This window comes from Physella acuta, unplaced genomic scaffold, assembly GCF_028476545.2.
Source record: "Physella acuta isolate Inbredline_101_S28 unplaced genomic scaffold, ASM2847654v3 ptg000063l, whole genome shotgun sequence".
NCBI classification, from domain to species: domain Eukaryota; kingdom Metazoa; phylum Mollusca; class Gastropoda; family Physidae; genus Physella; species Physella acuta.
Genome location: NW_026731583.1, coordinates 963,144 through 1,032,500, shown reverse-complemented (window position 1 = coordinate 1,032,500; position 69,357 = coordinate 963,144). Strand labels below are relative to the sequence as shown.

Here is a 69,357-nt window from a genome sequence, read left to right as displayed (position 1 = left end):
TGTGAGGTTGAGAAAGAGGGATGGGATGGGGTCGGCTCGGGAAAAAACTTGAAAGAGACAACAAAACGCCTTGATCTATGTACGTCAGCATCGCCCATTGTAAAACTTACTCAGGGGAGATAATTCCAAGTATAGGCCTTAAAAGTTTACTATGTTTTTTCTTGTAAAACCACAAACAAGTAAACGTATATAAAACTGAAGTTTCTAGTATTATATTATTTTTTTTATTATTTGTAGGATACAAGATTGTACAGGATACAAATTCAACCACTATCACAAATACATATTAACATTGAAAAATGTACAATGGATTTCGGGTCCCTTACCAATGCCGCAAAGAAGAACCGCGCATCATGAAAGCCCACTTCATATGTAGCGGCTTCTCGTGCTATAGACTTTGTTGTTTTTTTTTAAAGAATTTTTCCGGCGACAGCGTGTGTTTGATTGTAGGGAAATAGAACTCGGCCTTGACGATGGTTAAAAAATACAACTATAAATAACTGTTTTAAATATGTAAAAAAATTTGACGACAATTTTTGAGCCCCCTTTTTGGTCCCCATCCCCTACCCCATCCGCCACAGTACACTTTGGAGAATCGGTCAAACAGTTACGTGTCCTCTATTTAGCTATCAAAGTGGGGGGGGGGAGCAACGAGTCAAAGAAGTCATTCAAATTGGAAGAGTTGCCTATATTTTACACAGTAGTTTGTGTAATGGATTTTATCTTTTGCGGAAGAGCGTGGTATAGTGACTGTAAAATAAAGATAATCGTACCGCAGCTACAGTGTTTTTCTTTTACAAACCAAATATTAAGGCAAAAATGCACGAAAATTAAATTCAAAATTTTAAACAATATTAATTTTGGTCAGCCGTGTGGGCCCCTAAACGGCCTGCCCCCCCCCCCTCCCGCATCGCGGGGTCTGGCGGCACTGTAGTTCCGCCCCTGTTCATCAGGTAAATGAACAACTACTGACTAGTGTCTTTAACAAAATGTGCAGAAGTGGTCAGTTTACAGTTCAGTAGTTCATAGACGGTTCGTTAATCTATGCATTACATCTTATTGTAAGAGTAAGGGTGTGGTGAGGGGTAGAGGTGAGGGGTAGGGGGGGAGAGAGTTGGGAAGGTTCAAGAAAGCGCCGATAAACATCTACATCAATAGTGCCGATTTTTTTCCGGTCGTCTAGAAGACCAGGACAGTCGCCGCTACATTTCCCCAGCCCGATTTCAAAGCGTGCCGGCACAGTCAAATTTCAGATGCTTTGCTGAAGGTAGATAACTTTAACTTGTACAAGTTTATTGATACAGTTGTTAAAGTAAAATGAACGCAATTATAAATGTATAAGATCAAAATAAATAATTATGTTTTTTTGTAGTATTCAGGCCAGTAGTTTAACCACACAATCATAGATGTGAGTTTTAATAATGTAAACAATATAACAATGCTTTTTTGTTCTCCTAATCGACGCCACTAAAAAAGAACGGTAGGCTACGTCTTTGATGTTGTCTACATGTCTGGCGGTCTCTCGAGCTATATAGTCTGTGCATTTTTCGCAAAGACGTTTACCGACTATCGTGTTTGTTTGTAACTGTAGAAGAAAGATAACTCGACCTCCACCTAATTGTTTTTTTTTTTTTTATAATTTAGCCAGGATTAGTACCAACATGTGATTTTGTAACAGATAGTAAGACCATTTATGACATTTACAGTATCAAATATGACATGTTTTATCGATATGTTTTAACAAAATATGGAATGGAATGTTTTAATGTTCACTTAACTTTGGATTTTCTCATACACGATGAATAAGTAAACAAATCGAAATTTCAACATGTTATGTCGACGTTTAAACTTTCCTGACACAGAAAAACCAATTTTACATTTGGTGGTCACAATTATATTGTTTGACATTGCATTAAGTCGAATAAATAGGCTTCTTTTAACTTTTTTAGCTATTTTAGTTCATCCAATATGGTATTTTAATACATTCGCCTGAATATGGTAACTCGAGCAGGATTTTAGTTAGGCAGGTGAAATTTAAATCATGAGTAGTGGGGGGGGATGTATGCTTAGTATAATCTATATGATGTCTACTTTTATTACAAACACTCCAACTATATAAACATTTGATAAGAACTGGAACACTCTTATTTTCCGACCACACTGACGATATCAACAAGTACGAGCCTAGATAGCTCAGAGGTTAGCGTATTAGGTTACCATGCGGGGGGCATTGCTTTAACGATACGTCCGTTTGCTATTTTTATTAGGTTCCAACACTATTATCAATTTTTAATACTTCTTTTAATTTGAGTATACAATACATTTCTCTAGATCTAGAATCTACAGATCAGCTGTCGAAAGCAGGAAAAGTTTCAAATCTAGAATCTAGGTAAAACAAAAATTAATTAGTTAAAATTAAAAACTATTAGGCTATAAAATCAAAATAAATTTTTGAGTTTCTTTATTAAACTATTTTAGTCCTTAAATATTCGAAATAAATCTGTTCTTTTTAGCTTCAATGATCAATCTAATTCATAATATACAAAGGATTTATCTATACTATCTATGTTCTAGATCAGGGGTCTCCAAACTTTTCAGCCCGAGGGCCGCATTAACTATCAAATATAAGATCGGGGGCCAGATTTTCTTCAAGGCATCTCTTCAGTGTGTTGCAGCTATAGCGCCCCCCCCCCCCACCCGAAGAACGTCTACCCCAACCCCCCAACGTAATATAATATAATTATAAAAAACACAATCGAGGTCCAAGTTTGCTTTCAAAATATTCTTCACTTATTTTATTCTTGGAAATTTTTGTTCACACAGGTGTGTTGTTCCAAAATTTGAAAGGTACTCTGATGCAAAACGTTTAATATTAGGAAAGTCTTCCTTGTGCAAAAACTTATAAAAACCCACCCGCCCTTCTTTGAACGTGTCTCTAATGACCTCCAGCTGCAGTTTATCTTTGCAACTGGCCACATTTGCTTCAAATGGGTTTTGAAACAGACTCCCTTCTTCTGCCTTTGAATCCAAGTCAGAAAATCGCTACTGAACTGCAGCTGAAGGTCCTTGATTATCTCGCATGCAAATGACGTGGGGAACTCAGTGGTTGCTTCAGCCGTAAAGACCTTGCACTGCTGAGAGTGCGTCAAGTTGTTGGCATGTACTTGTTCCAAAAACACGACAAGCTCTGATCTGAAGGCCTTTAGGTGGGTGTATAGATCAGAAACTAGATTTCCATCTCTTGTAGTTTTAGTTTCAGAAGATTGAAATGAATAGTTATGTCTGCAGCAGAGGCCAATTTCTATACCCACTCTTCATCAGACATTAATGGCTGTAACTTTCCTGTACTTACCAGGAAGTCACCTATTTCATTTCTTAACATAAATACTCTGCTTAGAACTTTTTCGCAACTTAACCGTCTTACTGCTGTGAAAAATATAGTAAATCTCGCGATTCTGGTTGAGCACATGTGACCTTATTAAATTCGCCATCTTTATCACAGGATTCATTACAGTGTCCATATATTTTGCACTCAAAAATTTTGCTGGTGAATAATAAAATGCAGGAACATTGGTTGTAGAATATTTTTCTCATTCGCTTGTTTAAGTCTTTATGTATGCCACTCATTTACTTTCGCTATTTGAGTCATAATGTTTTAACCCTTGTATGCAACACGGCGGGGAATGGTATTTGCACCAAAAGCTACATTTTCAAAACTTTTCTGGGCATTATTCATCAGCCACCTCTAAGAAACATTTTTTCCCATGGACGAAAAGATATCCGCGGGCCGGATGAGAGGACTTGGCGGGCCGCATCCGGCATCCGGCCCGCGGTCCGTAGTTTGCAGACCCCTGTTCTAGATCTAGAACTACGGAAAGACTTGACTAGACTTATCCACCAAACCACTCGTAGAATCTAGAATCTATCTAGATAACTCTATCTATATCTAGATAATAATGAGTTTCAATACTAAATTATGTCAGACCTTAATTATTATATATGAATCTTTGTTTGTTTAGCTATGGAACAGGCTAATTTGGGATAAAATTAAATTTGAAATAATAATAGGACCTATTCTCGTAAATCAAGTTTCTTACGCAGAATCAAAGTATAATATCGCCTCTGACTGGAACTGCCAAAATAGCTAAGGATTTTAGTGTAATAGGTTTCCATGCGTATGGCAGGGGTTGGAGACACATCATGTTAAACCAATTTTTTTTTCAATTTTAATTTTTTAGATGTGAGTGGTAAAGTTGCCTTTGGAACTTAGCGGAATACAGGGCAGGTGAAATAAAGTTCACCGGCTTCTTTGTCCTCATCATATAAAGGGATAGTGTGGTCAGAGCCATGCTCGGCCGACATCTTTTTTTTTAACGATAAAAACATGTCTTAAACTTGGCGGGACACGGGGCAGGTGAAAAAGAGTTGGGTAGGTGTAGGTAGAGTTCACCTGTGACGACAGTATATGAATGGATAGTGCGATCAGACCAATTCTTAGCCGAAGTAGGTGTTTTTAAAAGATAAAAACGTGTGATGTGTGATGTCTTTTTGATTGTTGGGTCTGTTTTTTTACGATAAGTGATAGACATGATGTCATTTATGGATGACCTCCGAAACCCACAGCTATCCAAGGATAACGGGTAGTCTAGTATATTCTAAAGCCGGAAAGTACACACAATAAAATGACGTTATTGATTTTAGAATACACATAGAATTAAATATCAATGCTGAAAAAATACACAATAATAATGACGCTATAGATATTTGATGATAGAGATACTAACATAACCCCCCAATTTATTTGTCTAATCTTAAAAGAGATCTGCATGTAAAGTTTCTTTCAGGCAGATCTTTGTAAAGGGAGTAGAAACCCCCCAGCCTGTGAAGAACATATACCGCCCGCCCGTACCCCATACCCCGACGAAATTATGTAGAAAATATATACTTTTACCAGTGTCAGCCCTCCCCTGGAGAATTAAATCCTCCCCCAAAAAATGAATAGCACCCCCTCTCCTCCCCTCCCCCCCCCCCCCCCCCCAGCAATCTTTTTGAAAGAAACATTACATGATTGAGGTTTAGCGGCCAAAACAAAAATAGGAAACTGTTCTAAATTTTAGAAGTATGGTCTAACTTTAGTCTGTGTGATCTACAAATGTAAACAGTGGTTTTTTTTTTAAATGTCCCCCTGATAAGGGGATGGGTACTTAAGTTTAAGCTTACTTGCAAGGTTTTGGGGTATGACTACGACCTTATTTAGTATCAATGTGCAGTAGCCACGTGTGGGTCAATCTTAAATCCGGTAAAAATTCAGATTTAGTAAAAAAAAATCCGTTTTCAATAACATTTTTCGTTTCCAGTTAAATTTGAAGTTGTGGTGGTGATTTTGGTTTAGTTTAGAGAAATAGACAACAACATTAACCTAACCGTTGTATTTCTCCCTCAACGGGACATTAATCTATTGATTTAATAAGAATAGAAGTACGATTTTACCTTTTGTTATTGGCATCTTGTCAGGTGAATTCTGTTACAAGAGATAAAAACATAATATTGGGGAAACAATTAACTTTGCAAAATATATATATATATGAAATATAATATATTGTTTTTGAAAAAAAAAACACTTTAATATGACTGAATGTATAGTATAAAATGAACTCCTCAAAATTCATGTAAAGGCCAATCAGTAGTGTTCAAAGTCGTAAAGGTTTTTGGAGGTTGTCCCAAGGTAAATCATTTTGTCTGTTAGCCCTTTGGATTTTTGTACGATCGCAAGAATGTTCAGGGTATATCGACTTTTATAACTTTTATCAATTGATGGCTTATGAAATATATGAAGAATTTTCACTTGCGGTAAGTATTTAGCACATACAGCGTGTAGAATCTAACCGACATATATATATATATATATATATATATATATATATATATATATATATATATATATATATATATATATATATATGCGTGTGTGTCTGTTTGTCTGTCCGTCTGTCTTTTTTACATTACTACACCCTCATCACATATCCGTGAAACTTTGAGAAGTTGTTGAAAATATTCATGGGGAGGTTTCTGCGGAAAAAAAAGTTTCAACTTGGCAAGGGTGGTAACCTGGCAGGGCGCGATTACTTTTTCGGTATATAAAATAAAAGTCGATTGCGGTTCGACACCGATAACCCGATCGCTATAAAACTTTGGAAGTTAATTAGAACACTCCAACGGCGGCGCCACGGGAGTGTGCGATTTTTCTCTATATACGGTATATAAAAATAAAAGTCGATTGCGATTTTAATACGTTCAACTGATCGCCATAAAACTTTAGGCAATTAAATAGAACACTCTAGATGAGCTTCACGCGAGAAAAAACATTCAAATTCGCAGGGGTGGTGCCCGGGCAGAGGGCTATTTTTTTCCTCTATATATGGCATCATAAAATAAAAAGCCCATGTGCGTCACTTCTGTCGCTCTCTCTCTCTCTCTCTCTCTCTCTCTCTCTCTCTCTCTCTCTCTCTCTCTCTCTCTCTCTCTCTCTCTCTCTATTCGCAAAATATTTCACAGCCTTTTATATCAGTATCTTCAGCGATATAAGGAGAGCTTGATAGGGGATTTCGTTGTAAATAATAAGATGGGTAATTTTAATGCATAAATTAAATTTTATTTAAAGAGATAAAATAAAAATAGAGGCATATTCGAATGTAGAAAAAACATTTTTAATTATGCAATCTGAAAAGTGTTTATAACTTTGAAAAGAACGCAGAAAACAATGACGTCACATGTCACATGTTAACAACCCTACGGAAAGAACTTAACACTAATGGCGTCATCTTCCGATTTTAGAATATAAAGAAATGAAAAATCGCATTCAAATTTGATTTAGATCTAGATTCTATAAATCTACGTATAAAGAAGTACGATATGAAATGCATACAATTTTCTTGGTCAAACTAATACATTTTACTTTAAAAAACATTCTAATGACCATTGAATAGCTGGATTTTTAACGGAATCATTTGAGTCTCTTAATCGGTGTGTGCATTTAATATAGTATACTGCTGACAAATAATGTATATAATTTGGTTTTAATTTTTCTCCCTTATATTATTTTAAATGTGTAGGATTTTTAGCTATTTAGTTATTTCTTTGTTTTGTCACTAATATTGTTCAACGTGAAGTAAAGCACATTGTGTTTTGACTAATAACTATTTTATAAAATATTTTTCTCAAACATGTATAACATTAAAATATATACGTCATTAATTCACGTGTAACGGGTACCGGAAAAAGGCACTGTGCGTTTCCTCTTATAGAAAACAGAAAGGACTTATTTTTATGTGTGGAAGAACCGTTTGGCTAATAAAATACGCGTTAATTTATGGTGTAAGTTTTAGTTAGATTTTTCTGTGTAAGCAGAAAATATGTATACAACAGGTAATTAATTAATGACTATCACAGCATGCCGTAACAAGTTTTCAAACCGGCCGTAGGTTGATTGGAGTGAAGGGGATGAGGGGGAACAAAGGTCGCATTAAGAGTTTCTTTAAGGCAACTATCCGGACTGGGAGTGCGGACACTTGCAAAACTATATTTTTTCTATATAAAAGTTAGTTCGTTGCAGGGGGGGGGGGGCGAATGATTGTTTTCGATGGGAGGGGGGCTCACTTGCCTGAAGAGGCGCCTAAAAGTTATTGACACAGATGTTTGGAGTGAGACATTGGCAGAAGCGTGCATTGGTGCTATTAGAGGACTTTTTGCGTAAATGTTTGTACTTTGACATTACGGATGCTTGCAGCTTATGAAATAACAACAAAGACATTTTAATATAATCTGCTGAAACTGACTGATTCGTTTGGTTTAAGGGGGCAGAAACAGCCAGAACGTAGTGACTTTACTAAAACAAAGCTACCAAGAAATCCTATTTGACCTCCAGAAGCCGAAATTGTTACCATAATAAACTACATTTGATTAGCATGTGTTATAAGTGAAAACCTTAAAAATGTAACCTATCGACAAGAAAGAAATTAATACCAACCTTAGGAAAAATCTAAAACCAAATATCAAGTACACTTTATAATAATTGCCATGTACCAACTACTATAATTTGAACCATTCTCATGATACTGCTATTTCTCGATTGTCCATTATACAGAATTGGAAAATGTGCAACCTTTTTCAGAAATCTGCAAAATATAGTACTACTGTGCGACGTCAAAACGGCCAATGACAAAACGGCCCCGTCAATACGACCCCGACAAAAGGGCCAGTGACTTATTGACCCCGTCATATAGGCTGTCCAGAGCTCCCGGTCGAAAAACCCCTGGACATAAACCCCCTGGACAAAAATCCCCGCGACATAACCCCCCCCCCCCCTGAATAACAATGCCCCCCTCCCCCGAGTGTGGTTTATATAAGAAAATAATAACGATCAACGAAGCCAAAAAAAATAAAATTAGTTTAATTTGGACGACTAACAAAATAGTTTCTACTTAAAAGAATGCTGATCGAAAATTCAAGGAAGAACCGTATTTGTGTTTGATAAAAGATCGGGCACCGACAACACCTTAGACATACGTCATCCACAGAAAATACAAGACTTTCACTTCTACAACGTTAATAATTTGCTAGTGAATTTGCTCCCAAGCTCAGAATGTTACCTACGTTGACTTTTGTTCCCTAGAACACATTGGTAATGCTTTTGATGAATTATCTAAAAATTCGCTCTCAAAGGCGATGCCAATTGCAGACTCTTTTGAGTCTTTTGACTTTATTGGTACGTATAGGTCGGAGATAGCCTTTGTTTTTAATTATCTAAAGATATAGATATATATATATATAGATAGATATATAAATATATATATAGTAAGATATAGATAGATATATTAACTCATTTTACTTACGTTAAAGAAAAGACTCTTTGTAAGATGTGATGTAAATTCCGATGTCTGTTTTTCTATCTCGTTTTGCTTATTCTGTTTTTCCCTTTGTCTCACGAAACAGTTGGCTAAAGTTAAAATTTGGCAAATTTCACCTGACTTTCCGATCTGTGTAAATGCCTCACACAAAGAGTCTATATACCACGATCCCGTAGAGAAACGGTATGATACATGATCTGTATACAACAATTAATAGTTTAAATCTCTGAATAAGATACATTACAGTTTAGCGACAAAATTATTTATGTAATTTAAATTATTATACCAAAGTTTAATTTTACCATTGTGAAAAAATGTAAATATTGACATAAACTAAAAATTCCAGATACGTTCATACTACGTGCCTTCAATTGTCGAAAAGATCATAACACTATCGTCTAATTGTGTAGTTTGTGTAGTTTCATCACTGTCACAATTATCATCAAGATTATGACTTGCTGGTATAGGAATCGTGTTTCGAAGTTTACCTCTACAGCACTATAACATAAATAGACCGAACCACAGAATATAATGTGAACTGTTATACTAAATCATGTAGTAGGCATTACAATGTACACCATTATAGAAATCTAAACAAACCCTGAACTTACTTTTGTAGAGAGAAAAACAAAAGAACGTCAAAACGACTTTCTTAGTAAATCTAATTCATATACATTTATTTCTATCATATACGTTAATATATATATGTATATATATATATATGTATATATATATATATATATATATATATATATATGTATTTATAGGCCTATAAGAGTTACCAATAACTTACCAAAAGGCAAAATGTTGATTGGAATTATTTTTAGCTGACGTCTGCGTTAGAAATGCAAAGATTATCTCTAACGCATAGACTAATAATATTTTCTACTCCAACGACCGAAAACTACATTTTAACTCTACGCCTCTATTTGAAAAAAGTGCGTTTTTACAGAAAATAACAAAACACCGAGTAATGAAAATATCACTATAGCGGTAGAATTGCCTTTTTTTACTTTATTATACGAAGTATAGAGAAAGTCTTGTAATCGTGCAAAAAAAAAGTCGAGATTTTTACAAATCTCGACGTCTAACATCACACTGATACGAATAAACATAATTTTGCAATCTTGGCCGTATGTCTGTGTGTCCGTCTGTCTGTGTGTCTGTGTGTGTGTAAACACGATAACTTGAGTACCGTTTCAGCTAGGTTGATGAAATTTCATATATAAGTATTCTATCAAAATCGTAGATCCTGATCAACTTTTTAGCGATTTCCAATAACCGGAAGTGGTACTTTTTCTACTTTGAATTTTTCAAAAGCCTATAACTTGAGTACTATTTCAGATAGATAAATGAAATTTCACATGTAAGTAAAAGATCTAATTCTCTACCTTCTGTCAAATTTTTAGTATTAAAAAAAATATAATCAAATAACTATAGGCAAAGTGTTACATCAAAAACTGCTTACTCAAAAATGCTCCCGCGGACACATATTTTTAGGATTAGGAAAATAGTGAAAAGAATACACTGATATAAGTTAATAACATTTCAAGTAATTTATTTACCTTTGACATGCATTGTAAATTTTATATAACTAAGATATAATTAATTCTTACTTGAAAAATATATATTTTAGGTTTTTTTTGTAATGACTTGTTAACTTGAAAAGCATGTACAAATTTGTTTAATTTGATTTTTTCACCGTGTCCTTCTGCTTGAACTTTTTCTTGACCTCCATGAGACATGACGACCAAAACTAGCATGTTATATGCCGAATAATCTTCTTCTGAGCCTGGTTAATGAAAATCGATATTAGTCACTATTATTAAATGCATTAGATTACAATGTTTATAATGATACTAAATGGTTGTAAACTTTTTAATTACATCACGAAAATTGAATTATATAATAATGCAGTAGATTTTGGTAAGGGTTTTTATAAAAATAAAAAATTAAAAAGACGAGCTTCACAATTTATGTAAACAAATTTTACTAACAAAATGTAATTGTTTTATGAAATCAACTCACAAATATTTAAATATTTCTCTATTTTATCTTTAGTTGTCAATGTTGGTTGAGTGTCAACTTCCATGCCAATTTTCTGAAATATTCTTTTTAGATTCTTAACATCAATTTCAGACCCTATTCTGGTTCGCTTGATAGTACCGTCCGAATTGTAAAACTTTTTAATATTAATTATTATTACTTTTCCAGGTATTGTACTAGTCATCTGGTATATAATTTCCTTTCCTAAAGATGAATTTTTTTTCATGGTATAAGCTGTCAACCATATATATATATATATATATATATATATATATATATATATATATATATATATATATATATATATATATATATATATATATATATATATATATAATATATATACAGAGAGAGAGAGAGAGAGACCACCTCATGCGAATGGCTACCTCTGTTTCTGTCATTGATCTGATTACTGAGTAACTCATAGATACAATTGCACTTCCTGTGTATATCACCCGACTAATTCAAGGATCATAAGCCTATCTTTTCTTTGCTCCGACTCGAAGCATTTGGAATCTATTAATAGAATCACAAAGGAAAAGAAACGAAATTTTAAAATGATTTCCGCTATTAAAAAATTACATGAAACCTACAGTTCATGACACATCGCTTAGGAATTTAAAATAAATATTAGGCCTATAGGTTTAATTCAAACTGCATAGAATCTAGAAATGTAGATCTAGTAATCTGTTTTGTAGTTATTGCATATTTATTAGTGTTTATTGGTAGTAGCCTTTTAATAAAATATAATCAAACTAATAGGCTAAAAGTAAAAGACTAGTAGTTAGTTAGTAGTGAATAGGGCCTACATAATAAGTTAATAACATCTTTATTATTTAGATCTATATTTATAATGACAGAAGCCTACTATAGAATAATGAATAGGTATAGAATAGATAGATCTGATCATACAGCTGCATAAAAAGAAAGTTTTAAGGAAATAGGAATCTACAGAAGCGGAGATAAGAATGTTTTAAATTAAATTAGTAGGGCTTAATTTAAATGATTTCTATTGTAGTTTCACTGTTTGTTAGGCCCAATTATTAAATTTTTAGATCAGAGGTCTAGCTTGATCCAAAGGCGGAACTTTTAAAAAAGGGCCATCCCGCAAGGAATTTTTTGGGCCCCATGTATATATATATATATATATATATATATATATATATATATATATATATATATATAAACAAAATACGAAAATACCAACACAGAGTACTGATTTCGGGCTTGTTCGAGTTTTTAAAAACATTAAAAATAGTTTTTTTTTATTTTTAGAAATTAACTCAATTAACAACAACACGTCACATTTCTGTGAGTGCTATTAGTCTGAAAATATCTGTTTTAAAATGTTTACCATACTGCTTCTAACGAGTTAGTCGTTCAAAAGAATGTGAAGCATGAAAGCTTTGTATGTGTAATGGTTTCTCGCATTATGTTTATTTTCATGTGTTTTTTTTGTATTTATATTATTAGTTTTAAATACATTTCCTTTTTAGGCTTTGTCATTCTTAATTATGTTTTTTTTTAAAATAATAATTAAGAGAAGTAATTGCTTTTTAATTTGTTTAGTGCAAATAATAAGAGCACACATACTTGACTATTTTAAAAAAGGGAAATAAGTCATGGAAGTGGTTTGAACGTTTGTCTATAATTCACGCGATTTTCAAAAGAATTTTACCGACAACAGCGTGTGTTTGATTGTTGGAGAAAGAGGACTCGGGATGGTGTCTATAGAATAAAGATAATGAAACCGCAGCTACAGTATTCTTTGTACAAAACAACCATCAAGTAAAAAATGCACCTAAATTATTTTTTAACTAAAAAAAGTTATTATGGTCGGCTGTGGGCCCCCAAATGACGCGGGCCCCCTCTCCCCCCCCCCCCCCCCCAGCGTTGCGGGGTCTGGTGGCACTGTAGTTCCGCCCCTGGCTTGATCATGTGTGGTATCTATTGTAGTGCGTTGGAATGAAAAGCCCACATACTTAAATATAGAATCTAGTGTAGGCCTATACTGCCTATACTTTAAACTTTCGTTACCACAGGAAAAAGACTCATTTACTATTAGGCCTACTAGTTAGAATTAAATTGAATTAAAATATTTGTTTATTTTATACTTGCATGCTAAAGCTAATGGGCATTATTCAAGCTGCTTTTATATTTAGGGCCTTTTTAGGCTTATGGGCCTAGTATATAGTCTATAGCTTATATACTATATACCAATATTGTGCATTCAACTTAAAGCATGTAAGCATACAAAATAATAATAATATTCATTGGGCCTATAATAAAAAAGACTCATACTATTTATTACTACTTTAATACTACCTTTAAACTATTAGCCATAATGAAATAACGATTAATGATTTCAATGTTTTCCGCACTCGAGAGGAAAGAGGTTGTAGGGAACTTAGAGACTAAACCTTGCAAACATACTGGATTTCTGGTGATGACAATAGCATCTGATAGTATGCTACTCAGTTTAATACTAAAAAAATGATTTTAGCATTTAGTGGTAAGTTCGTTTTAAAAATAATATATCATAACATGGTATCGCAATAATTCAGGTTGTCCAATAAATGGTAATTAGAGTCAGGGTTATTTAGGACTATAGTTTAGTTCTTGGTTAGTAATATGCATCAAGTTGGGAAAGACATATAAATTGAAATACATAGAATTTAATGTGTTCATTCGCAAACGTCACTATTTCAAATATTTTAGGACTGCCTTTTATTGCTGAATAAGTAAATCACTATACTTGTCCTCTATATGATGTTTAAATAAAGTCAATTCGGATCAGTCGAGTAAATAAATTTAATAACAAGACATAAATATAATTTGCAATAAATAAATATATATATATATATAGGCCTAAATATATATATATGTGACTAGGGTAGGCCTAGCCACTAGTTACAAATATGATAACGAACGAGAAGCCGCGACGCAGTATGAAATCTGACGCAACCATAACAGGTGGCTTATTGGATCGGTCTGATAACAATCTCAAAGGCAACGCGTGCTATTTTGGGAAACGGTACGAGAAGTTTCAGACGAGCTGTCAACTTTGATGGATGGGACGCAGATGTTTTAGTGAATCGGACGGTACGTCAGAAACTGCGACAGTAGTATTCGGATACATCGATTACAAGTATCGATTACGGAAATGGAGACAAGTACGACTACGATTTCAAGGCATAAATAGGAGGGGACGGCAGAACTCGTTCTCTCTTCCCGTTTCGAGGCTCTTACCTCTTTCATCGCTCGCTTAGATCAGTCAGTCTGTGTGACTATGTCAAGTCGGTTATAGAACGGGTTAGCCGTATTGTGTTAAGAAGGATTATAGACATGTGGATTCAGTTATATAAAGCCTAGTGAAGGACTGTTAGGGGTCAGTTGATTCAGACTATTATTGAGAAGCATTCCTGTTGATTTATTGTGTTATTATGAAGCATTTCTTGATTCATGTAATAAAGGATCAATAGCGAACCTGCATCTTGAGTATCTATACTGTGGTCAATGTTGTCTAGAATGAGTGGTTAAACTCGTTAACACGTGGCACTACAGGCAATTAGGTCTCATTACATGTGGCGTTGCGAGCATGGTAACTGTTGGCTCGTTACAATTGGCGTTGTCGGCAGGATAAATGTTCGCTCGTCACAATTGGCGCTGCGATCAGGATGAATTCAACTAGACTTGCCGTTTTAGGCACCCATAGTCAACCTTGTGCATAACTGTGTTTTGTGTGTATGTGAATTCGGACATTCAGGAACTGTGAAAATTGAGGAACGAGGAAAATTTTTTCATATACACACGGTAAGAAAGAACTCTTTTGTTTTACTTACGGAATAAAATGTCTACTCTGGACGAGAAGCAGACCCATATAGTGGTCCTACCCAGAGAGTCCCACATTAACAAATTTTACGGGGACGGTGATCCCACTTTAACCAACAGGTTCAGTGAAGAGGTCAAAGCGGCCTGGGCCTCGAGAGGCATGTCACCAGAGGAAAGATTAAGACTGCTGATGGGCAGCATAGGAGAGACGGTTAGGGCAGAGGTCAAATGCCACGATAAAACCATCCAATCAGATCCTGATAAGGTGCTGGATCTGATTATGGAGACCTTTGGGGAGAGACGGTCGGGATCGCAACTGCTAGCAGGGTTCGTAGGCTTGAGGCAGAGATTGGCGGAGAGTGTGATGGAGTACTCACACCGGATGAATAGGGCCTTTGATTCGGTAAAGGTCAAAACACCGGACATTGACGTACGCCTACTGAGGGACCATTTCATTGAGGGGCTGGCAACCCCGATCCTAAGAAGAGAGTTGAAAGAGGAGGTCCACAAAGAACCGCAGTTGACCTTCCTTCAGGTCAGGAACTCAGCGATCCGCAGGTCCGAGGATGAGGACCAATCGAACTGTTCGGTGGACAAAGTCGCTGTGCCTGAACAGAGACAATCCCCACCCACAGGGGCCGACACGATGGAGACCATGATGGCTCAACTGTTGGCCCACCTAGATAAGGTTAACCAACGTTTGGAGAGGTTAGAGAGCAGGTCAACAGCTGAGAATCGGGAAAAGAACGGGACAAAACAGGGACGGGTTGGACGGCCGCGTCCGGCCAAGCCATCATTCCAATGGACGGCCGACGGTCGACCGATTTGTTTGTCTTGTTCACAACCCGGACATATGGCACGGTACTGCCAGGGAAACGATCGTCCTCTGTGAGGCAGGGCCAGGCTACAGAGGGGCGAGGGTATGGCCCAAGAAGCAAAATGATGGGAGTCTGTCCCGAAATGGTGATTATGATTGGGGACATCGCGGTGAAGGCAATTGTGGATACAGGCTCCCAGGTGACGACAATCACGGAAAATTTTTACAACAAATGGATGAAAGGAAAAGACCATAGGTTGAGGTCTGACACATGCATGCGCCTGACGGCAGCTAATGGACTAACCATTCCATACTGTGGTTATTTTCTGGCGGATGTCGTGGTGGCAGGACATAGGTTGAAGCAGGTTGGGGTGTTCGTTACGAAACACAACCTAGAGACAAATGTGTCAAATATACCTTGCCTGTTGGGCATGAATATTCTTGGCCAGTTGCCAGAATTTCTTACAAATATTGTCGGATCGACCACACCAGGTCGGGGATCCAAGTTGGCCAGGTTTGCCAAGACCAGAGGAAGGACAGCAGTCCCGGCAAACACGGTCAAGGCAATCACATTACAAATTGGTGATAGAAGCGTGAATGGTGATGTGATGATAGAACCATGTGGCGCCGCACTGAGGGCAGGCGTCGTGTTACTGCGGACATACACATCAGCGGAAAATGGACTAGTTCAAGGATTAGTGGCAAATGTTTTGGATGAAGAAATTTTTATACCACCTAATACTCTGGTAGGAGTACCACAGAACGTCGAGGTACAAAGGTCGGCACAGTGTATCGAACTGAGCAATACCAGCAGTAATGAAGTAACAATTAGGTCGGTAAATGTGACGGCTGAGGTGAAGAAACAGGATGGCCGATCATATACATTCCCGGAAACTGAGGACCCAAAACTAAATGAATTGCTGAATAAATACAGTGATATATTTGCCTCGTATGAGGGTGATTTGGGGTACACGGAAGTAATAAAACACCAGATACCCTTACTACAAGACAAGCCGGTGGCGCAACCTTATCGGAGATTACCACCGAGTCACTACTCGGCGGTGAAAGCACACCTGAATGATCTACTAAAGAAGGGAATTATTACAACCAGTACGAGCCCGTATGCGGCACCGATAGTAGTGGTAAAAAAGAAGTCAGGGGAGATAAGACTGTGTTGTGATTACCGGAAATTGAACAATATCACAAGAAGGGATGCATTCCCCTTGCCTCGTATTGATGAATGTCTTGATGCGTTGGGGGGAGCAAGATTTTTTTCTACCTTGGATTTGGCTAGTGGCTACCACCAAGTGGCCATGCACCCCAACGATCAACATAAAACTGCATTTATTTCTCCACTGGGACTGTACGAGTGGACCCGTATGCCGTTTGGTCTAACTAATGCACCTGCTACATTCCAGCGAGTAATGCAGAGTGCTATGAGTGACTTTCTATTTCAAATAATGTTGGTGTATTTGGATGATATTCTAGTTTACTCAAAAACTTGGGAGGACCATCTAAAAAGATTAGAACAAGTGTTTCTCCGTCTTAGGGAGATAGGAGTAAAGCTGAACCCAGACAAATGCTGCTTTGGTTTGAAATCGGTACATTTTTTGGGTTACGTGATTTCGTCGGATGGCATCGCCACTGACCCAGATAAAATTGCAGCTGTTAAAGAATGGAAACAACCAACAACTACGGTAGAGGTCAGGTCATTCTTGGGCTTTGCTTCCTATTATAGAAAATTTGTGCCGGGTTTTGCAAAAATTGCCGCACCATTGCATGACTTGGTAAACAAAATGACAAAGAAACACAGTAAGGAGAAAAAGAAAGGTAAAACACACCTGATAGGTGAACTATGGACTGATGAATGCCTGAACTCGTTTAAACTCTTGAAAAAGGCTTTGACAGAGGCACCGATATTGGGTTACGCGGACTTTGACAAACCATTTCGGTTAGAAATTGACGCCAGCTCTAAAGGCCTGGGAGCTGTGCTATCACAACAACAAAAGCAAGGTTTCAGGGTTATTGCGTATGCCAGTCGAGCTCTGAAGGGATCAGAGAAGAACATGACAAATTACAGCGCCATGAAACTAGAACTTTTGACATTAAAATGGGCTGTGACTGAAAAATTCAGGGACTATCTCTTAGGTGCTAAATGTGTGGTATACACTGACAATAACCCCTTGAGTCACCTAAAGACAGCAAAGCTAGGATCCATCGAACAGCGATGGGCAGCAGAATTGGCACTCTTTGACCTGGAGATAAAATATCGCCCGGGGCGGTCCAATGGCAATGCGGACGCTTTATCAAGGAATCCTTACGAGAAACCGGGTGATGAGGAAGAAACGCTGACAGGAATATGTGAGGTCAGAGCGTCAACAGATATCCCTCATGGGGTACAAGTGATGCAGAACGGGCAGACCGGGGTGGAGCACATATCCACAGAGCCCGAACATATGGACAATAGTGATTTTAATTGCCTTAATCACCAAAAGATAAGAGATGCCCAGAGAACGGATAGTGGCTTACAACCGCTATTGAAATACGTCCAGGAACAAAAATTCCCAGGAAGAAGGGAAAGAGAACAATTTGGTCGAGAAACAAAGAAAATACTGAGTCAGTGGTACCGTCTCAGTATAGAGGATGGTGTTCTCATACGGAGAATTCATGACCAAATTGATGGGACAATACACCAGGTGGTGGTGCCTGGACAGTTAAGAGAAGAAGTGCTAAGGTTGGCACATGACAGGGCAGGACACCAGGGTCAGGACAGGACGCACAAAATATTACGACGGAGGTGTTACTGGCCCAATATGGAAATGGAGGTCAAACGCCATTGTGAGGCTTGTGTGAGGTGTCAGCATGCGAAAATGCCAGTTGTCAAAATGAGACAGCCATCAGGACACCTACTAGCGACAAAACCACTAGAGATTGTGGCTATGGACTTTACGTCGTTGGAGCAATCATCGGATGGGACGGAACATGTGTTGGTAATGACTGATGTATTCACCAAATGGACTGTGGCGGTGCCCACACGAGATCAGACTGCCAAAACAGTGGCAAAGGTCTTATTAGAACATTGGTTCATCAAATATGGCATACCAAGACAATTACACTCTGACCAAGGAAGGGCTTTCGAGTCAGAAGTAATTAACCAACTGTGCAGCCACTACGGGATCAACAAATCTAGAACAACCACATTTAATCCGAAGGGAAACGGACAGTGTGAACGGTTCAACCGCAGCATGCATGATTTGCTGCGTACGCTAGAACCTGAACAGAAGAAACGTTGGCCTGATTTTCTCCCAGAGTTGGTATATCTATACAACTGCACACCCCATGCCACAACCGGCTTTACGCCATACATGTTGCTGTTCGGACGGGAGGCTCGACTCCCTCTTGATTTGTTCTTAGGAAAAAGGGAGAGTATGACTGGCTCATACACCGCACTGGAATATGTGAATGAACATATGAGAAGAATTAGAGAAATGTACAGGGTAGTACAGGAAAGACTAGAACATGAAGCACGGCGAAGGGAACCGCCGGTACAGACAAAGGACCCGCCACTCAAACTGAATGACAGGGTATTACTGCGTAGTCACCCGTTAGGCAGAAACAAAATCCACGATCTCTGGGGACAGGAGATATGGCAAGTCGTGGAGATGCCTAAAGCAGCAGGTGGCCCCTTTAAGATAAGACCCATCGATCACGCCAAACCGGATCGGTGGGCGAATATTGCTCAATTAAAGAAATATTGGAATAGGCAAGAAGAGCAGTTACACACAGAGAAACCCAAGACAATTAGGGAACCGGAAGTTATAACGGAAAGTCACATACCCATTCCGGAACCATATCACCATCAACAGAACAACCGCGATACGCAAGGGGAGGATACCGGCAACAATGAGGATCCCGGTCCCTCCAGAAGCAGAGAGACAGTAGACCATCAGATAAGTGGTCCGCGGAGAAGTTTAAGGAACAGAAGGAATACGAAATTTTTTGTCAGCAACCATCAATTCTTTCATGGTCGCGCTGGTATGAAAACAGACTGTTCAAAGAGCTATATAAGTGAACTGGTGAAGGCACCAAATGGAAAGGGTGGATGTGAATTCTAGAACTGTTTTGTGTCTCAGGAAGATGATGTAGACACAGTTGATATGTGAAATAGGTATAACTGTCAATCGTATACGAATGGAACGTCGTGGACAGTGAGTGGAACAATAAACTTTTTTTTTACGATGATGCGATGGACATTTAGGAGTGCACCTGCCAGGCGTTGTTTGTGGTTGAAAACACACAAAAAAAGGCAGGGGTGGATGTGACTAGGGTAGGCCTAGCCACTAGTTACAAATATGATAACGAACGAGAAGCCGCGACGCAGTATGAAATCTGACGCAACCATAACAGGTGGCTTATTGGATCGGTCTGATAACAATCTCAAAGGCAACGCGTGCTATTTTGGGAAACGGTACGAGAAGTTTCAGACGAGCTGTCAACTTTGATGGATGGGACGCAGATGTTTTAGTGAATCGGACGGTACGTCAGAAACTGCGACAGTAGTATTCGGATACATCGATTACAAGTATCGATTACGGAAATGGAGACAAGTACGACTACGATTTCAAGGCATAAATAGGAGGGGACGGCAGAACTCGTTCTCTCTTCCCGTTTCGAGGCTCTTACCTCTTTCATCGCTCGCTTAGATCAGTCAGTCTGTGTGACTATGTCAAGTCGGTTATAGAACGGGTTAGCCGTATTGTGTTAAGAAGGATTATAGACATGTGGATTCAGTTATATAAAGCCTAGTGAAGGACTGTTAGGGGTCAGTTGATTCAGACTATTATTGAGAAGCATTCCTGTTGATTTATTGTGTTATTATGAAGCATTTCTTGATTCATGTAATAAAGGATCAATAGCGAACCTGCATCTTGAGTATCTATACTGTGGTCAATGTTGTCTAGAATGAGTGGTTAAACTCGTTAACACGTGGCACTACAGGCAATTAGGTCTCATTACATGTGGCGTTGCGAGCATGGTAACTGTTGGCTCGTTACAATTGGCGTTGTCGGCAGGATAAATGTTCGCTCGTCACATATATATATATATATATATATATATATATATGTATATATATATATATATATATATATATATATATATGATTGCTTTTCCCTATGGCTCTACTCTCCTTAATCTAATTTATAATTGAAGTGTGTAAATCACAGAATAAACATTACTTTGGATTGTGTCTATAACTTAACTAAAATGCTACTTGTGACCTACTTAGGTCTGGTAATATTTATTTTTACATTTTGTTATAATACCATATATGGTCTGTGGTGCAATGACCGGTTTTTTCCGCTGTCTTACTAAGAGAGTCTTATGAACAAGAATGATATCATTGAACCCAGTTTCAGCAATTGGAGTTCCCCCTGCCTTTTAGTCCCGAAAGACGGTGGATCTTTCAGGTTTGTGACCGACTTTAGGAAGGTCAATGCGCTCACCAAAACTGATTCCTACCCATTACCTCGAATAGAGGACGTTATTGATAAAGTTGGTCAAGCTAAGATAATTTTCAAAATTGATTTACTGTCAGGATACTGGCAAATCCCCTTATCTGACCGTGCAAAAGAAATATCTGCTTTTGTAACCCCTAATGGTTTTTATAGATACAAACGTATGCCTTTTGGTATGCGAAATGCTGGTCAAACTTTCCAGCGGGTCATTAACTCTGTCATTGCTGATATAGACCAATGTGAGGCCTACATAGATGATATAGTAGTATTTTCTAATACTTTTGAAGAACATATTGTTCAGTTGACTGACCTTTTTAGAAAATTGTCTGAGGTTAATTTTACTGTAAACCTGCATAAAAGTGATTTTTGTAAAGGTTCAAATACCTATTTGGGTTATCAAGTGGGAACTAACCAAGTTAGGCCCATTGAAGCTAAAGTAGATGCTATTGTGAAGTTGCCTCCTCCCAAAAATTGTAAAGAAATCAAAAAGTTCCTTGGGATGGCAGGTTACTATAGGCGGTTTTGTCAAAACTTTTCAGCTGTAGCTGAACCACTTACTGCCTTATTGAAAAAGGGTGTTGAGTTTGAATGGTCAACTAAATGTCATGAAGCTTTTTTGACCATTAAGTCATTTATATCTAATGCTCCTGTTATGGCTGCACCAGATTTCAGCAAGCCTTTTAAACTTGCCATTGATGCTAGCAACTTAGCCATTGGCTCAGTCTTATTTCAGGAAGACAACGTGGGGATTGACCATCCAATCGCTTTTTTTTCCAGGAAGTTAAATGAGAACCAAAAAAATTACTCCACTATTGAAAAAGAAGCTTTAGCTTTGGTTTTGTCCTTACAACATTTTGAAGTCTATGTCACTTCTTTAATCAACCCAGTCATGGTATTTTCTGACCATGATCCTCTTAAGTTTACCTCTAAGTTAGGACAAAAGAATCACAGAATATTGAGATGGTGTTTATATTTCCAAAATTTTAATCTGGAAATTTCCCATATTAAGGGAACTGATAATGTTGTGGCTGACTGTATGTCAAGGATGTAAAATTTTATTACCCACATTGATCATGTGACATGTTTTGTGGTTAGTTAAGACCATATACAAGTGGTTTGTTTGGGTGACACTCACATGAATGTGAGTGGTCTGAGTTTTGATTTTTTTTCAAAATTACAATCCTGTTGAATATTTTGTTTATTTTCAGGTGAACCTTATTTAAAGGTGGTTTTTCATTTTATGTAATCTTTTATGATAATATGTCTCACATGACTCAGTTGATATTGTAGCTAGTCATTGAAATAAAGGATTTACCTTGTCGGGTTTACCACTTTTAATATCCACATGGAAATATTGTAATACCCCTTTCTGAGGGACTTTGGTGTATTATTATTTTTTGAAAGGGTTACTCCCCTTTCACGAATTGTAAAAGGCTTGAGTTATTTCTCTTTTATTTCCACGGATGATTTCACCTGGTATTAAGATTTTGGTTGGCTACATTTGTAGAACATTTTTTTAATTTTATGCCAGATTGGTTCCTTATGTATGTTTTTGTGGACCTATCTGCCACTTCCAAAAAGGGAAGGGATGTGACCTACTTAGGTCTGGTAATGTTTATTTTTACATTTTGTTATAAGGGGTCATCCATAAATGACGTCACACTCGTAGGGGGGAGGGGGGGGGTCCGTAATTTTGTGACGATGTGTGATGAGGGGGAGGGGGGGGGGGGGTCAGATGTTGCGACGTCACATTTTTGCATTATAAAAAAGCAATGTTAGAAAACGAATTTTAGACGTTATTTCGCGTTTTAGATAACTGTTTTAATAAATTGTAATAGTTTAGACAAGATTTTGGAAAAATATCAATGTTTTAAAAAAATTCAACTGCAATTTTGAGGGGGGTTGTAGGTTGAGGTGTGACGTCATTTTAGGGGGGGGGGTCTGGCTTTTTGTGACGAAGTGTGACGGAGGGGAGGGGGGAGGTAAAAATCGTCCAAAAAAGCGTGACGTCATTTATGGATGACCCCTAATACCATATATGGTCTGTGGTGCAATGACCGGTTTTTTCCGCTGTCTTACTAAGAGAGTCTTAGACTCAGAAATTTTCCATCAAAAGATGATTGATTGATTCAGACAAGATGACCACCCCAACCAATGGCCTTATGATTTAAAGGTGACCTTCCATGATGCCTAAGACTATAAATAGACTGCACACAGGCGTCTCGAGGCAGTTCATTGATCAGACGTCGTTGAGAGACATAAGCCCTGTGTGTTGCCGTGTAGTACTAAGTTGTTTAAGTAGCATATTCTTATATTACTTGTGGTTAAGTAATTCTTTATACTTATAGAAGTGATGTGTATACTGTGGTGATTTTTCTGAAGTGTTAAAAGCTGTGATAGTGTATCATATTATTTTTTCCCACGAATTGTAAGTTGGGTTTTGTTCATTCTGTAAATCTATTTTATTCCTGTATAAATCTAGTGTTCTGCCACGACTTTGTACACTCATTACAAGTTATATGCAGATTAAATGTATTGTTGGCATCAGTAGTTTCTCTAGTGTTTCCCCTAGACATCAATTACGAGTCCTAGCGAACTAGTGTGTTAACTTTCTTTTATTTAGGCTTGTCGCCATCTGTGTGTAATCAGTTAAACGAATCCGGGAGCGTTCGCCATCTATCTGGCTGGTAGATTGGTGTCCGTTACATACTACTATGATGGATAGCACTAATTAGAAGTTGGCTTTAATTTAATAACTGGTGAGATATTCATGCTAATCTATGTGTAAATTGCTTTTCAGGACTATGAGTGTTTGGCCATCCAGATTTCATAAGTATAACTGGTGTTCAATTACAAGGGATATTAATCAGTCTCTGTGGCCGATATAAACTGTTCCTAGTTTCATCCTCGGGTTACTGTAGGCATAATCCATTTCTTAATGTATTAATTATAGCAAGAGATTGCATTATGTTACAATAAATATAATGGATTTTAATCCAAAATATTGTATTAATTATTGTCTTTTTAAATATTATAATAAATTGGTGAGTTGTACAACATAGAGAATACTATATTTGAATGATAATTGAAACACAAATTGTTATAGAGCTCAAAACTATGTACTTATCTAATGCAATTAATATACTGAAACAGTTTTATTGAAACATATTTTATATTTTACCTCACAGAGACTGATGTGTAAGCTTATTGTGAAGATTTCAAATCAAATAATCAGTCATCAAGAGGGCAAATATAGATAGTTTACTTTATTAATTTTCAGTATGAATGAATGCAATTTTAAATCTATAATTATATTTGTTGACCATGTTTGTTTATTGTTATTCATCATGTTCAGTGCTTTATCTTTTCAAAGTAATTAGTTATAGTGAAGAAATATAATAGATAGTAATTTATAGATTTGTAATTTATTTCTCTTGCTGGTTCCACACAAAAAAATGTATCAAAATATTTTGCCTTTTTCACTTACTTTAATTGACTACCATTAGTGTTTATTACAATTCAACATTGTTTATTTCATTTACAGAAAAACATTCAAAATCATATGGTGATGGTTCGAACACAAGTCAAGGAAGTCCAGAATTATAATACAGGCCAATAAAAAGCTGGATATTTGATTGGAAGTAGGGCACAAAATAGATGATTTATTACTAGGGACAGTATGGAAACAAGCTGGGGGTATAGTTCACTGTTGGGACAGCAAGCCAAATATATCTAATTTATTTGAATGATTTTTGCTATTTATTATGATTAACACAATTGTAATATTATATATATATATATATATATATATATATATATATATATATATAAAATTCCTAAAATAGAATTTCTTAAAATGATGTATTATAATATTTAAAAATGAAACAAACATTTTCATTTTAATTTGCAAAAGCTACATTCTGTACATTATTATTTTCAAACCGCGTTATATATTTTTCTCTTCTCTGATAAAAAATATTCCTCTCATTGTTTTTGTCATGTATTTTAAATTGTTCTATGAATCACTATAATCCTATTTTAAAATAATTACTTTTATACGAATTGATTTAAAAACTGTTCTTTATTGATTTATATCATTTTCTTTATTTCTGATGAACATGGATGAACTAAATTCCTTAGTCTTCCCTTAAGCATTATTACTCCTGTATTTCATTATCCTGTAGTAATTATAAACTACAACATGTTTTTTTCCTTGACATGCAGTTACAACACTTGTAACTGCATGTCAAGGAAAAAAACATGTGTCCCTACATGTGTCCTACACCTACAAGTTAATTATTGCTTGTGCATTCCAGTAACCTGTAGTATCAACGTACACCTCTCACATAGACAATAACCTGCATGCGATTTCTCCTGACCACCTTGTCCTGAATACCTTCAACTGTGTCAATGTTGTTACCAACTCGAATAATTAAAACTGAAGCCATTTACTATGAAGTAAACAATGGGTGTAATCCAAATCCACCCAGTTGCTGGGGACAAGGTACCAAATATGATGTCCATTATAGGGTTAAGAAAGTATCATTCGTATAAAGATACTCCAGCATTTTTAAGGTAGGGGTGGTTGGTAAGGGCTATTAAACCCCTCCTTGCCTTCGCCACTGCTTGTAAGCATATGGACAATATCGGAATTTACTGTATTGCTTATAAGTCGAAAATGTGAAAAAGACATCTTTAACGAAGAATAACATTCATGTTAGCTGAAACAGGTGTATTCTAAAGTTGTTTAAATTTATTTTATTGTTCATTACGATGATGTTGTCGTAAAATATAGGCCTATTTTTTTTTTAAAGCATAACTAAAAAGTGTTTTCAACGCATTTTCTTCTTACAAAAGCCTCATGATATCATTAACATTACGGCAAATCAAACCCTTGAAGAAGCCCCATCAACCAACAGTTGCGTAGTTCAATTATTATTACGATGGGCAACAAATAAAACGCCAGCATCAAGGTACAGTCCTTATGCTATCGACATTAGCTCAACCCCAACTACTAACGTGTCCCAAAACCAAGAATTGAAATCTTGACCCATTATTCTGATTAATTAGTGGTTAAACATCTTTAGGCATCTGAAGACGTTAGTTTTTAATCTAGTGTACTCAAAAAGGAACAACAGAAAGCTTTATGCCGCCTTAAAAACCCAATCCCATGTTACGCAAGGTGTCAATAGAGAAAGAATAAGGCCTTGAGTCAGAACAAGCAAGGGCTTAGATAACTGCCAAAATACCTAATCTGTAGACCTCACAAATCTCAAAGATTTTTTTGTGCCTATGTTTTTAGATTTTCATACAAAATACATGTTATTTGGTCAGTAGGCGCAAAAAAGAGAAAAGTAGTTTTAATCTACGAACTTCAAACATTTCTGAAAGACCAAATTTCAGCTTGTAGGCCATTGGTGTCGATGCCAAATTTTAGCGTCGTCCACAAAGACAAGCTATTGTTATATTATCTACACGCCCATATTGTGACAAAAGTGTCTAATATAAGACAGAATACATAGCTACTCAACAGAGATAAGTGAAGTGCCATCACACTTGTCCACAACTTTAGAAACCAATGTACCGCAAAAGGTGAGAGGAAAAAAGTCACAGGAAAAAAACACAGAAAAAAGTCAGTTTTTGCTAGGAAAAAAAGTCACAGAAAAAAAATCACAAAGAAAAAATTTTATGGAAAAAAAAGTCACAGAAATAAAGTCACAGAATAAAGTCACAAAAATCTTTTTAGAAATATTTTGATTTAGTAGTTAAGAATTGTAAAATATTTTATGTTTTTGTTGTGGGTTGTATTTTTTGATAGCATAAATTATTTATAGACGTTAAAAGCATTATGGTTTATAACAATTGTAAGTAAAAATAATCTAAGATACTCAACTTTTGTAGAGAAGTTAATTATAAAAGACATTTAGGCACATCATTGTAGTGCATATGTTTTGCAGTAGGCTATTCTCTGGTCGGCCTCTCCTCAGTAGGCATTGTCCGAACATATTGTGTGATCTTGACGTTTTGTGTCAATGACAGCCTTTGAACCTTGTAGGCTTTCTGTTTTGATACCATGCTTTGTTATGTAATGAGCGTGATAAATGTTGGCAGTAAAGGTGGTTGCATAATTATTGTTGCGATGAGTTGAGGGCAGTAATTCAGATGTTGGTATATAAAAAAAAACCACGATGAAAACCGCGCACTTTGGAGCATTCTATTAAATGCTATTAATATTATGTTTAACATAATTACAATTTCCATACTTCATACTAAATATTTTTAAAAGAATTATAAAAATTACTATGGTATACAACCTACACACATTACATCACATTTAATTAAACCTAATTTAATTTGCACTCTCTGAATATTTAATACATAATAGTATTAACAAATTCCATATAAATATATATTTGTGACTTTTTTTCCTGTGACTTTTTTCCCTGTGAGTTTTTCTCCTGTGACTTTTTTTCTGTGTTATTTTTCCTGTGTTTTTTTTCCTGTGACTTTTCTTCCTACAAGCCCGCAAAACCCACCCAGACGGAAAATGTCTTAGATCTGTGTTTTAATAAAAATGTGTACCTCGTCGCGAGTTGGGACCTTTCTGTAGTCTATTACTACTCTATATCTACAAACAATAAAAAGATAACGTTCTTTTACTTGTTCAATTTCTTGGTTAAATGTATTTGTTGCATATTGTTCAGTTTTGTTAATAGTGATTAACCTAATGGGTTCAAATGTAAAAAATATAAAAAATGTGATTAAATTTCCGGGTGCGCGTATGCGGACACTAATTAAAGTATATCTCTATTTATATTTATAGAAATGAAAGTACGTTTGTCTGTTTGTCCTTTATGAATTACTACATCTTTCATCGGATCGCCATAAAACTTTGTGAACAGACTGCTTTCCTTCCACCCCGCTTGTCTGCCTACCTCACATCCTACTTACGCACACATATGTTCGTATCTATATATGTATGTGCTAGTGTGCTCTATGACTATGTATTTTTACGTTTTTGTTGTTAGGTATAAAGGAGTTTATTAGAAGAAAAGTTAATAATATAGGATCTATAAAAGATTACCTTGCATTTAAATAATCATATTCGATAGGTTTAGAATGAGAGAAATAATTAAAATTATATATTATATATTTATTAGTTATTAATTATTTTTTTCAAATAATATAATAGAAAGGCCTGTTTTCATTTTTTTAAAATCTTATTTTAAATAGTAAATTATAAAAGAAGATAGAGGTTTTATATTTTAAAAAAAAGATAGTTTAACTGTCCCTGAACTATTGTATCAATCGCTGAGAAATTAAGAATTAATAATTACGTGTAACGCTTTGTTAATTAAACAAATTGAATTTTTTTCCGTTTTGAGAAACTCTCTCTTTTTATAACTAATAACGCCGAATCGGTAGTTATCATCGACTATGTCATGGATAATTACATTGAGTCTGACATAGAAAATAGTGTTTGATCGGTTGGAGAGACTATGGATACAATGGGTTGCTATAGTCGCTCACAAAATCAACCGTATGTCCCGGAAGGGTCCTATTTGGCTCCTTGGGCGCTATGGCACATATGTTTGTTTTAAAGCGTACAAATTTGGATTTTACATATATATATATATATATATATATATATATATATATATATATATATATATATATATATATATATATATATATATATATATATATATATATATGAATGATTAAAATGCAGAGTAAACATACGTTTGTTATATTTGTTAAAAGCGAAGTCTTACCTTCAACCTCGATTTCCTCAGTTTGACCAACTTTGTCTTTGGATCTATTGTTGTAATTTGAATAAAAATGTAAACACATATAATACAGGAACTTATTATGCGCTTGTTATGTGAAGTAGTTAAAACGTTTATTGAAAAATAACGTATCAATGTCATATTTACCTATATGTATGTTATACTCTACATAAGTGGATTTACTTGGACAAATTCAAACCTATGGTTTTTTTAATCAGACATGTCAGCAGTTGTTTGCAATCATAAATTTTGTATACTCTTAAAAACCTTGTAGGAACATGGCTTTTATACACTGACTAGTCTGACTAAACGCTAATAATACCACAGAACTTGGTTTTATTGATGGTATATCTTAAACATCTAACAGAGATCATGTATAATTAAAGGAAAACATTGTTTTCAAAACTTACTTGTCTATAGAAAAACTGTCTACTAAATTTTGTTCTTCTTTGGAAAATATACTCTTTTTAGCGCAATTTCTATTCTGGAGAATTGCGTTTATTAACCCGTCATTTCTGGATGGATGAATGGATGGATGGATGAATGTATGAATGTGTGTCCGCAGCTTTAAGTCGTATCTCCTCCTCAACGAAGCAATATCGATGACTAGTTCCAAAAGCAATTATGTTAAGCAAATTACGATGATGAGCATAGGCCATAAAAATTCCGGGTTTCTTTCATGGATTTCCCGGGAAAGCCAAAAAACCTCGAAAAAATGCAGTTTTTGGCCCATATCTCGGCAACCAGACCACTTAGCGACTTCAAACATGTACCAATCGCTTTCTGCCATAATTTAGAACAATATTGCCAAAGAAAGTTTTCAAAAATATTTTTTCTTTTGGTCACAAACAATTTTTTTAATTAATTAAAATTTGGACTGAATTATCCAACCACACCACACGCGTCATCACGTTCAATAGCTGCGCCATCACGTTAAATGGCTGCGTCATCACGTTCAGTAGCTAGGTGCGCAACGGTTTTTAGTCATGTAACTCTATTGTAAATAAAACATGTAAAATACTGAAAAAAAAAATTAATAAAAAACGTTTTAATAACTAACCAATGGTTTTACTAACCCTGCTCTTGATTTACGCTACGACAGAGCTATTTTTAGATAACAAGGAAATTGCGCTAAAATTGTCACTAGACTTTTTAATTACCTTGTTTTTGTTAGCATTTGCTGCAACTGCTGTAACGCAAATCTGAAACAAAGTATCATTCATATATATATATATATATATATATATATATATATATATATATATATATATATATATATATATATATATATATTTATTTATTTATATATATTTATTTATATATATATATATATATATATATATATATATATATATATATATATATATATATATATATATATATATATATATATATATATATATATATACTAGCCGTCCCGGCCAGGCCCTGCACCGGCATCTCTGAAAAACGTATCTGTAAAGGACCATAACTTGTGTGTTTAGTAAATGAATCGGCCTTATGGATAAACTATCGGTCAGCGTGTGCTCGCATGACGAAGGCTAAAAAGTGACCACGAGTGAAATTCTCCGAATATGAGCAATATATCAAAAAAAAATTCCCACGTAGGAACCCTTTGAAAACTATTGGAGATGTACATCGTACCCACGGGGTCAGGAAAAAAATTGTGCTACCCTCGGGAAAATTCCGGAACAAAGTTTTAACTACCCAGAGGCGATATTTCCCTATAAGAGAGGCGTTATCTTCAGGAAAATGCCCGAAGGCCTTTAGAACTGACCGGTCCGAATTCCCTATATAAACATTGTTAAGTTGGTGAAAAACGATGACTATTTGCAAAACCACTTTTTGGGTACTTTGGCTCTGAAAAACTTACTCATTTTTCCATACACCTGTGTAAATGAATCGGCCTTATGAATAAACTATCGGCCAGCCTCTGCTCGCATGGCGAGGGCTAAAAAGTGACCATGAGTGAAATTCTTCAAATATGAGCTATATATATATATATATAAATTACATATGAGGGTGACCGATAGTTTATCCATAAGGATGAACAGTGTCACTGCAATTCACTTTTATTATTTTTATATACCGTATATAGATAAAAATCGGACCCTCCCGTGGCGCCGCCCTTGCGAAATTAAAAGTTATTTTTTACGGAATCCTTCCCTAGAGTGGTATAATGAACTCCACAAAGTCTCATGGCTATCGGATGAAAGATGCCTAACCAACATTGACTTTTATTTTTTTTATATACCATAGATAGAGAAAAAACAAATCGAGCCCTGCTGGGGCGCCAGCCCTGCAAATTTGAATTTTTTTTTCCGCAGAAACCTCACCAGGAATATTCTCAACAACTTCCCAAAGTTCGACAGCGATGTGATAAGAGGTGTGGTAATGCATAAAAGACACACAGACAGACACACAGACACACATACATTGCTTTTTATATATATAGATATATACGTATATAGACAATATTACAAATTCGGCGCCTTTTTGTGCTATTTTCGCTCCCCCTACACTGTAAACTTAAATACGCCTCTGATTGAAGGTGTTGTAAAACAATTTTTTATTTTTCAAACTTACGATAATAATTGTTGGCATGTCCATCAAAAAATTAAAAAAAATATATATTACCTTTCACACAAATTCTAATTATCTACATTTAGTTCTTTAACACTCGTTACGTCCCTTGATAAATTAGGAAAACACAATTACTTCCCTTTATAAAAATCATTACATCGTGAGGAAATAATGTACCTTTTATTACTTTGCTTTGGTGTTGGGAAAAATAAAATTACATACCTAGCGTGGATTGATCAAATGAAGTGTGGTAGGTTCTTTAAATACTGCCTTTTATTTATTTTATACACTGAACGCAACGTTTTCTTTTTATTGTTTTTAATCAAAGACAGTTGAAGTAACAAAAGACATCTTTATTCGGGAACGGGAATTCACGCAGTTATTATATTATCTGTCTTTTTTTTATTGTTGGGAAAAAAAAATTACATGACTAGCGTGGATTTATCAAATGAAATGTGGTAGTTTCTTTAAATAATGCCTTTTATTTATTTTATACACTGAACGCACTGATTTCTTTTTATTGTTTTTAATCAAAGACAGTTGAAGTAACAAAATACATCTTTATTCGGGAACGGGAATTCCCGCAGTTATTATATTGTTTGTCTTTTTTTTTCCGCATGAAGGGAAATTCTTTTTCGTCATTCTTTTTTTTTTTGTGTACAAAGGGGAATTCCTTTTTGTCTGTCGCACTAATAGACTATATATATATATATATATATATATATATATATATATATATATATATATTATATATTATATATATATATATATATATATATATATATATATATATATATATATATATATATATATATATATAATATATGCATATAAAGGAAGTACAGAGAAAGTCTTGTAATCGTGCAAAAAGAAAATCGACATTTTTACAAATCTCGACGTGTTAGAGCTCCCTGAGTCGGAAAAACATAGTTATGCAATCTTGTCCGTATGTCTGTGTGTATGTGTGTGTGTGCCTGTAAACATGATAACTTGAGTACCGATACAGCTAGGTTTATGAAATTTCATATATACGTATTATATCAAAATCGTAGATCCGTCTCAAATTTTGAGCGATTTCCGATAACTGGAAGTGGAACTTGTTCTACTTTCAATTTTTCAAAAGCCTATAACTTGATTACTATTTCAGAGAGATAAATGAAATGCCACGTGTAAGTTCTATTTTTCTGCCTTCTTATAAATTTTGAGCAATTTCCGTCGGCCGGAAGTAGTGATTTACGCTATTTCCGATTTCTCAAAAAACGCATGTGAATTTATAAAGTACTAATAATATCCCGCACTATTATGCACATTTTATTTGGCATTCACTTGGTGTGCAATTCTTTTTTGTTTTTACGAGATTCTATTCTATTTTTAAAAGTTTAAGTATTTAAAATGGATTAAAAGTCATGTCTATATCCCGAGTTGCCATCCCCTATTGTTTCATATAAGAGTATTCGAGAAAGTTTAGGGGAGATCACTCCCGGTTTATTTCTTTCTGCAACTGGTAAGTATTGTACAGTGTTGAATTTAACATACCTTTTCAATTTTCCGAAAACTGAAACGAAAAACAAATACATTGTATGGACGTGATTTTTTATTTTCCCATAATTGCTTAGCATACACACATTTGCTTCGGAGAATAGTCCTTATATGATTACATTTTTACAAAAGTGGTGAAAATATTTCACTTCCATTGTTAAGACTACTAAAATGTAAACTTATATAGTCATCAAATTAATATATATAATTCTATTCATACGCTAATATATAACAAATAGTATTTAGCTGCTAGTAATTAGCTTCCTGCTATATGTGATTATTTAAACATGCACATTTTGCGGTAATTGCTAACCTTCATATATAATTTATCACTAGCATGAAGTTCAGTTTGTATAGACTAATCCTTTCTAAGACGATAGACAACACTAGCAAAGCGCGACTAGTTATCTTAAAGAAGTTTTGCATACTTTAACGAGATATATCATCACAATAATTAAGTTTCAACTTGATGAAGAAGTTACCTTTTCAGGCAGGGATACTGATAAAATGTTAAACATAACTTATGATAAATAATAAACAAGGTGCTACAACCTTTTTTTACGTTTTTAAATTAAAACTTAAGATAAGTATGCTATCTCATCATTTTTTTTTACATTATCTAGTCTGTGTAAATCTATAAAACCCAAAGCCTGGGATTGACATTCATAGTCCACTTTCAAAAACTTAATATTTTTTAATTGCAGCTATTAAGAAATGCATTACTTACAGCGTGAAAAGCAAACAATCAATACAGGAGTGGCAAAGATTAACATTAACAAGAAATTGATGTAGTTTTGCGTATACGATGAAGAGCCTATAAGATGACACAAACAAAGTAATTGTTAATTTACAGAAAAAGATTTAAAAAATAACACTACTGCTAAAATACTCACCTTTAGAATGTGTCTCAATTGGCAGTTGGGAGTCATTAGTTATGTTCCTGTGATGAAAAAGAAGCGAGTGATAATGTATCGGAGCTTATTGTTAAATAAAACACTTTTGTGAACACTATTTACAATTCCAATTCTTGATAATTCAGAATTCCATAGTTCACCTTTTCAAACCGAAAGTTATGTAAATGTTTTCCTAGGTTCACCAACGGAACTCAGAACAAAAATTAAAGAACTTTTTCCCAATGATGTCAATGTGTTAGGGTCGAGCTTAAAATGATAAGCACATTTTATTTAATAAATTATGTACTTTACCAGCTACATTTAAATCTACCTCATTTAATGAGGCCAATATCAAATTAATGGACTAATAAAATAAGATTCGGTAAAACACATATTACTTTGAATACTGTGCATGCATTAAACCTTAGCTTATTAACATTTATTTTTATTACAAAATTTAAAATTCTTTAATGAAAAACTTGGTCTATACCTGTGGTTTATGACGTAATATGTATGCTATGTTTACGCAAATACTTTACGCGTAGCCTACTTATCCAAATGAAATATTTACCTGTGGTCTTCCATTTTGACACTGAGGCTTCTATAATATGTATAAGTTTTAAGTCTCTAGGCTAGTCTAACCGCAACATTTGTAAAACTTAATTTAAAATTCTGAAATGCACAAACATATTATAATTTACTTGCATTAACTAACTCATATTTTTGTATAAACACTTTAAATGTGTTTTTACTTACTGTAATTATATAGGCCTATATATGTATATATATATATATATATATATATATATATATATATATATATATATATATATATATATATATATATATATATTATAATATTTGAATAAGTAACTGATGAATAAAACTTACCTAATTCGATAAAGGAAGTTATGCTGTGCATTTCTGAACAACTCGTCATTTATTGTTGGACCAGTATTAACCTGTTCAAACCGGTTTGAACCAGGGGCGGAACTACAGTGCCGCCAGACCCCGCAATGCAGGGGGGGGGGGCGGGGGCCTACGCCATTTAGGGGCCCAAAGAGGACCATATAAAAAATTATAGTTAAAAAATAATGTTCTTGTATTTTTGACTTGACGGTAAAAGCTTTAGTAAATAACAAACAGATCTACTACAGAAGTGATGTTATACAGTAGTTAACACATGTTGTTGCGTTAAAAAATATATGCCTGAGCTGTAGTGTAAATGGTAGGCAAACGTTCAAAACACTTGTGACTTATTTCCCTTTTTTAAATAGTTAAATAGGAGTGCTCATAAGCTCCTTTTAATATATTTGTACTAAACAAATTAAAAAGCAATTGCTTCTCTTAATTACTTTTTTGCAAACATACATACTAAAGAATTACTTAGCAGAAAAAGGAAATATATTTAAAGTAAATAATATATACAAGAAAACTTACAAATAAACATAAAACGAGAAACCATTACACATACAAAGCTTTCATGTTTTATATTCTTTTGGCCGGCAGTATTACAGCACAGCTAAGGTATTGAATAAACTAGTCTATATCTAAAAAAAAATTCAAAAGAGACTAATACTCTCACACACATGACATCTAATTTGTTTTTAATTGAAAAAAACCCAGTATTTTTTCATAACACGATCAGGCCAGAAATGAGTATTCAATGCTTGTATATATATATATATATATATATATATATATATATATATATATATATATATATATATATATATATATATATATATATATATATATATGGGGGGGTCAGACATTTTTTTTTGCTGGGTGGCCCTTTTTTTTCTTTTTCCGCCACTGGTTTGAACTATTGATTTAGGTATGGGCAGTGGAACCTGTTTTCTTCAAGCCGCCATGACACTGAGTCAGATAATTTATGGCTATATATAGATAGATCTATACATGGGAGTCTTAGTTCTAACGCATCGAGAAATTAAATACGTACTTTGGTCGTAACGGCAAGCCCAATCAGAATGTATATGCCCAGTGTTAGGTTAAGAGGATATATTTAGATTACTGTCAATTTATTTGTAACCTCCAATAAATGAAAATGGTACTTCTTTTCCTGGTTTCTGAAATACCGATAACGTATGTATATTTAGTCAGGGAGACAAAATTGTATTCACCTTTATACCATTTAATAAGCTTACTTCAACAAAAGTTTGAGTAATTTCACGTGAACCTAACTACTTCTTTTGCTGTTTCTGATTTCTATTCCATTTTATTCCATTTATAGCGGATATATGTGCTCTATAATCGGGTATTTTTGCTTTATTTCCAATCATTTTTCAAAGACATTCAGAATTAATTTCATGGTTTTATATCAAAATAGCCGTCCCGACCAGGCCCTGCACTGTCCTCTATGAAAAACTTATCTGTAAAGAACCGTAACGTGTGTTTTTTTAAGCAGCATATACCCGGGTTTATGAAATATGTTACTTTTCCAATTAAATGTTTATATGCAAATATGGACGCATAAACCTAACTCTAACTGTAAACTTATCCCTAATCACAATCAAACGAAAACAAAAAGACAAACACAAACACAAACTAAAAACAACAAACACAAAATAAAACACTATAAGCATTTGTCACGTGAACACTTGAGTATAACCGAAGTATCATCAATGACTCTAAAAGACACTTGAAGTGTCCACGAAGAGCGAACATCTGCTCACTAAGGGCATGTCTTCGCCAACAAAGCGAGCGGCCAGCTCGGTATGTATGTGTTGTTATAGCCATGAATAAGCTAACCCTTTGATCTAATTTAGTTCACCAAATGTAGTAGCATAGTCTCATATTTAGCAAGCCCACCTATACTGTCTATCGAAGCTTGATTTTAATCTACAAATATTATATTTTTAAATCCAATTTTAATGATTAAGTAGTGTGTCAAACAAAGGCGATAAACGTTGTTTTATAGCAAGTAATACGTGTAAAAAAAAAGTAAATAAAAACAAAATGACAATAGTTTTTACAGTTAAAATCTACTATAATCATTTTCGATACTATAACAAAATTGATGTGAGATAGTTTGTCTTAGATATTTTGCCCATGATATTATGTGTCCTGATATCTTTTTCCTGATAGCTATTGTCATTGAGATCATTTGTCCTGTTATCTTTTGTGCTGAGATCATATGTCCGTGAGATATTTTATCTTGGATATTATGTCTGAGGTCGTTTGTCCTGGGATAATTAATTATGATGTAGAGATCATAAGTCATTTATTATTGATTAGTTAAATAGTTGCATAAATAATAATACCCATTCATTGTGGTTGTGCTAAATAACAGGTTATTTTATAAAACATTTTCATATTGATAATTAACAACGCTGTTTTAAACATCAGGTTTGCACGCAAAAATAAAATTTGTTTATTAAAAATGTATTACACTGAAACCGCTTGGTTAATGCTTTTATTCGTCTGATTACATTGTTTATAATGTTGTTGCCAAAACATTATGAGGCTTAAATCATTATAGCTGTATGATTCGTGTAATGAGTTGAATATGTAAAACATTTTAATAGATGTATTTGTATTTAGTTTTGAATTTTAAAAGTTATTTGTTTATACAGGACTGTTTTATCATTCTTGGATTTTTTTTCCTTTTTTATGTTACGCCATTTATTCCTTCAACTTTATTTAAAATGTTGAACATTTATTTAAAATGCAGTAACTGCTTTGTTGAAATTTCTTATTTGCTCTGTTCTGTAATAGTAATAAAATTATCATTATATACTATTGACAAAAACAAACTTTACAGTGATTTTTCCTTTTTAACTGTAAACAATAATCTCTTTGTATTAATATTATATTTAAATCGCTTGTTCGTTGTTAATGTAACGTAAATACTCAAAGGACTTGGGTGATTCAAACACCTGGTGTAAAATATAGAACGTTCAACTCAGTTGACAGTTGAATGAACCACAGTGTTGTGAATAGACCATCACCAAGCTTGAGCTTGTGACAAGAAACTTTAAGTCACGTCATTACATCGGGTTAGTATTAGTGATTTGACCTAATGTCTGTATAAAGATATGTAAGCAATTGATATATTGCTTTTTTTCTAAATAGCGAGTTTAACTAGGTGCGACACTACCACTTAATTTTGACGTCTATAAAGGTATTTTAGTAACCAAATGGTGCTAATGATCTTGTCTATGCAATGTACTTAATGCAGCTAATTAGTATAAAAACATATTTACAATAATCTAAGCTGAACCTTTATGCAATATAAGCTTATAATGCGGCTACCGGTAAAAAAAAACATGGACACAAACCCCTGAACAACCCCCATTAACATAAACCCCTAACATAAACCCTCAAGGACATAAACCACCTGGAAAACCCCTTCCCATCCCCCACCCTAAACTTTTAAAAATAATCCCTCGAGATATAAACTTTCACGTGAAGGTGCGAACTATAATTACCTTTCATTTCTGTGAAATTTTTGTAAATCCAGAAGTAATACCTCACTCTATCTCCGTGTTATAAAATACCATACACACGAGTACAGCTTTTGTAAAGTCGACAAAATTTTACATATGAATTTGAACGTCGGCCTAGGTTAACACTTTTCGGTAACCTGAAATAGTATTTTATTCTACTTCCTTGTGAATATTATAGCTTTTAGATGAACGAAATTTCATATATTACCAATAGATAATATCCGCATGTATCTCTTAAACGTGTGAGAGGTTTTGAGAAAACGGAAAAGGTACTTAGCATATTTCAATCTTCTAAATTTGATACTTTTATATAATATTCCGATAAAGAAACATATACTAAGAACTTCTCTCCTATATGATGTTTCATTTATTACCGTTTCTTTAGCCTTCTCAAACCCAATTTTTAGCGCAATTTCCATATTGGGGGATTGCGATTATTAACTCGTTATTTCTGGATGGATGGATGTATGGATGTGTGTCCGCAGCGTGTCAGCAGTTTTAAGTCGTATCTCCTCCTCAACGAAGCAATATCGGGGACTAGTTCCAAAGCAAATATGTTAAGCAAGTTACCAGGATGAACATAGGCCAAAATAAATCCCGGAATTTCTTCCTGGATTTCCCGGAAAAGCCAAAAAACCTCGAAAAAAGGCAGTTTTTTGCCCATATCTTGACAACCAGACCACTTAGCGACTTGAAACATTTACCAATCGATTCCTGCTATAATTTAGAACAATATTGCCGAAGAAAGTTTTCAAAAATATCCTTTTGTTCGGCCACAACAAATTAATTAAGAATTTTTAAACTGAGCATCGTGTAGGCCTAGGATGATTTAGCGCAAAGCGCTGAGCTTCGAAAGGATTTTACCATAGCGAATGAGCGGAGGTTCGAAAGGATTTTTTTCGACTGATACGGGAGGCTAGCCTGTCGCGACGTGGGATCGTTCGCGTCACTGCGCGCGGTAAAAGAGAGAGAGAGGCGAGCTACGCGTCGCTCGTTTTTTTCCACGTGCTAATGTTTACAAACAAGAGGGCGGGTTTTAATCATAGTCAAATACTGATATAAACGTTTTAATATTTGGGCACCGTTGCTGAATATATGATTTATCTCGATTTAAAATTGTTATGGATAACATAAGGAAATTGCGCTTAAATTGTCACTAGACTTTTTATTAACTTGTTTTTTTAAATATTCGAGAAACCTCAGGAAACTTATTCCTGTTTTACGTTTTTTTTAAAGCAACGTTGTTTGTTATCCATTATTGTATCTATCAATGGAAGTGACCTAGGTGCGAGAATCCTTCTATTATTTTTGTTGACATGGCTGTAATCACAGAGGCGTAGCGAGGGGACATAGGGGGCGCCAAAATGGGTTGGAAAAATAAATTGAAAGATTGAGGGGGGTGCAAATCGAAAGTTTGAGGGGGGGGGTGCAAATCGAAAGTTTGAAAGGGGGGGGGGGGGTGCAAATCAAAATCTCGAGGGGGGGGGGGATCTAAAAAGTTTGTCCCCGGGAAGGGTCGCTACGCCTCTGCCTGGTTGGGTTACCGCTAATTAAATAGTGGTGTAGCCTGGGTGGCTTAGTGCTTATTATTGGTGATACGGTTTGGTTAGTGCTAATTAGTTTGAAGGCGTAGCTTGTTTTAAACAACTACACACGTTACATTAAACATCATCTTTACCCGTTCATTCCCAAGTTCACCTATTTCTCTGGATCCAAACGAGAGAAATTCGTGTCAGCTACCGTGAGCTCTAACATCCGATCACGACCCCCCCCCCCCCCCAGTATGCTGGTTTATCATAAGTTAGCAATTTTTCTTTTAGATTTCACCAACTTGAACATGTCGATTAGTGTAACCTAACCCCCACAACCAGTGGCGTAGGCAAGGGAAGGTGAGCGAGGGTTATAACCCCTCCCATGGACCCCTTATATATATATATATGATTGTATACATACGGGAAAATGGTTGAACCCCTCCCATGACCAACTCCTGGCTACGCCACTGCACACAACCCTCATACCATTCTATTATGTACAGTGGTAATTATCGTACATTCAAACAATCCTCAGATCAATCATTACCTAGGACTAAGAACTAATACTTGATCTGATAAAGGATTCACTGAAATTGACTTTTAAAAGCATTAATCTCATCTTCATGATTTAACTTGTGCTATTTTTTTTAAATAACAATACTTTTGACTTTAGCCATGCCACTATTGCATTAGCGATTTAATTAGTTTTAATATGTGATGTAGTTAGAAATAAGTATATTTAAAATTATGAGATTAATATTATAAATCACCTAGTTCAAAATGAATTTATTGTATTAAAAAATAAAGAACTGTTGATTGGACACATTCTGCCTTTATTTTGTAAGAATGTATTTCATTGGATGAAAGAGCATATCATTGTAAATTATTAATTTATGTACCCATTAACTGATAAACATTTTTTCATATTCAACCCAAATATGTGGTGTGCACTAACTAATGGAAAATTTTGATTGAAAGAAAATAAATAATGAAAATTCTTTTTACCATTTGTTATTGAAACAAGGCAGAAAAATAGTCATATAAATTATCTAATAAAAACTGTTGAAACAGCTAGCTTGGTTTCATTGGTTATAACAAATAACTCATGTGTACAATGGTCATTATCCCAGAGTTCTAGCTACAAGACTTTCATACTAAATCAAGCATAATATAAAAACACAAATAGCTTTTGAATAAACTTTATTAGCTTTAAAACAAAACAACACCATAACAACCAAACTGTCCACTAGCTTTCACAGAGGGTAGCATTTTGATCTTACAATTCATAAACTTGAATTTTAAGCTGCTGTTGTTGATATTGAATATAGCAACAACAAAAAAATTAAATATTTACTAGTGCAATGATTATTTACACTGAAAAATGATACGACTTAAACTTAATATTTGGATTGTTTACAATTGCTGCCATTTGAGTAACACAAAAATAGAATCAAACACGTCATAAACCAGTGGTTGTGTTGTGATTGATTCAATGTTTTCTTTAGCCCTTGTCAAACAGGCTAGAACAACAACAATGTACAAGAGCTAAGGAACAACAATGTACAAGAGCTAAGTAACAACAACAATGTACAAGAGATAAGGAACAACAAGAACGTACAAGAGCTAAGGAACAACAACAATGTACAAGAGCTAAGGAACAACAACAATGTACAAGAGCTAAGGAACAACAACAATGTACAAGAGCTAAGGAACAACAACAATGTACAAGAGCTAAGGAACAACAAGAACGTACAAGAGCTAAGGAACAACAACAATGTACAAGAGCTAAGGAACAACAAGAATGTTGCTCTACCACTGGACAACACAACCCCCACACAAGGCAAATAAAGCAGAATTGTGTTCACAACAATGACATTGATTTCACTGTTTTTATGCCCAATACAAGGTCAGTGTATATTTTTTTCATGCCCTGCATAACAATGGAAACACAAACTTTTCATTAATAATTATTAATAATCTTTAGTAATCATATGATAAGAGTAGGTTTACTTATTGAACTATACCAATATTTGAGGAAGACAAACCAGGTGGTAAGAACACAGGTTATTGAACTATAGCAGTATGTGAGCAAGACAAACCAGGTGGTAAGAACACAGGTTATTGAACTATAGCAGTATGTGAGGAAGACAAACTAGTAGACCAGGTGATAAGAACACAGGTTCTAGCACCTGGTGGGAGGGAAGACAAGCCTGGTGAGAAACCACGGACGATAGCGACCAACATGTAGTGATCAAACCAGCATCTTCTAAGCCAGTTATTCGGAGTTTACTGTGTCAATTGTGATTGTCCCCTCCTCTCAGAATAGATTTAAACAATTGTGATTGTCCCCTCTCAGAATAGATTTAAACAATTGTGATTGTCCCCTCCTCTCAGAATAGATTTAAACAATTGTGATTGTCCCCTCCTCTCAGAATAGATTTAAACGATTGTGATTGTCCCCTCTTCTCAAAATAGATTTAAACAATTGTGATTGTCCCCTCCTCTCTGATTAGATTTAAACAATTGTGATTGTCCCCTCCTCTCAAAATAGATTTAAACAATTGGGATTGTCCCCTCCTCTCAGAATAGATTTAAACAATTGTGATTGTCCCCTCCTCTCAGAATATATTTAAACAATTGTGATTGTCCCCTCCTCTCAGAATAGATTTAAACAATTGTGATTGTCCCCTCCTCTCAGAATAGATTTAAACAATTGTGATTGTCCCCTCCTCTCAGATTAGATTTAAACAATTGTGATTGTCCCCTCCTCTCAGATTAGATTTAAACAATTGTGATTGTCCCCTCCTCTCAGATTAGATTTAAACAATTGTGATTGTCCCCTCTCCTTTTTCATCCTGGACTTGGGACCAGACAATGGTGGAGTTACACAGCACAATACAGGCACAATCAAGTCAAATTTTACAATTATCAAATAGTCCTATGTCTGAACATATTTACACAATCAAGTCAAATTTTACAATTATCAAATAGGCCTATGTATGAACATATTTACATAAACAAGTCAAATTTTACAATTATCAAATAGTCCTATGTCTAAAACATATTTACATAAACAAGACAATACAATTTTAATTAATGTAGCCTACATGTCAATGTATTTCAAAAAAAACTTTAAAATCAGATATATAGGAACTAGCATTTCAGTACAACACAACAAAGTCATCAAGTAACCAATAAATTCTTTAAAGCTCCAATGTTATATGTACATATTTACACATACAAGACAATAAAACATTGAAGTTTAAAAATTCAAAATATATATACATGTACCAGCAGTTGTGCTTTTCATACAGTATACAAGAGTTGACGTTAGATTGACTTCAGTGTTCAGAATATGTGGGAAAAATGCAATACCAAATATACATCTCAATTCATATTATTTAAATCCTGATGGTTTTAGCCAGACAACTTACCTCTGACAATGTAAATATGTCAGTGGTGTGTATTAATTATTATATTGAATGGCAAACTGACTGGTGTTCAGAATCAATGTGATGTAGAATAGGACATAATTCACATTTTCCAGTCAGCTACTGTAAACTTTAGCCAAACAACTTACATCTGACAATGTAATATGTTAGTGGTGTTTATTATATTAAATGGACAACTAACTTAAATTTAAATTGTTTAATTAAATCAATGAGACAATGTGTGGTATCAGAAAACAAAATAGTTACAAAACTGTCACTTTTTACAAAATCTATAAATACATCACTGTGTAAAATAGATAAACAACATGTAACAAAAAATATAAAAAATAATAATTAAAGACATGAAATTAAAAAAAAAAACATGTTTATAAAATGTAATAAAGAAGTCTCCTTAATATAAAATGAACCCCTATGCAATTCTTGGAAGCAGTCACCTAACTAATAATGTCATATCCCTAGCAGTAAGTCAGTTACTACCGATGTCATTGTCAAGTCATAGTCATCACTAGCTGTTTCTAACTCATCTAGCCCCCAACATGCTATCCTACACATTATTACTGGTTTCTTCAGTCCTACCAAAGTACATCTTGTCTAACTCATCTAGCCCCCAATATGCTATCCTACACATTATTACTGGTTTCTTCAGTCCTACCAAAGTACATCTTTTGTGCCCCCTCATGACTAAGTTGCCTACAAAGGATTCCAACAGCTGAGAGACAGGGTTGTAGCTATAGATTTAGTTACTAAATCCATAACCACAGCAGAAACAGCAGAAAAGACATCAGCCCTTAGATTTTTAGCATCAAGAGCAGATCCAACCGCAGCCTACAAAGACTTAGGGTTGAATTTGTCTCTTCTGCAGAAGACCCAACTGCCTTAGACTTATCTCCTGTTAACTTCTTCCTCTCCCCTTCAAGTTCTCTAGCCCCACTCCCCTTACCAATAGCAAACTTAACTAACTGTTGTCTTTTCTGTCCATCTAGTTTCAAAAGCCATCCTAATGTGTCATTAACCTTCCCTCTAAGCTTACAATCTATAAGCAGCTGACTAGCAGCACATATAGATACACTATACATGCAAATCTGTACTATATGACTTTAACTCCCTACAATGTTAATTACTTTCCTCTTGTTTCAGCCTCAACTTACACTCCTCTAGTTCTGATGATATATAATCATACATCTCATTGGTTTCTTTAACTGTTTGCTGTAATTTTGAAATAATGCTATTCTTTTCTTTCAATTCCTGTTTCAAAGAATTTATTGCCTTGAGGTTTCTTCTTTTAGCCTGGTTTAAGCATTTGATTTTCAATTTTCGTTGTTTATTGATATCTACAACAGGTGTCTTACAAACCTCTGAAGAAGAGGAATTGGACGGTGAGGAATTGGAAGGGATACTTTTGGTGGGGGACAATTCGGATGAGGCCACTTGGGCTGTAGGCTTTTTATGTGCTGTTTTTAATTTGGCATTTATTTCTTTCTGTTGTTCTAGTTGTGCAGTTAGTCTTTTTATTTTTTGATTCAGGTGTTTAATTTTATAAACTTTGTTGGTTTCTAGTTCCATTTTAAATTCCTTGACCTGAAATTTTAATTTTTTAATTGTCTTGACCAAAATAGTTGTAGATTTTCTTTTTAGAGCACACTTTGGACAATCAGTTTTTAATTTCTTACTTCCTTCTTCAACTACAAGTTCTTGATCTGGCTGCATCACTTGAACTTCTTCTTGGACCAGCACCAGTTTAGGTCTAGTTTGTGGCAAAATAAATGGTCTTTCAAGAAATGCAACAATTTTAGGCCATTGCAATGTTACTTTAAATTTTTTAAACACGTTACTTGAACGTCTCACAGAAATATACAGTTGTTCAGAGGTATTATTGAAACTCTCAGGCTGTCTTTCTTTAAAAATTTCTTCCAGTATTTTTACAGTTGGAACAATTTTTTTCTTATTTTCCATCCAATGATGAATTACATGCCCGAGTTTAATTTCCACACACTGGTGAATATTATTGTACGTATTGACCAAGTTCTTCAAATCATTAGCATTACGTACAGGCTCACCTGAATATTCAGTTTCCATGTTGGTAACTTCTGCTGAACCAGAAGAAATACTTGCATGATCTGCCATTCTGATAGGAGGAAAAAAAAGGATTGACAAAATTTAATAATACTGATTATTATCTATAAAAGACATCCTGCTATTTAAGCTTAATTATACCCACTAAACTACAATAAGGTCACAAAAACACCACCCAAAATCTAACAATGCCCCCCCCCCCCCACCCCCCAAAAGTACAATTTCCACAAAAGAAACCATTATTAATTTTTTAGCAACATATTAATTAAGGTGAGAAGTACCAATAAAAAAAAATAATAACTGTTTGAAGTGGTAGAATCTATGTAATTAACTAGCTATTGATGGCTATTTTAAAAAAAGTATTATTGATATACGCGGCTAATTGTCGCTAAAGGCTAAATGTCATCTGACATCAAACTGCACACAACATACGAGTCACACCACACGCCATTTAACTTAAACAAAACTCCAGCAATAGTTTTTAAATTAGTAAAATAAAACCTATCCGCCTCTTAGGGGCTGAATTATCAACACTTCATTTCAAATTGTAACAGCGAAGGAAGTTTTTTCTCAAAAGAAGTGATTTTTTAACTCTAACAATTCGTCAGAGCCAACCCCACCCCTTCACCTTTTCCGGAATCGGCTATTAGATTATTAAAAAATGGCGTCTTAAGGGGTTTTTAGTATGGTCATTCTTACATACAAATGTATTGTTAAGATAATAAAATTATTACACAATTCTATTTTTATTTGATAGTGAAGATATAATAATATGGCAAAATAATAATAAAGTTAGGGAAATACGCACCTGCTTTAATTTATTCGACTTAAAAACACAAGGTAATATAAGTGTGACTTTCTCCCGATGGCCTCGTTAAAGCCAAAGGAAGAAATTGGGTCAAGCTAGCATTATTAAAATTTTTCTCCCCAACGTCTCCACTTAGTCGGCAAAAGATAGCACTGGGCATGCGCAGTGACCTATGGCTAGGGTTAGAATAAGGGTTAGGGATAGGATTAGGGTTGGTGTTAGGGCTCTGTGGTTGTAAACACACGCATGAGCAGTACCATCGAAAACATCGCCGCAATGGCAAGTCGTAGTTTCTCTCCATTGCGCAAATACATGGGCAGTTTCAAGTACAAATGTTTCCGATTACGAAACAATCCTTATTTTTAACTATCATGTACTTCATAAGAAAGAAATGATTCGATATGTCCGCCCAAAACCAGGTGGCCACGAAACCGCGAGAACAAGACTTCACGAATTGAAAAGCCTAATTATATCTTTAATAGCAACATTGGTACGCAAATTTAAAGCCAATCACATGTCTTGAATGCAGTGTACAATGAAACATACAGGGATGTGACCAGACCAGGAAAAAAAATTAGGAAATTTTCTTCGGATAATAACTCAATATGTGTTATCTACTTTTTATTGCGGTTACAACCGTTAAGCAGCTTCATATTGCAGTTAAGCAGCTTCATACTGTTACTGTACTAATTAATTGTTTAATGAAGTTAATATTTTAAATACAAGAAGTTTATGTTACTCTAATATAACATTGAAAGTCTTGTCTAATTGCAATTTAATGTTTACCTTATAAACAACTTTTTAAAAATTACAATGTAACAAAAGTAGCAATTAAGTTTTATTTTACCATTAATTTACACTGTACCAATCTAGTGTAGATTCTAGATGTACTCCTGTTTTCAATTTTTAAAAAGGGGGCCTAATGCCTTTTATTCTTTTAAAGATTGGATTGGTAAAAATATTTGTCTTCAACTGTAAAGGCCCTAGATTAAGATTAGTTACAATTTGAAAGGTTTTTTTTAAACACGATAACTTGAGTACCGTTACAGCTAGGTTGATGAAATTTCTTAAATAAGTATTTTATCAAAATCGTAGATCCTGATCAACTTTTGAGCGATTTCCGATAACCGGAAGTGGTACTTTTTCTACTTTGAATTTTTCAAAAGCCTATAACTTGAGTACTATTTGAGATAGATAAATGAAATTGCACATGTAAGTAAAAGATCTAATTCTCTACCTTCTGTCAAATTTTGAGTAATTTCCATTGAACGGAAGTACTAATTCCGAGTTATATAAGAATATTCAAGAAAGTTTAGGGGAGATCACTCCCGGTTTATTTTTGGAATAGCTGTAAATTGTTAGGGGTCATCCAAATTTATTTGTCTTTTGACGATATTTACCTCCCCTCTCTCCCACAAAAGCCAGACCCCCCCCCCAATAAAGACGTAACACCTCAGCCAACAAATGCTCCCCCCCTCCTCGAAATTAATTCAAATTGTTTTTTCTAAACATAGATTTTGTAAATATGATATTAAATAGTCATTTTGCTTTTAGTGACGATTGGGGGAAAGGGAATTCATCGGGGAAAAGTATGATGTCATATTTGGGTGATCCATTTAAGCCTAGTTGTTTATTTTGTCTGTAGACATTAGTCTTAGGCCTACACTTTTTCTGAATTAAGATTATTGTGTTTATAAAAATAGTTTTAAATTTTAATTAGTTACATTTGAATACCACATGGTTTTTTTTTCTTTGCCTTCTGCTTTCATCAGTTTTTGCTTTGTTCAATAGTCGATGTTTACCCCTCCCCATCATCCATTATTACAAAAACAAAAAACACCCACTATATAGTGACAAAAAAACTAGAACAAAAAACTAGATCGACCTATAGTTCGTAGGAAAATTAGATTCTATCACTTATTCGTCTGTTAAAAAAAATAAATACGTCATTTTTCTCAACCCTGACTTGGCACAACGTCACCAAGTTCTTGGCGGGCGTGACGTCATTTGTCATTAGGCTAATGTTAAAGAAAGAGATACAGCGTAATTTTTAAAAAATCAAAACAGTCACTATGGAGTTGAGACTAGCGACTTTTAGTTTTAGCCTGACGAATAGATCTAAATGACTTTAGTTAGGTAAATTATATTAGTGTTTAATTTATTACACAGTGGTATGCGGTGCTCCCTCTACTATACAAATTCACGTGCTTTTAATTTCTGCAACCTGCTGCCCTGAGACGTTCGGCTGTAAAATGCCAGTGACACAGCGGCCTCCGTATATGCATTTAGGCTCCCAGTCCCACCTATACACTTTGTCTGCCGATTAAGCTCCACGCAAAACTTGTGATTGATATGTGGACATAAGTGGTGCTAGTGGTGGGGTCAAAAGGGAACCCCCCCCTCCCCAAGCTCAGCTCTTAAAGGTGCTCCGCACTTCATAAAAGACAAACTAGATGTTCAGACATCCTCGGACTCTGGCGTTTAGCCGACGGCCGTATTCCTAATGCACCGTCCACTGCTAACGCTATTTCTATATTAAACTCAAGCCTATACTGAGCTCTGGCTTTTTACATTAGCTGCTGTCGTATTAAGGGTTGATCTTTTGTTATGCCCCATGTCGTGAAACTTGCTGTTTTTTCCAATTTTACCTGCAAGCCAATAATTGTCGGATTCTTGTCGAATATCGTTGCCAGGAGCTAGTTGGTTTGAGCCTTATTGTCAGAAGTTATTTCATTTGGAGTCAATGTAGTGCGGCCTATTTTCGTCGGTAGGCATTTAGTGGCACGCCCTTTTTGGCGGGGATGGTGTGCTGAGGTTGTTTAACACCCCTTAGGACAACAGGCATGCAATAGTTATGATCATTCGTTATGAACAAATGTAGTATGCATGAAAACGAACGCTTTATGTTCCTCATTTTCATTGAGCACAGCTTTATAGAAGTCTTCCATAATTGATGTCACTCACCCCCCCCCCCCCCCCCGATCACCCCTTCATTATAGGTCATAAATTGCAGCCCTGCATAAATTCATGTCACATTAGAATAGCATATGTGACATTGTTTATGGACAACCCTTATAACTCATTTTGGGTATTTGGTATCAACATTTTGACAACAAAGGTTGTTCAAAATGTGTATTGGAGGTTAGGACTTGACATCTACCATAAATGACATCACGCACTTAAGGGGTGGAGTAACTAATTTTGAGACGACATTTTACGCGGGAAAGGGGAGGGGTAAGAAACGTGAAACGTTAAGTATTACGCCTATTACAAAAATGCTGACAAAATTCTTTTTCTTTTGAATTATGGCAGGGCAAAAAAGTAATTTTCGACATTATGACTATTTCGTGACGGCGAAAATGGGGGGAGGGGGGTAGAGTCATTTAGATCTATTCGTCAGGCTAAACGTCGCTAAAGTCTCAATGACATAGTGCCTGTTTTGATTTTTTTTTTTATTATGCGGTATCTCTTTCTTTAACATTAGCCTAACGACAAATGACGTCATGCGCGCAGCGAACTTTGTGAGGTTGTGCTTAGTGTGGGATTAAATGGCGGGGTTGAGAATAATGACGCCTTTTTTTAAACAGAAGAATCTAATTTTCCTTCGAACTATAGGTTGATCTAGTGTTTTCCAAGAGGGAGATATCACTATATATATGGATCTCCCATAAATTGAAATTGAATTATAGTGTAATTAAAATACTAGACTTAACAGTTCATTCCGTAAAAACAAAAACTAGTTGTTTCAGTCTCTGAGTCTGGCAACTGACGTCATGATACTAAAAATAGCGGATAGAAATGTCAGCGTGGGTACCTCATTTTGGAATAAGATTTTGGAAAGCAGAATCGATAATACTGAATTTTATACATGGTAAATATCTCAATTATATATTAATTTAGTGTTATCAGAGCCGTTTTCCCCATTATCGGTCGTTTTTGGCCGCGGTTCAGTTTTTACTTACGGAGAGTGCTCCACTAGAAATCCTCTCATTATTTACAAACACAATTCTCGCGATTTTTTCTGGCATTCTAAGGCATATGATCCATTTTATTAGCATCTTGTGTTAAAATAATGATGAGAATTATCGAGATAAACATTTCTCTAATTTGTCGTGGATAGGACCCCTACAATAAATGTAAAAACCGTCAAAACGACGTGCGACGTTTCAGGGTCAGAGGTCAATCCAGCCATCTAAGCAACGAGCCGGCCTACTAAGTTAATATCCACTCTCTAAATAGTAAATATTTAATACATAAAAGTATTAACAAATATCACGTGACTTTTTTTCCTGTGACTTTTTTCTGAGTTTTTTTTCCTGTGTTTTTTTTTTCCTGTGACTTTTTTCCTACAATCACGCTCAACCGGAGAAAAATACACTAAAATTTAAAATGGAATTTAACCGCGGAGTATTACGGTACTTTCTTTTTTTTTTCTATGTCAAATAGTTACGGAATCAGACCAAATTGAAATCGGGACTTACTTTTTTTTGCTATGTGACACTAGATCTGATCTTACCCTAGATAGGCCCTATGTGAGTTTCACAGATCGTAAGTCATGTTGTTAGTGAAGCTTTGGTGTTAGTCGAACTCTTCTTTTAGATAAAATTAGAATCTAGATCTAGTAATGGTTTAAATTCCAAAACATTTGATTTATTAAATAAAAATATATACACCTTACTTTTCAGTTTTCAAATACCTGTTTAATTTTATTTCCCCTCATAATAATATAATACTAGAATCTCTAATGCTAATATCTAGATATATTGTGACATTGTAGTCTGATACTACTAGATCTAGATCAAGATCTTAGTATTCCAATAATATTTCCTCGTACAAAAAACCTATTATTGAAAAGGTCTAAAGCTCAAAAATATTTTATTAGCTATTACCACTAAAATTATGGCAAAATACTTCAAAATAGTTTTATAATTGCTGCAAATAAAAGAAGAAGAAAAAAAAACATTTATTTTAATTATTTTGGTCGCTGTTTGGGGTCTCTCTTTCTTCAATGTCTACTCTCCCCCTCCCCCCCACACACATTTGTGACACTCTAGTTATATCAGCGTATAAGTTATACATTACAGAACCTAAAAAATATAATCTATATTTTAATTACAAATTTGAGTAAAATAATTGCAAAAAGCCAGTGTTATTAAAAAGTACCTTTTAAAAAATATGTATGAAGTATCTGTAAAAACATTCAACTTTCTAATATATCTCCCCCCCCCCCCCCCCATTTACCCTTAATCACCAATTTCTCAAAGCACTCCACTTCTCATATGGTGTTCCTCATTTGTGGATGATCCCCCAATATTAAAATATTATATATCCTTTATTAATATTTTGTATGTAATGTTTACACATTTTTTGAGTATAAAATTAAAGAAAATGAAAAGTAATTACACTAAGCTTTAGTTGAACCTCAGCATATTTAAAATGTAGTTGATTTGTAAAATGGGAAAGAATTTTTTTATTATTTTCAGTTAATAAGGGATTATAGTAAAGGAAAAGCAGAAAACTGAGTTAAAAAATTGTAGTCAGATTGTGTAAATTTTAGAAATGTAACCTTTTAATGATATATACTTTTTATCTTACAGGAATACTATATTCAAAATTGACTTTCTAAAATATGAACTGTACATGGATGTTATTTTTTTACAAATTTTAATGTTCATATCTTAATCTGACCAGATGAGATAAAACAAAATGCTTTTTTTAGTTTGATATTTTTGTATTAGATGAGGAGGCGGCATATATCCTATTTCATTAAACAGAATAGCCTACTATAACAAAATAGATTAACATACTAAAACTAGCTCAAAAGTGGGCCTACTGTGCAAGCTATTCTAAAAACACCTTTATTTATGATTAAATGTGTCTCAAATTATGTAAGCATTACCGTTATAATGGTGGAAATTCTTTCAGGTTTGTTTTTTTTTTTTGCATATAAGTGTAAAATAATACTATTCAATTGTGTTTTCAATTATATATATATTATTAGTTATAAAAATGAATTTAAAGATTATTAAAAAAAGAACCAGTAAGAATTAGTAACTGAAGGATAAATTACTAGGTGGCAACTAGGCCTACCACTGACTCGTGTCATTATGTTCATAAATGTTGTTTATGAATCTATTATGGATCTAATTTAGGTTCCCATATTAATAGAAATCATAAATGGGGACTGCAAATTTTTTCTAATCTTATGAAGGTTACAAGTCTAAAAGTAAAAAAACAAACCATAATTACTTATTTTGAACCTGATGATCCATGGTGCATAATAGATTGATCTCAGCTGCCTTTACTTTCCCTAACATGAGTTATATACCCATCAGAGCTGCATGGACTTGAAGACGTTCTACTGTCTTGAACCCTGGATTCTGATTCAAGACTTTCAGGTTTGCAGCCTACAGCTCTACCCCTAGGCCACAAGATCCCCTTATGGCTGAAATATTTAATCTCTGATGGTGTTATAATTGACCTTACTATTTCAAATCTTTAAAATTGTATCTTTAGTTGAGTTGGATCTTTTTATTCATGTTGTCAAACAAAACTTCACACAGCAAATTTATTTTTAAAATATTAAAAAAAGCAAAAAGTAAATTGAAAAATAATTTATTGAATAGTTTTGGGATTGTTGTTTTTCTGTAGGTCTGAATACAACGTTTATTTTTAGAGTACAATACTTCATGCATAATGTAAAGTAAAATAACTACAGCCACGTAAGTCCACTAATGCTTCCACCAGTTACTACTGATCCACTATGAACATGTGTGGTCCACCATCCATTCTTCTTTTCAAGCACATACACTGGCGCACCACTGCAGCCGTTGCAAGTTGGTGCATCATAGGTGTACCTGGTATCTTCATTTGGTAATTTTTCTCTTGTTAGTATTTTACCAATGGAGACATGTTTGGCACACCCATGAGGATGTGAAACTAAAATAATTAAACTTTTATCAGGTCCATGTTTAAATTTTTCATAAACTTGAGCGCAATGGGAAGTATAGAGGTCTATGGTGCCCTTCAGCTTCTTCAATAGATCAACATCATGGGTAACACATTCAAATAAACACATATCATTCATCAGAGTTGCTTTCCTTATGTCAACCCCTTCTAGATTCGCAACTTTACAGCTCTCTGTATTATGACCCCAAATACAAGTTGTGTTCTCAGCTTCGAATTTATCAAAAACCACATGCATGGCTGTAAGAATAAAAACTTTACCCCATATCTTGGTAATAATTTGATCATTTTTACATTTTTTACAATGACAATTTTCATCCCCATCATCTGGATAAATACTGATGGTATGTATCTTGCCTGTCCCCGTCCTGGTCATATCAGGAGCAATATTACTATATCGAGGATAAGGTTTGCCATTGTGATTTTCAGGTCGGGATTCGCTAGCACCTAATACATTTATGTTGACTGTGAGATAACTCAAACATCGAATAACGCTGATGATGTCAGGATCTTTAAAATTGTCTGGTAGATGATCGACTCTTAGAGTGCTGATCGGTATGAAGTCATTGTGGTCTGGTCTCTTCTTACATTTCTTCCAGCACTGTTGAAAAATTGATAAACTCTTTCCACCTTCAAAGCTCACTTCTACTTCATAGTCACCTTTTCAGAAATGTAAAAATGTATAAATAATTGTTTAAATCTTTTATTAACTTAACATTGGTTAATTAGTGCACAAAGAGCTTTTATTTATGGTTCTTTAGTTAAATGTGATAAGAAGACATAGTCAGATGGTAGGGCTTATGACTGCTAACCCAAAAGTCTCGAGTTTGAAAACAGGGCTTGAGTCTGTAGAAGAACTCTGTCCACCAATTGCTGATGAGTACCTGACTCACATTAAAGAAACAATGGTGGATGGGCATAGGGCACACCACACTATCCCCCCTGTATGCAGAGGTTATTGAAACAGATGAACTCCTCTTAATCTGCCCCATGTATCTTGGGCATGAACAGGAAATGATGATGAGGTTAAATATGATTACAATTAGAGTAAACAATATTGTGATTTGTTTCATTTCTATTTTTAAAAATCAGACTAGATTTAGATAACAATAAACAATATACTCTTAGTAATATTAATGAGCAAAGTTTTGGGTAAAAAAAAGGTTTTCAAAAATCTGCTTTTAAAAAATTCAGATTCTAGGCCTCTTTATTAAAATTATGCTTTGAATAATGATAAAAAAATATTAAACCGTATATTTTATTACCTGGATTTCCTTTGACAATGTAAGTGTTATTACAATACAATAATATTTTACTACTGAATACTTGTAATTTTATATTAAGGGGGAGAGTAAATATTATAGAGAACACAAGTTGAGGTGGTTTGTTAATGGGTAGATGGAAATATAGAGCAATATTAAATAAGACTGACTTTGAACTTTTTTGTACATATTTTCACTAAGTTATCACATTAAAATTTTCCCTTTTCTACCTTGTTCTTCCATGGCTTTCTCTGTCAACTTGGTAATTTCTTCTTCTGATGGCCTTTCCGTAACAACTAAAAACATGTAATTTTTAAACAGTAATTTTTTTCCCATCGACCTGATAGCAAAAAGTAATTTTAAAAAAATTTTGTTGGCCGTGTTCAAGTACATAAGACTTAATTTTAAATTAAATTTTAAATTTTTTTTATGCATGATGAATTCTTAACACAATAATTATAATAATATTCCTATCAGGGTTATAACTTTAAAACAAACCTTAACACTTCTGTTAAGTTTGATGTTATTATAGGATCATATTAATAGAACTTTTTATAGAAATGTTTTACAGTTTTGATCTGGTTCCAATACACTTAATATCCATATAATCTGTTATAATTCTGTTATGTTTAGTAGGGGTTTGGCAGTTTGATTATATATATATATATATATATATATATATATATATATATATATATATATATATATATATATATATAGGATACAATTATAAATGGTTTTAGATCTGAGTACCACCACCTTTGGCAACACTTAATTCAAGCTTTCATTTTTATTCTTGAGGTATTTTGGTTTTAAAATCTCAATTAAAATTTTTTGAGCTCATTTTCTAATAACAGAATATAAAATATAAATGAAATATCATAATATTTTTCTACACTTTGTTTTAAGTATGGTTCTCTTACCATTTTCTCCAATATTTTCAATCTCCCTTGTAGCCATTTTCAAAGTTCATAACTGTTGAGATTTGTATTTCAAAGTCAATCAATGAAATATTTATTACAATAATTTGCTTTGCATGACAAGTAAACAGTTACTTACATGTTTATTTAAATGAATACAAATAAGTTCATAATTTGATAAACAAAATCATGTTAAGGTGAATGTACAAGTTTTTGATTTTGTAAACAAATTTAAGTCACTTTGACACTGGGAATGGCATGGATGAGAGGTAAATTGAATGTTTACAAACCTGACAGTTCCAGGTTTGATTCATCTGCTCAGGACTATTGGACATCTCAACATTATCTAAATGGGGGTCTGATTTGAGTCAAGGAAAGCAAAGGCAGTTGGGCATAGAGACTGTTTGACAACACTGTTTTGTTCTGAAAAACAGAAGAACTTTCCTTCAAGATTTATATTTTTTTACTTAACACTTTTTAAAAGGAATCAACTTTAATTATATAAAATTTATTTTGCTCAAAATGTATTATACAGTTGACTTAGTCCATATTTTGCAACTATTTTCTGAGTAATGAGGTTTGCTTCGATTCAATTTTAAAAAACTAGATTTACATGGTGTGGTTAAGGGGGGATGGGAGGAATGTTCCCTTAAATTAAAATAAAAGTTGCTTTTTTCCCTAACAAAATGACAAAAAGGCATATGTGAATATCAATATGCAACTATAAAAATGTATTAACACTAAAAATGAAAATCTAATTAAAGATTAAGGACTTTGTGAGAGTAAAATAAAAACTTAACTCATTATTACTAATAATTTATTAGGCCTACTTCTTAGACTTAGAGAGGCCTACTAATGTAGGACATCTAGGTTAGTATTATTAGGCCTAATATTAATAATATTTTATATTAAAGTATAATTATAGGCCTACTTCATTTGTCTCTACTCTCTAGGACTCTAGGATGATGAGTCAAGAATGTTATTTTTTTTTATTTTCAAGTAATCTAGGTCTAGACCAGACCAGAGAGACCTAGAATCTAGTCTAGATCTAGAGACTAGAATCTAGATATCTAGAGAGTTTTTAGAGACGCAGAGAGAGATCTACAAAAATTCTACATTACATCTACTAAATTATAGGTTTTTATATTTCACATGATACAATGTGTAAATTATGTGTTTACGTGTCTTAATTATACGTATGTTTTTAAGTTTCATATAACTAAATCTAGATTTAAGCATTATGCAGAGGCAGCAGAGGTCAAAGTCAATATTCAATATTTCAAAGTAATAAACGTGCCTACTTGCAGTCCAAGTTGGACTGTGCTATGACATGTCGTATAGGAAATTCCCGGTATTACTACACTATAAATTAGCTTATTACTAAGCCTAGTATTAATTTTTTTTACTGCTAACGTGATTTTTAAAAAATATATTTTTAAAAATTGACAAAAAACAACAATAAAAGCAGTAGACTACATAATTTATAAAAGCATTAAAAAAATAATTGGATTCAGAGTTGTCGATCTTCAGCAAAGGGTAAAACCTTAGTTTAGCGTCGGAAATTATCTGGTCATGTTTGTTGAGTTTCGGTAACTAGAGTTACGGTAAACCATGGTTTATTTGACCATTGAAATATAAATAAATTGAAAGTCGATTGTAGTAAATTAATGTTTTAATTTTTTAAGTTTAATCGACAAAAGGAAACAAGAATAAATATAATAGTAGATTTAAATTAGTAGATCTAAAAATAAAATAAAAACATATATTAATATAAATATAAATGATGAAGTCAAGTGTAATAATTTAATGTTTTTGGCTTGCAGCGGATTAGCCACCATTAATTAATTAGATCTAGATCTAGATCTAGCTAGCTGCTAGGCCAAGTAAAAAAATCTAGATTACGAAAATAGTCAAAATTATTACAAAGATATAAAAATGATTACAAAAAGAGTAAAAGTGACTAGAAACGGGGTTCGTACCCTATTTTGAAAATGAAATCAGACCTTTGTAACCACACCATTATTCGTGCTTTTGGCTGAGAAACGTTTGTCTGTTATTAAAAACTACCGGTATCCCCCCCCACACACACACACAACAAGAGACGGTGGAGGGGTCACTGTGAGGCCACAGTAGCCCAGTGTAATACGTCATATCATGAACTGCACCGTAACTTTTATCCCCCCCCCTCCTCCCTCTCCTAGCCAAACAGCACCATCTACCAGTGGCGTAGGCAGGGGGGGGGTTAGGGGGGGGGGGGTCATAACCCCCCCCCCCCCCCATAGACCCCTCGGTATATAGAAAAAGTATGAGGGGGGTGCAAATCGAAAGTTTGAGGAGGGTGCAAATCGAAAGTTTGAGGGGGGGGGTGCAAATCGAAAGTTTGTCCCCGGGTAAAAATTGGAACCCCCCCCCCCCCCCCAGAGACGATCCTGGCTACGCCACTGCCATCTACGTACCATCTACCTCCAGACTTTTTAAACTCAAGGCTTTTTCCAGACTGCGTACGAACCCTGTTAAACAATGTTCAGTAGCAGAAATATTTAGCTGAAACACTTAAAAATAACTAGTTATACAAAATGAGTAATAAAGCAGTATTAAACACGCAATTAAAATAAATCTATCCACATTTTAAACGTTCTGTATTAAAAATAAAAGATGACGCCAAATAAAGTATGGTTTACAGTACTTCCGGTGGATACTGGAACTGTGTGACAGACTTTGCCATTGTTTTACTGTTTTTTACTAGATATCTACTAGTCTACATCTAAATCCTAGAAGATCTAGATCTAGTTGTCGCAAATCTTCTGGGTAAAACCTTAGTTTAGCGTCGGAAATTATCGGGTAATGTTTGATGAGTTTTGGTAACTAAAGTTACAGTAAACCATGGTTTATTTGACCATTGAAATATAAATAAATTGAAAGTCGATTGTAGTAAATTAATGTTTTAACTTTTTAAGTTTAATCGACAAAAGAAAACAAGCATAAATATAATAGTAAATTTAAATTAGTAGATCTAAAAGTAAAAAAAAACATATTAATATAAATATAAATAATGAAGTCAATTGTAATAATTTAATGTTTTTGGCTTGCAGCGGATTTGCGACCATTAATTAATTAGATCTAGATCTAGCTAGATATCTAGCTGCTAGGCCAAGTAAAAAAAAATCTAGATTACGAAAATAGTAAAAATGATTACAAAATGTAAAAATGATTACAAAAATAAATCTATCCAAATTTTAAACATTCTGTATGAAAACAAAAGATGACGCCAAATAAAGTATGGTTTACAGTACTTCCGGTGAATTCCGGTAGTGTGTGACAGACTTTGGCATTGTTTTACTGTTTTTTACTGCTATACGATTCCAGAATAATAACCGACGCTAAACTAAGGTTTTACCCAGCAAAGAAAGACAATCAGTTCTTTAAAGGGAGGTGATAAAAGTTTTTTTTTTTTTCGTTTTTTTTTAAAGTTTCCAAACCAAAATTAAATTCAATGGATGATACGACCGAATTTGTATGTGTTATTAAAAATATAACGTTATCAATTAAATAACTACATTTAAATATACATTTACATATTGAGATACAATATTCAACAGATTGGGAATTTCCGTTTTTAACTGTAGCTGTGTGTAAAGTAGGCTAAGGCTAAGGTCTGTCTTTTCTAATCTTGAAATCAAAATTTTCGAGCAAAAATAAAAAAAAAAAATCAAATAGTGTAAGCTTTGATTGTGTAATACAGTTCAGTGTGTTTCAATGAGATGTAATGACCATCTTAGTCTATTAAAACGATTGCAGGCTGATTCGCATCATAAAAGGAATATGTTGTGTCACCTGATAACTAATCGTAGACACTAGACACATTGAATTTTGTGTCAGTTCCCAAAACTGGGCCACACCCAAAGAATTTAAATTCTTATGTGGTTCATGTGTAGCTTTGCTGCCTAGAAGTAGTAGAAGGTATGTCGTTTATTTTAAAGATAAAAATAGTGTTAAAATGTTAAAATGTATTATTACATTTTTTCTGGGATTCTAAAAATGTAGACTATGACGTCACTTATTATTTATAGCCTTACTTAAAACCCGGCTCAATATAGCTATGGCTGGACATCGTGATTTCAAAATGGATCAAATTTATTTGAGATGTATAACAACTAACGCTTTACTCTCTATGATAGTTAGTTACGTATTATTAGCTTCAAGTAGCTAATAGAGGGCATATAAACAACCGCATTAATTCAGGGAAAAACCTGAAATTGCCTTCAATTTTAAATCGCGTATGTTTTAGCCATCCTGGCATATGGTATATATAAATTTTATACTGATATAAATTATGGGCCATATTTGAATTAATTTAACATAAGTAATTTAACCTATGTGAATTGATATTTTTAATTTGCTTATACTTAGGTTTAGTGCCTGGACTGTATAATAGAGTAGATAATATTAATAATAGACTAATAAAACAAAACTAAAAACCTATATTGGAATTGCTTTGAAACTGCAAATTACAACAGATGATCAAACATCTCTGCTGAGTTATAATTAATATGTTATTAGTTTTACCTTTTGGGTGCTTTTTCTTTATGGTGTTGTTTTTATATTCGAAGTTCTTATAAAATATTGTTACCAAAAAAACCTAACATTTTTAATTTTAATAATGTAAGTAACAAGTATAGGCCTTCATCATATATATATATATATATATATATATATATATATATATATATATATATATATATATATATATATACTTTGTACATTCCTGAATATATAATATTATATTATATCTCCCCATAGACCCCTCGATATATATATAAAGTATGAGGGGGGGGGTGCAAATCGAAAGCTTGTCCCCTGGTAAAAATTGGACCCCCCCCCCTTGAGACGATCCTGGCAACGCCACTGATGATGCGTATATCTAGACCTGCTTAATAACGATCTCTATTACACTTTTATGTATTCTGTTTGACGAATAGATCCTTAGCACTGGTTTATATTTGACTATTATTTAGATGTGAGCAACTAGATAAATTATCCACAAACGATTCTATTTCATTTTGACGGAATCATTTGTCGAAATTCCCGTAGGAGGAAGAAGTAAATGTTCCGTTTATCTTCAATATAGCACACACCATGGCTGAAGCAGTTGACGAGGAGTGTGAAGATCAAGGACTAGGTAAATGTTATTGTTATAATCGTGTTTTGTCAAATTGTAATAATACAAAGATTATTATTTATAGCCTATGTTTGTAGGCCTATATAATATGTAACCCTTATAAAAGACATATAGGCCCATATATGTATATAATAAAGTTATATGTGTAAAGTTTTGTTTAGGTTATACATAGTATCTCTCTCTTTCTCTCTCTCTCTCTCTCTCTTTCTGTATATATAGGATATATATATATATATATATATATATATATATATATATATATATATATATATATATATATATATATAAGATAGATTGTTTATGTTTTTAATGACACAGAATCTGCTAAACTGAGCCAACAAGAAGTAGAAAGACTTCGACAGTTTGCAAGTATTGAACAAGGTAACGTATTACAAAATAACTTATTTTATTACAAGAGCAGATTCGGTGAAATGCTGATGATAACATGATACCACATTTTAAAGAACAACAGTTGAAACAGTTTAAAAATAAAAGTAACTGTGGTTGTTGATTCCTAGAATCATATTTACTAATTAAATCTGATCAATATGTTACCCGTGGATTGGAAAAAAAACATGAATGCTATAAAATGTTAATTTAATTCTCCGTTGACTTTGATTATTTTTAATCCTATTTTAGGGCCCTTCGAGCAAGAGATTAGCTACGAAAGCGATGGCAAAATGAACCAGCAGTGGGAAATCTGCCAGAAAAATCCTGGTCACCCGGGTTTCATCCCCATCAATTCTTTCAAGATCGATCACCTACCTGAAGGCTACAGGGATCAGACTATCTATAAACTGCTGAAAGCTTTAGGCGAACTGACGGTTAAGATCCAGGTGGCCCATATCAGCCCAGACAGACCCGAGTCTATGAACGGAACAAAGTTCCCTTGCTTCAAAACATGCGAGAGATCCGCTTGGATGACCCGCTGCGGAACCGGGCGAGTCTGGGGCGTGGAGGAAATGTCAGGGGCGTGTCCTTGTTTCCCCTGTCAACGTTCTCCCAGCCCTAGGGAAGAGTGGGGGAAGGTGAATGTGTTAACGGCCATGCATCTGGTGTATGATAAAAGCGAGGGGGTGAGGACGGTATGCATCTGGGGCTACGATAACGCGGACAGCAAAAAGGAGATGTTTGACGGTGTAGGGTGTTACAAAACCAGTTTTGACCAGGACATGTGCTATGTGGAGTGCATCACACATAACGTCAAATTGGTGAGGAAGTTGAGGTTGCTTTTAGAGGATTATCAAGCCAAATGTCAAGTTGTCAGAGACAAGTACGCCAATGATGCCAGCGCTAAATTGACGGTGATTGTTTCCCATCCTCACGGTCGTGAAAAGTACATCACGGTAGGGAACTGGGTGGAGAAGGAGGTCAAGATGAATGGGGACACCAAGTACTTCTACACCACGGACACCTGCCAGGGGTGCAGTGGCGCCCCCGTGTATGTGCTGGGGAAGAAGGAAGGCTGGTGGTTGACGCACCGCCACAGCGGGGTGGAGCCGCCCTACAACGTCAGTGGTATAGGCTGGTTGTGATTGGATGGCTTGCAGAGGTCATAAGGAGATTCTCAGCAGGGAGACTAAGTTGTAACTCAGTTGACATCATTAAAATCTAAAGGAATATAAATGTCTCACCTATTTAAATAAATAAAAAAAATACATTCACTCTGGTATTGTTAGTGTTAAGGCAGTAAGTTAAACAGGTTCTGATTTGATCAGCTAAAGCATTTGGTTGTGGATAAGTTTCTTTATTACTTGCATCAATTCGATTCAATTGTTCTAGGTCATTGTTTGTCGAGGTGCTATATTTAAACCTCTGCATATTTGATCTTAGAATTTGTGAATGTAAATCAATTATACTCAAAAAACGTTGGCCATTGGCAAAATACGCATTTTCACGGTTGTTATTTCTGTAATAGCTTTAAAAATACTGTATATATTTTGATGTGATATATTTTATCTGAGAAATTTTGTCTGAGATGATTTGTCATGGTACCAATGTAATAAACATGTCATCATTCATCATTTGTTGTGTCACTTTTTGATGTGCAGATGTATCTAAAATTTGACCAAATTTTATTTTCTACCTGTTTTAAAACATCGTTTATATAAATCTAAGCAAAAAACTTAACTAAAGATGATACAATTTGAACAATGCATTTTTAATTGATTTCCCTGGAATCAACTATTGCTCCAATTCGTGTTCAGATCAAAGCTTTAACCACGACACAATTCTTGTTACATCATGTTATTTAACTATCTACTGACAATACAACTAGAAGCAACAAGTTATAACCATGTACGACTACTGATACTACCACCAGTTATAGATCCACTATGTATAGCCCACCATCCATACTGTTTTCTAGCATATATACTGGTGCGCAACTGCAGCTATTGGAAGTTGGTGAATCATAGGTGTACCTGGTATCTTCATTTGGTAATTTATCACTTGTTAGTATTTTACCAATGGAGACATGTTTGGCACAACCATGAGGATGTGAAACTAAGATAATTAAGCTTTTATCAGGTCCATGTTTACATTTTTCATAAATTTGGGAACACAGTGATGTGTGGCTGTCTAGTGTGTTCTATAACTTCTGTAGTAGACTAACGCGATGTGTAACACATTCAAATAAACACATCATACACAAGAGCTGTTTGTCTGATGTCAACACATTATTATGATGATCCCATAAACATGTTGTATTCAACATGCTTAGCAGAAAGAATAAAAACTGTCCCCCAATTCGTAGTAACAGTTTTTTACGTGGTTCGCAGAGACACTTTTCATCCAAATCCTCTGGGTAAAAACTGATGGAATCAGTGGCGTAGCGAGGTCGGATGTCACCCGGTGCGGCACTTAATGGTGTAACCCCCCCCCCCCCCTCCCCCAGAGGCGTAGCGATCCTTCCCGGGGACAAACTTTCAAACTTTCGATTTGCAGCCCCCCCCCCCCTCCTCAAGTTTTTCTCTATATATTTTGCTATTTTTTTGCCTTGGTGTCACCCCCCTAAATGGTGTCACCCGGTTCGGTCCGCACCCCCCCCCCCTCGCTACGCCTCTGGATGGAATATATCTTGCCTGTCCCTGATCAAGACGGTGACAAATCTGTACTTAGGGTCAGTGTTTCTCCCAGATTTTTATGCTCCGCCGGGGATGGGGGGGGGGGGGGCAATGTTAAAAGTTTCTATTTTCTATATAAATTCCATTTTGTTCGGGGGGGGGTGGAAACGCTGCTTAGGGTAGGGCTTACCATTGTAACTGTCTGGTCTATCTTTACTCGCACAGTTTACTAGTATCTTAACAGTGAGAAAACTTCAGTTAGACAACAGTGACAATTTCTGCGTCTTTAAAGTGACTAGGGAGATGGTCAATGAGACGGTCAGCCTTGGAGGTGCTGATGGGTTTAAAATCTGCTTGGTCAGGACTCTGCTTGCACGATATACACAGCAGAGTTGAAAACATTTCCGTATAAGTTTATCATTAGTAACACAAGTATATACTTCATGTTTGTGTTAAGTTAAACAGCCGTTAGCACTGATCATATTATACTATACCAGGGTCTCCAAACTTTTCAGTCCGAGGGCCGCATTAACTATCAAATTTTAGTTCGGGGGCCAGTTTCTTCCAGGCATGTCTTTGATTTTTCTGGGTAGAGTTCCTCAGCCATCACCAACAAACGATTTTTCCTCGGACAAAAAAATCTCCGCGGGCCGGATTAGAGGACTTCGCGGGTCGCATCCGGCCCGCGGGCCGTAGTTTTGAGACCCCTGTACTATACAAGTAATACGCCTACGCAATAAAAATATACAAGTAACCTAGATCTAGGCCCATATACTATGCCCTACTATATAGCCTAGATAATTATTCAAGTGTAAAAATCACACATTTCGTTCAAATCACTTCACACAGTTTGTTTTAGGCCAATAACATGACAAAATCACAAGAAACACACTTAATGTATCACCATTTTACTGTAGGCCTAAACGAATTTAGATATCAGCTGACACAATTTGAATAAAACAAGGTCAAGGTGTGTTGACGTTGTGTAACTCGTCACTTGGTTACATGAACGGTGTGCTGTGTTTAACCATATACTATAAAGCTGACACAAGTTGAATAAAACAAGGTCAAGGTGTGTTGACGTTGTGTAACTCTTCACTTGGTTACGTGAACGGTGTGCTGTGTTTAAACAGATACTATAAAGTTGACACAAGTTGAATAAAACAAGGTCAAGGTGTGTTGACGTTGTGTAACTCTTCACTTGGTTACGTGAACGGTGTGCTGTGTTTAACCAGACACTACACAGCTGACAACACGATTCACTGGTCTTTACTTCATATCTGAAATCACATATTGTGCAGTTATAACTGTGTTTCTAATTGGATCTAGATCTTGTACTATTGTGTTTACTTTTCACAATTCTGAGTAAATCATACCTGTTTTTAAAATGTTGTTTATATTTCATTGATTTTAATTTGGATGAAATTGCCAGTGTGAATACCCGGTATGTCTTTCTTCCATTACATGTTCAAAATCAGTAGACCTACATATTATATGAGGTACTTGTACCTATGATTAAGAAGAATACGGTAGATTTAGAGCTGATAAAGATAGGGCGTTAATTAATAAACGACACATAAAAATTGATGTTATTAGTAAAGTAGTGAACTAAGAACTACCCAAGTACCAAAATAGTTTGCAACCTATAATAATAATCAGGAGTAGTCTATAAGTGATGTATTATAAGACGAGTTTTTTTTTTACAGTTATCGTTAGTTACACCCCTCCTACACGCCTTATACACACACATTAAATAAAACAATTAAAACATGTGTTTTTTTTTATCTTTTAATTTCTTTGTAAAATACACAGAAGAAAATACACAATCTACGTAGCTACCCCTCCCGGCGCCCGGGGACAAACTTTTCGATTTGCACCCCCCCCCCCCCTCTCAAACATTTTCGATTTCCACCCCCCTCAATCTTTCAATTTATTTTTCCATTCTATTTTGGCGCCCCCTAAGGTCGGCGCCCGGGGACATATGCCCCCCCCCCCCCGCTACGCTACTGCACTTACCACAATCTATCGTTAGCCATAACTCTTCCCCCTATAACTATGAGAGAGAACGTGCTTTTTGTCACACCTACTTCAGTGTACCTTCCTAGAATAAGAATAACAAGCCGCAAGAGGTGTATGTGTACTGTAAAACATATTATTTTTAGTCTCTCAAAAAGTAACAAAATCACTATTTATCATTGTAAGTTTTGATAGACTAATATAAGCAAAACAGTATGTCGATTGTGTATTATGCACATATTTATGTTGTGTTTACAGAGGTAATGTCAGCAGTAAATGTTAACAGCTTGACAGACAAGGCCAAGGTGGAAACAGGTAAGACATTTAACTAATATAATATAACAAGCAGCTTGGGCAGATAATGATATGGATAGGGAAAGATATATAACGGGCAGTTTTTTTTTAAATTTTTCTATTCATCCGTTTATAGGGTTAGTTTTGTAAGGTAACTTCTCAATATTGACGTTATCAGATTATTGTTTATTAAACTAATTGATACACGTTTTAATTTCAGGACCTTTTGAGTTAGAGTTTAGCTATGAAACCAGTGGGCTCAACAAAGAGACTGGTGCGTACGTCAAAGAAGACGGTGGGATCGCCAAGTATTTATGGGACAAATGTGCTAAAAACCCAGGACATAAAGACTTTATCCCCATCGATGAGTTTAACCTGGATCGTCTCCCTGATGGATACAAGGAGCAGGATATATACGAGCTGGTCAAAACACTGAGCGAGTTGACGGTCAGTATATCAGTGAGCTATGCAAGTCCAGCCAGACCTGAGAAGTTGAACGATTCCACGTACCCGTGTTTTAGTGACGAGACTAGATACTTAACACGCTGCGGGACTGGGAGGGTCTGGGATGCTGTCAAAGTTGAAAACGAGATTTGCCCCTGTGAGACATGCAAGACTTCTACACAGCCTTGCTTGACCTGGGCTAAAATCGGCATTTTAACGGCCATGCATGTTATATATGATGAAAGCGAAGTAAAAAGTTCAAAGTTTGAGCTTGGATACAACAAAGACGATAAAAATGACGATAAGTATCATCTACTAGAAGGGTACAAAGTGTATAAGACTGAGGTCGAACAGGATATGTGCTACTTGTATAGCGCATCACACTGTGTTGAACTGGTTGATAGTTTGAAAGCTCATCTTGACGACTTTCAGGAGAGATGTGCCGCTGTCAACAAAAAATACAGTAGAGACAGCAACATGAAGCTAACAGCGATCGTGTCCCACCCCCACGGGTACTTCAAGCACGTGACCCTGGGGGTGTGGGTGGAGCGGGTGCTGAAGAGGAACAACAACACCAAGTATAAATATACGACGGCGACGTGTCCGGGCTGCAGCGGTGCTCCGGTATACGTCGTCGGTAGAGACAAAGGCTGGTGGCTGACACATCACCACAGTGGCACAGAACCCCCGCTTAACGTCAGTGGTATAGGCTGGTTGTAGCGGTGCTCCGGTATACGTCGTCGGTAGAGACAAAGGCTGGTGGCTGACACATCACCACAGTGGCACAGAGCCCCCACTTAACGTCAGTGGTATAGGCTGGTTGTAGCGGTGCTCCGGTATACGTCGTCGGTAGAGACAAAGGCTGGTGGCTGACACATCACCACAGTGGCACAGAGCCCCCACTTAACGTCAGTGGTATAGGCTGGTTGTAGCGGTGCTCCGGTATACGTCGTCGGTAGAGACAAAGGATGGTGGCTGACCCATCACCACAGTGGCACAGAGCCCCCGCTTAACGTCAGTGGTATAGGGTGGCTGTGAAACATAGACTTTTTTCACATACATAGATAAACTTATCGTGAATGTTAGTGCAAACTTTATCGTCAGAACAAAGGTCGGTTCTAGACTGTCCTGGATGTGTTAGTGCCTGATGAGGGTTAATCTGTGAAGTGAGCATTTCGAGGCATATTGTAGTCTATTTCATGCCCAACTACCATTACAGATCGACACATTTGAAATCATCCTATCATCCGCTTGACTACGCCCTTGCTACTGTTCATTTTTCCCCCCATTTTTTATGATTTTTTTCTTATACAATAGGTTTATATGACTCTAGCTGTATTAATGATTTGTTCTATATTTATGCAAATTTATGAGTGTTGAATGAGGATCAGTATTGAAACCTAAGTGTGTTGATGTGTTGCTGAATTTTGTTAGTTTCAATTTCTTCGTCCTTCTAGTGTTGGAAGGGATTCCCTCAAACACAATATTATTAGATTTAACTGTAAGTATAGTATGTTGTTTTGAGCTTCAAGTACAAGTGTATTATATTTTTATATTGTGTATGAACGTTTCTGCTGTTGTGTATTATGACGTTGTATTTTGTGTATGAGTTTAGATAGACGCGTATAGGTGTGTTGTGTGTTTCGGAAATTTTCAAGTAGGCCCTACGTGAGTAAAAGCAATGCGTTCTTTAACTATATAGCGCTGATATAAAAAAAGGTTGTGTGTTAATATTCTGAGTATATCTTTAAATAAGCTTTAAAATATGTGACTACATTGATTGTTACAACTTTGACTCTTGAAAATATGGACCAGTAACTGTAACATTAAACTGACCCCATTTCAAGTGGGATCGGAAAACCAAAGGCGACTATCAGTTGTCTAACCGTTACTTCATGTTTGTTTGTTTGTTTGTTTGTTTGTTTGTTTGTTTGTTTGTCTTATGACGTGTCACTCACCCCTAGTGTCGTTGTTTGCTCATTCCCCCCCCCCCCCCAATCCCCCCTGTAATCTCTTATTGTCACACTCGTTCTAGTCATTGTCACTCAATGATGTCACTCTGTCATGTCACTCAGTCATTTCGCTCAGTCATGTTACTCAGTCATGTCACTCACTCATGTCACTCAGTCATGTCACTCAGTCATGTCACTCTGTCATGTCACTCAGTCTTGTCACTCAGTCATGTCACTCAGTCATGTCACTCAGTCATGTCACTCAGTCATGTCACTCAGTTACTCAGTCATGTCACTCAGTCATGTCACTCAGTCATGTCACTCAGTTACTCAGTCATGTCACTCAGTTATGTCACTCAGTCATGTCACTCAGTTACTCATTCATGTTACTCTGTCATGTCACTCAGTTATGTCACTCAGTCTTGTCACTATGTTACTCATTCATGTCACTCAATCATGTCACTCTGTCATGTCATTCAGTCATGTCAATCAGTCATGTCACTCAGTTATGTCACTCAGTCATGTCACTCAGTCATGTCACTCAGTCATGTCACTCAGTCATGTCACTCAGTTACTCAGTCATGTCACTCAGTTACTCAGTCATGTCACTCAGTTACTCAGTCATGTCACTCAGTTACTCAGTCATGTCACTCAGTCATGTCACTCAGTCATGTTACTCAGTCATGTTACTCAGTCATGTCACTCAGTCTTGTCACTCAGTCATGTCACTCAGTCATGTCACTCAGTCATGTCACTCAGTCATGTCACTCAGTTACTCAGTCATGTCACTCAGTCATGTCACTCAGTCATGTCACTCAGTTACTCAGTCATGTCACTCAGTTATGTCACTCAGTCATGTCACTCAGTTACTCATTCATGTTACTCTGTCATGTCACTCAGTTATGTCACTCAGTCTTGTCACTATGTTACTCATTCATGTCACTCAATCATGTCACTCTGTCATGTCATTCAGTCATGTCAATCAGTCATGTCACTCAGTTATG

General features: G+C 35.1%; 4 protein-coding genes across 6 annotated transcripts in view; 2 read left to right on the top strand and 2 right to left on the bottom strand.

Moving 5' to 3' along the window:
- LOC131950059 (uncharacterized) overlaps positions 1 to 34,563 on the bottom strand; it is a 41,873-nt gene extending 7,310 nt beyond the window's left edge. For both annotated transcript variants that reach the window (XM_059312096.1, XM_059312102.1), the window contains exons 1-11: positions 34,493 to 34,563; positions 33,922 to 33,968; positions 33,756 to 33,842; positions 33,026 to 33,044; positions 30,067 to 30,108; positions 28,892 to 28,935; positions 10,935 to 11,156; positions 10,523 to 10,698; positions 9,272 to 9,404; positions 8,892 to 9,103; positions 5,491 to 5,521 (exon numbers count right to left, since the gene is read on the bottom strand). In XM_059312096.1, coding sequence (XP_059168079.1) covers positions 5,491 to 5,521; positions 8,892 to 9,103; positions 9,272 to 9,404; positions 10,523 to 10,698; positions 10,935 to 11,156; positions 28,892 to 28,935; positions 30,067 to 30,108; positions 33,026 to 33,044; positions 33,756 to 33,842; positions 33,922 to 33,968; positions 34,493 to 34,506 — 1,027 coding nt within the window. In that variant the 5' untranslated portion in view covers positions 34,507 to 34,563. The remainder of the gene's footprint in view (positions 1 to 5,490; positions 5,522 to 8,891; positions 9,104 to 9,271; positions 9,405 to 10,522; positions 10,699 to 10,934; positions 11,157 to 28,891; positions 28,936 to 30,066; positions 30,109 to 33,025; positions 33,045 to 33,755; positions 33,843 to 33,921; positions 33,969 to 34,492) is intronic.
- An 18,291-nt stretch (positions 34,564 to 52,854) lies between these two features.
- On the bottom strand, positions 52,855 to 59,256 carry LOC131950794 (uncharacterized). Of its 2 annotated transcripts, XM_059312982.1 has the most exons (5): positions 59,238 to 59,256; positions 55,694 to 55,826; positions 55,407 to 55,458; positions 54,714 to 54,779; positions 52,855 to 53,881 (listed from the first exon to the last, which is right to left on the bottom strand). In XM_059312982.1, exons 3-5 carry the CDS (start codon positions 55,441 to 55,443, stop codon positions 52,968 to 52,970), a joined length of 1,017 nt encoding a protein of 338 aa, XP_059168965.1. In that variant the 5' UTR covers positions 55,444 to 55,458; positions 55,694 to 55,826; positions 59,238 to 59,256; the 3' UTR covers positions 52,855 to 52,967. The 2 variants fall into 2 exon arrangements, with proteins under 2 accessions (XP_059168965.1, XP_059168974.1); XM_059312991.1 differs by lacking the exons at positions 54,714 to 54,779; positions 59,238 to 59,256 and adding an exon at positions 56,705 to 56,843.
- LOC131950804 (uncharacterized) lies at positions 58,915 to 62,578 on the top strand. The gene is made up of 4 exons (XM_059313006.1): positions 58,915 to 59,363; positions 60,532 to 60,582; positions 60,901 to 60,963; positions 61,222 to 62,578. The coding sequence occupies exons 2-4, from the start codon at positions 60,540 to 60,542 to the stop codon at positions 62,115 to 62,117; spliced, it is 1,002 nt and encodes a 333-aa protein (XP_059168989.1). The 5' UTR covers positions 58,915 to 59,363; positions 60,532 to 60,539; the 3' UTR covers positions 62,118 to 62,578.
- A 2,326-nt stretch (positions 62,579 to 64,904) lies between these two features.
- Positions 64,905 to 68,263, top strand: LOC131950809 (uncharacterized). Its single transcript, XM_059313011.1, has 3 exons — positions 64,905 to 65,091; positions 65,922 to 65,978; positions 66,178 to 68,263. Exons 2-3 carry the CDS (start codon positions 65,927 to 65,929, stop codon positions 67,119 to 67,121), a joined length of 996 nt encoding a protein of 331 aa, XP_059168994.1. The 5' UTR covers positions 64,905 to 65,091; positions 65,922 to 65,926; the 3' UTR covers positions 67,122 to 68,263.
- Positions 68,264 to 69,357: the final 1,094 nt, after the last annotated feature.

Coding starts and splice junctions, on each gene's coding strand:
- LOC131950809 (XM_059313011.1), top strand. CDS start 65,927: ATGTCAGCAGTAAATGTTAACAGCTTGACAGACAAGGCCAAGGTGGAA. Junction 65,979..66,177: donor CAAGGCCAAGGTGGAAACAG/GTAAGACATTTA, acceptor TTTTAATTTCAG/GACCTTTTGAGTTAGAGTTT.
- LOC131950804 (XM_059313006.1), top strand. CDS start 60,540: ATGGCTGAAGCAGTTGACGAGGAGTGTGAAGATCAAGGACTAG. Junction 60,583..60,900: donor GTGTGAAGATCAAGGACTAG/GTAAATGTTATT, acceptor TTAATGACACAG/AATCTGCTAAACTGAGCCAA. Junction 60,964..61,221: donor GTTTGCAAGTATTGAACAAG/GTAACGTATTAC, acceptor ATCCTATTTTAG/GGCCCTTCGAGCAAGAGATT.
- LOC131950794 (XM_059312982.1), bottom strand. CDS start 55,443: ATGGCTACAAGGGAGATTGAAAATATTGGAGAAAATG. Junction 54,780..55,406: donor TGAAAATATTGGAGAAAATG/GTAAGAGAACCA, acceptor ACATGTTTTTAG/TTGTTACGGAAAGGCCATCA. Junction 53,882..54,713: donor GAAAGCCATGGAAGAACAAG/GTAGAAAAGGGA, acceptor ATTTCTGAAAAG/GTGACTATGAAGTAGAAGTG.